The 72089-nt window shown below is 43.7% G+C and overlaps 3 protein-coding genes and 1 long non-coding RNA gene across 4 annotated transcripts; all 4 read left to right on the top strand.

The window, feature by feature from the left end:
• The first annotated feature begins 12096 nt into the window (after nt 1-12096).
• Nucleotides 12097-18711, top strand: LOC110522184 (uncharacterized). Its single transcript, XR_005051469.2, has 2 exons — nt 12097-12387; nt 14670-18711. It is a non-coding gene; the product is annotated as an uncharacterized LOC110522184 (long non-coding RNA).
• A 3421-nt stretch (nt 18712-22132) lies between these two features.
• LOC110522183 (hairy/enhancer-of-split related with YRPW motif protein 2) lies at nt 22133-25641 on the top strand. The gene is made up of 5 exons (XM_021600348.3): nt 22133-22466; nt 22840-22918; nt 23123-23206; nt 23363-23444; nt 23964-25641. Exons 1-5 carry the CDS (start codon nt 22384-22386, stop codon nt 24635-24637), a joined length of 1002 nt encoding a protein of 333 aa, XP_021456023.1. The 5' UTR covers nt 22133-22383; the 3' UTR covers nt 24638-25641.
• Nucleotides 25642-26170: 529 nt separating this feature from the next.
• On the top strand, nt 26171-59214 carry pex7 (peroxisomal biogenesis factor 7). Its single transcript, XM_021600347.3, has 10 exons — nt 26171-28316; nt 28595-28652; nt 28785-28938; nt 29166-29243; nt 29359-29470; nt 37855-37961; nt 38369-38482; nt 45738-45793; nt 51586-51688; nt 58298-59214. The coding sequence occupies exons 1-10, from the start codon at nt 28211-28213 to the stop codon at nt 58376-58378; spliced, it is 969 nt and encodes a 322-aa protein (XP_021456022.3). The 5' UTR covers nt 26171-28210; the 3' UTR covers nt 58379-59214.
• A 392-nt stretch (nt 59215-59606) lies between these two features.
• Nucleotides 59607-64620, top strand: slc35d3 (solute carrier family 35 member D3). The gene is made up of 2 exons (XM_021600346.3): nt 59607-60961; nt 62485-64620. Exons 1-2 carry the CDS (start codon nt 60526-60528, stop codon nt 63342-63344), a joined length of 1296 nt encoding a protein of 431 aa, XP_021456021.1. The 5' UTR covers nt 59607-60525; the 3' UTR covers nt 63345-64620.
• Nucleotides 64621-72089: the final 7469 nt, after the last annotated feature.

The raw sequence follows: 72089 nt of genomic DNA, 5'->3' as shown, positions 1-72089 counted from the left end.
CCGTGACTTTGGTGTCCTTAAGCCATTTTGCCACAACTTTGGAAGTATGCTTGGGGTCATTGTCCATTTGGAAGTCCCATTTGCGACCAAGCTTTAACTTCATGACTGATGTCTTGAGATGTTACTTCAATATATCCACATCATTTTCCTTCGTCATGATGTCATCTATTTTGTGAAGTGCACCTGTACCTCCTGCAGCAAAGCATCCCCACAACATGATGCTGCCATCCCCATGCTTCACGGTTGGGATGGTGTTCTTCGGCTTGCAAGACTCCCCCTTTTTCCTCCAAACATAACGATGGTCATTATGGCCAAACAGTTCTATTTTTGTTTCATCAAATTAGAGGAAATTTCTCCAAAAAGTACGATCTTTGTCCCCATGTGCAGTTGCAAACTGTAGTCTGGCTTTTTATGGAGGTTTTGGAACAGTGGCTTCTTCCTTGCTGAGCGGCCTTTCAGGTTATGTCGATATAGGATTCGTTTTACTGTGGATATAGATACTTTTGTACCCGTTTCCTCCAGCATCTTCACAAGGTCCGTTGGTGTTGTTCTGGGATTGATTTGCACTTTTCGCACCAAAGTACGTTCATCTCTAGGAGACAGAACACGTCTCCTTCCTGAGCGGTATGACGGCTGCGTGGTACCATGGTGTTTATACTTGTGCGTGCTATTGCTTGTACAGATGAACGTGGTACCTTCAGGGGTTCGGAAATTGCTCCCAAGGATGAACCAGACTTGTGGAGGTCTACAATTTTTTTCTGAGGTCTTGGCTGATTTCTTTTTATTTTCCTATGATGTCAAGCAGAGAGGCACTGAGTTTGAAGGTGGGCTTTGAAATACATCCACAGGTACACCTCCAATTGACTCAAATTATGTCAAAAATTGTAGACCTCCACAAGTCTGGTTCATCCTTGTGAGCAATTTCAAATGCCTGAAGGTGGACTCTACGAGGTGTCGAAAGCATTCCACAGGGATGCTGGCCCATGTTGAGTCCAATGCTTGTGTCAAGTTGGCTGGGTGGTTGACCATTATTGATTCACAGGGGAAACTGTTGAGTGTGAATCTCAGCATAGTTGCAGTTCTTGACACAATTTTGTGCCACTGGAACCTACTACCATACCCCACCCACCCGAGTCACGGCCTGTTCACCCCGCTATCATCCAGAAGACAAGGTCCATACAGGTGCATCAAAGCTGGGACGGAGAGACTGAAAAACAGCTTCTATCTCAAGGCCATCAGACTGTTAAACAGCCATCACTAACATTGAGTGGCTGCTGCCAACATACTGACTCAAATCTCTAGCCATTTTAATAATTAAAAATTGGATGTAATAAATGTATTACTAGTCAATTTAAACAATGCCACTTTATATCATGTTTACATACCCTACATTACTCATCTCATGTATATACTGTACTCTATACCATCTACTGCATCTTGCCTATGCCGCACGGCCATCGATCATCCATATATTTACATGTACATATTCTTATTCATTCCTTTACACTTGTGTATAAGGTAGTTGTTATGAAATTGTTAGATTACTTGTTAGATATTACTGCACGGCCGGACCTAGAAATACAAGCATTTCGCTACACTAGCATTAACATCTGCTAACCATGTGTATGTGACCAATAAAATTGGATTTGATTTGATTTTTATTGGTCAGTCACAGATATGGCTTTTTCTTTGCAACTCTGCCTAGAAGGCCAGCATCCCGGAGTCGCCTCTCCACTGTTGACGTTGAGACTGGTGTTTTGCGGGTACTATTTAATGAAGCTGCCAATTGAGGACTTGTAAGGTATCTGTTTCTCAAACTAGACACTCTAATATACTTGTCCTCTTGCTCGTTTGCGCTGTTCTGTGAAGGGAGTAGTACACAGTGATGTACAAGATCTTCAGTTCCTCTCACTTCTCCGGACAAGAAGAGATTGACGAGTTTCAGAAGAAAGTGCTTTGTTTCTGGCCATTTTGAGCCTGTAATTGATCCCACAAATGCTGATGCTCCAGATACTCAATTAATCTGAAGGCCAGTTTTATTTCTTTTTTTAATCAGGACAACAGTTTTCAGTTGTACTAACATAATTGCAAAATATTTTTCTAATGATCAATTAGCCTTTTAAAATGATAAACTTGGATTAGCCAACACAACGTGCTAAACACAACGTGCCATTGGAACACAGGAGTGACGGTTGCTGATAATGGGCCTCTGTTCGCCTATAAAAAAATCTGCCCTTACAATAGTCATTTACAACATTAACAATGTCTACACTGCCTCCCAGGTGGCGCAGTGGTCTAGGGCACTGCATCGCAGCGCTAGCTGTGCCACCAGAGACTCTGGGTTCGCGCACCAGCGATGCCGACACAATGCCGGGCGCCGTGCGCGCTAACCAAGGTTGCCAGGTGCACAGTGTTTCCTCCGACACATTGGTGCGGCTGGCTTCCGGGTTGGATGCGCGCTGTGTTAAGAAGCAGCGGCTTGGTTGGGTTGTGTTTCGGAGGACGCATGACTTTCGACCTATGGGAGTTGTAGCGATGAGACAAGATAGTAACTACTAATAACTACTAATAAAAGGGGGAAAAACAAGAAAAAAAAAACAATGTCAATTTGATGTTAATTTTAATGGAAAGTTATTTTAATGGACAAAAAACATGCTTTTCTTTCAAAAACAAGGACATTTCTAAGTGACCCTCAACTTTTGTAGTGTATATCACTACTGCCAGGGCTAAGATTTACAATTGTGTGTTAAAGTAGTGCGCTTACATTAACTGTTCTGCTTACATTTGACCATCACTTTCACATGAATTGTGGTGCAAAAAAAATCCAATATTGGTGCCAATGAATTTCTATTGTGGAAAAAAATGTCCAGAGGACTTGGCCACTGTCCACAGAACCATTGTACTGAACTCCCAGAACCCCAAAGACGAATGTCAAGATGGTAATTCAATTAAAGAGTAAACCTTGTCTCCCATACAGTGATCCAACATTGTCTGTGTGGATGAAAGTCACCAATAACCACAACTTCTCATGCTACTTATTTTTAGATGTGATGGGAATAGTGGAGATATGGCATTTATGAAGGTCTCCTTTCACAGTGAACACAGTTTCCCAGACTGTAGGACTGGGATTGGCAAAAAAGTAGTGTGTCCATCTTCCAACCTCGTCCATGACCATGTCCCAAACTCTTGAGGTCAGCTTTCAACTGAAGCCATGAAGACACTTGTGCTTTTGATTGAAATGACCTCATGCCATCAGAGCTATTTTTTTTTGACCTGCATGCTTTAGGTAGCATGCACGCACACGCATACACACACATTTACGTCCTGCTCTCGCTTACTTTCTCCTGCGTCCACACTGGGAATTAGTCACGGAGCAGCGACAGCCACTTAAGCACTCCTCAGTGGGAAGAGAACAGAGCAGGTCTGAATGGCCGCAGGTGGCGTTGGCCCTCTCCACACAATGCCAGAATCAATTTGCTGGTGATGTTGAGCATGGTGCGAGAGGAGAGTGCTGCCAAACTGGCAGTGAAGGAGTGGGCAGTATAGGAAGTCAGCACGCAGACAGGGCCCAGTTCAAAGGAGAGTTGCCCTGGAGGGAGACTCAGCTCTCTCTCTCTTTTTTTATTTTCTATTTCTCTGTCTCTAGTTCTCTCACACACTCTCACTCTTTTTTCTCTCTCTCTCTCCCCCTCTTACCCCTCTCTCACTGGTGCTTGTCTGATGAGATTTCATCTGCAGGTATACCCCTCAGCCACCTGGAGAGACGTCTCTTCCTCTGCCAAGCGTTGACATCCTCAAGTGTGCCCGGACTCTGTTTGGCTGCCTGCTCTAAATACACTGCTGTGAAACTATCTCACACTCCACTCAGTCCTTTTCTCAATCTGAAAAAAAAAGAGCGTGTCTGGGACTAAAACTGACCTGGAAGTGAAGTGCATCACAACAAAATAACTCTGGCCTTGGATAACAACATGAAGTCCTAATTGAAATGTATACATACAGTAGAACAATACTAGACCTTAATTTTGTTTAATTATTCTCAGACAATTAAATTACATTTGAAGGAGGGGGGGGGGGGGTGTATTTGGCTAAATTAATCCCTATTTCAAAATGCCATTGTACAATGTCAATGTGTAAGAAGGGGCAGCTGTCCAGTCTGTAGGGTTGATGTGTGGTCTGTGTTCAGTATGTCAGCTTTGCGCAGGGCCAGCAATACATTAGCACAGTGACTTAAACTGTGACTCCCAGGCCTTCTGGGATAAACATCAGGTTTAGGGTTTCATTTGAATGACCAGACAGCTCTTCCAGCAGATAACTGTGGATGAAAGTGATTAAGAGTTTATAAATAACCTGTTCTTTGTGGGGATAGTGATGTACTGTACAAATACTGCAAACTGTCTGACTAAATGTAGCGGGGGAGGTCAACTGATCAAATTAGACATATGTAACTTGGCAAATGTATAGAACTACAGGCTACATGATACATTTTAAACGGATAAATAGCCTCTAATACATTGCTTTATCTCTGTGATTTTTGCAGTACTGTACTTGCAGCAATACAAGGTACTGTACAGCTGCATACTGTATTTGAGTGTAATATTTACATGCTAAAAAAAAGAATCCTGCTGATTGCACTGTGAAAACAATGTCAGTGGTAATACCAGCATGTTGGCTGTCATCACTGGGTGGACATTTGTGTTTCCTAACTCTGCAAAGCAACACAGGGACACATTTATGTTAGAGTTCCTGGCTGCTGACTGAGACGGAGGTGGTGTGATCAACATGCAATTACCATCACTCCTATCGACCTCATCTGCTTCAGCGTGCCACCCTAATTGTGTTGTGCTGGAAATGGCGCCTTGTCCTATCCAACAACCTGCCACAACCATGTCACCAAGGAAACTAGCAGAAAACATGGGGCCCGTCTCACGTTGGGCTTCCCATAGTTAAATATTCAACAGGTGGCTGAACAGATGCGTACCTGGAGCCTATATAGGGCCAACATTAAGTTAGTTCCCCCGGAGGTTTGTGCTACATATTCTGTGATAGCCTACAGTCAACTCCTGATAACGGCACTTCAGATGAGTGCCAACTCTTCTGTATCAGTCATAGCAATGTAAGTAGGTTTAACTAAAGGATCATTAAAATGAATGCAATTGAATAATTCACTCTGCAGTCTGCACCACAACCACAGTTGTTGTTTGTGTTTTTCATTTTCTTAAAACTAAGGACTTAGTGACTGACATTTTGAGTGTCTTAGACAGTCTCACTAAGTAATCAAATGGAATGATGTCTCCAAGATGGTAGTACAAGATGATGTTGTAAAGTAAAACTTTAGTTTAAACTTCTCTTGATTTACTTTTTCTTTTTTTTTTTTGTCAGTCGACAAGATCTCATTGGAAGCTCCGACCCAACTTCAATTACAAATTCATGAATACTATGCAAACGCTACCACTAATTCTGCCATTGTGAGCCAACGAAAGGAGAAACTAGAAATGAAACAAGGGGGAGAAGTTAATCAAGCCTTTTCAACCACTTCATAAGACCCATTTCAAAAGACCCTGCAGTAATGTCTCACTCTGCACGGTGGTCCCGTTTTGTGGGACCTGATTTTGAAACACGGCTCCGAGCTACAAAGGCTTTACTATTTGCTCTGCAGCATAAATTAGAAAGAGCACAATCAGAGCAATTGCAGCCCAGAGTCTGAGCTGCGCTCTGGTCACGTTCTGAACTCTTGTCTTGGGGACTTTCCCAAAATCTTGACCCTGTATCAATGGAAACTGTATCAGTAATTCAGTAATTAAACATGGCAAAGAGGAGGGTGATGTCAGCTGATCCAAGGAGGGGCACAGCCATCAAGGTCTTTCCCACACCCCTGTCTCTTCTGGGGAATGTGCTGAAGATCATATTCCGCACCCTGCGCCCCTCCGATGCCATCTCTGGAACGTGTGGGGTTAGGCGGCCACAATACGTGCTCTGACAAAGGTCGCACTAATAAAGGGGGGAGTCGTGTAAGTAGCTGGTTCACTTTGCATAATCAGGAGCTGTGCTGACGAGCTCAGCCTATTGTGCCCATCCTCTCCTGATTCACTAAGTAGGCTGATGTTTTGTACGTGCCTGAAAGACAGTGATGCAGTCACATGAACTGCGGTAATCAACCTTTTCTTCATTAAACGTGACAGAATTACACACTTCTATCATTGACCATCACCGACCGTTGAAAGACGTAAACCATAAAGGTTTACATGGTAGATTTAAATATTTAGATGCAGAGAAGCGAGCCAAAAGCTTCATTCCAATGGTAATTTGTAATGAATAATTCTGATTTCATTATAATAACAAATCAGAGACAAGAGAAAACAGTCTTGCTTTGTGACTGTCTGCTGTATTGGCCCTAAGGTATAACCATATCCTGTATAACCACATAGTTGTTATACTCAAAGCAGTGTCTCACTGAATGAGAAAACATGACATCCCCGTAGCCTTCATCAATGTTTCTATTGCCTTGCATATCTTCATATATTACATCTTTCAAATGATGGGCACATTGTTGAACCAAGTGCAAACAAAACCATTCGAGCTCTTACTATTGCTGTATTGTGATGGACAGTCAAATGCAATGTTAGTGTTACATTATTCCCAGTAGTGCCAAAGCTTGATTACAGGGTAATGTAGCATCTCTTGAGAAGTCTTTTGAAAGGTTGGTCACAGCTGTACCTTAGGGACCACAGTTGTTGTTTGTCTCTCACCACTCTCTCCCTTCTCGCTTTATAAATAGATCAGAACAATGACTCACAGAAGACGTTGTCTATTTTGTAGACCACAAAAAGGGTCACAAGCGAAAACCTCTTCACATTCAGCAACTTATGCCAAATCGACCGTAAAGTTGTTTTGAAGGCAAGGACAAAGAAAGAAACACAGACACAGACTTCAGAAATGCAGACTTCATTTCTACCTTTAAAATTAGATACAGTAAGAGATTTAGGCCACCAAAGATCTGTCAGACAGTGATATAGAAAAAGAGAGTACAAGTCTATAATCGGGATGGGTTCGGGGGCGTGTGGTGGGGTGGTATGCTGTTCATGGAGCAGCAGTCGGTTCAGGTGTGGACAGATGGGTAAATGCCAGCTCATAGAGTGGTGTGAACATTTGACCTTTCAGTTCGGGTGAGGAGGAACGCAGCTCGTTACAGTGCTGACCAGGCTTCCATTAGTACTGGCCCTGACACTGCCCCCCACACTATTAACAGCCGGTCCCCAAGGGCCCCAATCACATGTGACTACAAGGGTGGCACGGCGGGGCCTTCAGAAGGCTGTCAGCCTGGAACGGAGGTACAAGGTGACTGATGAGGGATTGACCCAGGCATCTGACTGACCACCCTCAATGCTCCCGGCTCTACCCTTTCTCCCCTCTCTCAGGGTGGCAGGTAGCATGGCGGTTAGAGCATTGGGCCAGTAACCGACAGGGTGAAACATCTGTCGATGTGGCCTTGAGCAAGGCACTTCACCCTAATTTGCTCCGGGGTCGCCGTACTACTATGGATGACCCTGTAAAACACAGGTGTCAAACTCATTCCACGGAGGGTCAAGTGTCTGCAGGTTTTTGGTCCTCCCTTGTACTTGATTGATTAATTAATGTCACTAAATAGTAAGGAACTCTCAACACCTGGCTGTCTAGAGCTTAATTGAAAGGAAAAAACAAAAACCTGCAAACACTAGGCCCTCCATGGAAATGAGTTTGACACCCCTGCTGTAAAACAACACAGTTGACTGCACCTATCCGGTGTGTGACAATAATTATGTATTCATTTATTTTACTCATACAAGCTTCACAGCTCAGCACGTATTGAACACACAGGTTTACACCCATTATAATTAACCTTTGACCCCTGCCAATGCCCTCTAGAACACAGTTTGGGAAAATGTTATGTTTGAAATACACTGATATAGCAGAGATTTTTATGGCACCTGTGATGTTTTGGAAATATCCAAATCAGAGTTAAGTTCAATGCCATACATGGCAATGACAGTGTAATGGGATATATATATATATATATATATATATATATATATTACGCGCACATGCACACACGCTGGGACCTCTGTTGCTACTTGAAAGTCTCCTCTGACTCTGAGAAAGTGTGTCCCAGACTTTATTTAGCCCACAGAGGAATGTCTGCCTCTACCATTTGATACCACAGAGTTTCTCAGCACTCAGAATTCCCAAGGTGAGTCTAATGTTTTATGGGGTGTCTGAAAGGACGAAAGGGATTCTCTCCAACCACTGTCTCCTAAAACAGGAGCGGAATGACATTCACTGGAAGACAGAGGAGGCTTTTCCTTCAAGTGTTAGACACTCATAATGACATCAAACGAAGTGCATGACTCCTGGATAAATAATAGAAATGCTCATGAAATTACCAACATGGCCAGCTGTCCCCTTCTGGAATGCTTCTTTGGTTAAATCCTCCATTTCACAAAATATATATATATATATTTAATATGGTAATAAACAAGTTTAAAAAATCATTATTTCGTGTAATAATTATTGCTGTCATAAGTATTTTTGGCACAGTGTAGCCTTAACTTGTAGAGTTTTTGAGGACCAAGCTGTGAGGAGAATAATGTAGGCTCAGCTGTGGGCTACAAAGTGCATAACTTCTGCAAGGAGTAGGCGGCAGGCCTGTTTCTTATAGTATCACCCTACAGAAAGACAGTTCACAGACAACCAAGGGAATGTGACAGAGGAAACCCGGATTCCAGGTGGGAAATGGCAGTATAGAAACCCAAATACCATGGCGTGTAGCGATCAATGGCATCCTTGTCAATGATCAATTAGCACAAGGTCGGCTGCGGTATCCCCGCAGGTTTCCCACTGCCCTGCCGCCGCCCACGCGCCCGCCTCTCTCCCCCCATCTGGTGTTCTCACAGGCTCCCAGCGGCTGGCCCGGGCACATCTCATTAAGGAGTTATGTGTAACACAAACAAACCAGCTCTCTCAGAGTGTTTATCTCATGGCACAGAGCACTGTGTGCCCGCACATCAAAGACTGTGGGAACAGACGACGCTCGGCACAGCAGCTGCACTGGGATCCTGTCCACACCCTTCCTGTTTGCCGCGGTCTACCTCGGGGCTATTATTTTCCCAACGGCCCTGCGACGATAACCCCCCTACTGCCGTGGACACAGCTCCGCTGCCAGCACCACCTCCCCGCTCCATGCCTTTGCTCCCGACCGCACCACGTCTCTCCGGGGCTCAACGGCCCACTGTGATGTCTGAAGCTGGCTGGCATTGTTCTCAGGGCGCTGGGGTCATAAACAGAGGTTTGATCAAAAGTTAATTAGCAATGTCAATTGAAAATATTTGCCTCGACGCAGTGTAATGGTTATTAACTGGAAATGAATTATTTACAATCTGAAAATTACTTTGCAGAGGAAGATTTATAGAACAGATTTACAACTGACTGTATAGCATGTGAAGCTATCTTTATTTTAGTGCCTGTACACAAAATGAACTCTGGCTGCATGTCACGCCCTGATTTGTTTCACCTGTCTTTGTGCTTGTCTCCACCCCCCTCCAGGTGTCGCCCATATTCCCCATTATCCCCTGTGTACTTAAACCTGTGTTCTCTGTTTGTCTGTTGTCAGTTCATTTTGTTCGTTCATACCTACCAGGGTCAGGTCAGGCAGAGGTCGATAATCCAGAGTAGTGGGGCAAAGGTACAGGCAGGCAGGCAGGGTCAGGGCAGGCAGGAATGGTCAAAACCGGGAAACTGGAAAACAGGCACTAAAGCACAGACAGAAGCAAGGGAAAAACGATGGTAGGTATGAACGAACAAAATGAACTGACATACAAACAGAGAACACAGGTATAAATACACAGAGGATAATGGAGAAGATGGACAAAATCTGAAGGGGGGTGGAGACAAGCAGAAAGACAGGTGAAACAGATCAGGGAGTGACAGTACCCCCCCCCCCCCCCTCTAGGTACGCCACCTGCCGTCCTACCTGGGCGCATACCTGGTTGAGCGGGGTGCCGGCGTTGGAACTGGGTCCCGAATGTCCCAAATGGAGACCCAGCACCTCAGGTCTCCGCTTCCGGATGGAAGCTTCCGGATGGGTGTAGCTGCAGGCATGTAGCCGTGGGGCTATAGTGGCGTGCCAGCGCATCGGGCTTGACCTTCTTGGATACATGTCGGTGCCATACTGAACCCCACCCGGAGGTCCTGGTACTCTGCGGGTCTGGCGGAGATGTCCGGGGCAATTTCCAAGCCCCCAGGAAAACATCCCGGGGCAGGCAGAGCTGACTTCAGGCAATGATTGTGGCAGCACGGACTCCAGACCATGATGGCACCAGTAGCCCATGATGGCATCAGTAGCCCAGTCAATAGATGGATTGTATCGCTGGAGCCAAGAGAATCCCAATACCAAGGGGAACCTGCGAAGACTCAACTAACAGGAATTGGATCGTCTCACTGTGGTTCCCTGACACTCGTAGGTTGATGAGCGTGGTATGGTGGGTGACCCGGCCTATAGGAGCGCCCATCCAGCGCTCTAACGTTCATGGTGATGGAGAGGGGTTGAGTGGGGATGCCCAGCTCGGACGCCAGGGTAACGTCCATAAGACTCGGGCCCCCGAGTTGATGAGTACCTGGAGAGACTTGGACTGGTCAACCCACAGCAGGACGGCATGGAGAGGGGGGCAAGTAGGGGGAGAATAAAAATGATTAATTAAAGACCCACCAGAGTACTCACTCCAATGAATGAGCTAGGTCTCTTGAAGGGACAGGTAGACACATAATGGCCGGCAGTACCGCAATACAGACAACTCTGGGTGTCAAGTCTGCATATACGTTTGGCTGGAGACAGCCAAGCCCTGCTGAGCTGCATTAGCTCGTGAAGAGGTGAATCGGCAGTCTTTGGAGACTCTTGAAGGAACTCTGGTAAGCTCGGATCCTCTCGGGGACGTAGACACCAGGGACTTCATCAGATGCAAGGTGGGTTCCTTGAGTGAGCGATTGGGACCGCAATCAGACCTATTCTCCCTCCTACATTCCCGTAGCCTACCATCGATCCGGATGGTTAAAGCGATGAGTGAGTCGAGGTCCATCGGTAGTTCCCGGGCTGCAAGTTCGTCCTTTACCTCCCGGACATCAGCGTGATGAGGTATGCTATCTTAGAGGGGTCCGAGGGAAGGAGAAAGGCTACAGCTCCATGACAAGGGAACAACAGGTGACCGACTCTCCATCGAAGCGCTCCAAGGGAGGTAAGCGGGGTTCCCGGGAAACCAGGGTGACGGCCCTGCTACATGCCGGGTTACTGAGGGGCTGGGAGGTTACCGTCGTGGTAGGCTGCCTAGTAGACAACCCACTGAATTGCTCCCGCAATGTGTACAATGCTCAGTCGTTCGGCCACAGCCTGGAACCCTGCCATCAGACCGCGAAGCAACTTCTCGTGCCTACCAATGGTGGCTCCTTGGGAGGAGATGTCATTGCGGAGTTGGTCCAAGTCTTCTAGGTCAGTCATGATCAGTTCGTACATGTCATGGTCAGTTTGTACAGGTAGGACGTACCTGGAGGGGGGGAGGGGGGTACTGTCACGCCCTGATCTGTTTCACCTGTCTTTCTGCTTGTCTCCACCCCCTCCAGGTGTTGCCCATCTTCCACGTTAACCCTTGTGTGTTTATACCTGTGTTCTCCGTTTGTATGTCAGTTCGTTTTGTTCGTTCATACCTACCAGCTTTTTTCCCTTGCTCCTGTCTGTGCTTTAGTGCCTGTTTTCTAGTTTCCCGGTTTTGACCATTCCTGCTTGCCTGCCGTCCTGTACCTTTGCCCCACTACTCTGGATTACCGACCTCTGCCTGACCTGACCCTGAGTCCGCCTGCTGTTCCGGTGTCTTACACCCTCTCTGTATTATTGACCCCTGCATGCCTTGACCTGTCGTTTGCCTGCCCCTGTTTAAAGAATAAACTGTTGTTTCTTCAACGCTGTCTGCATCTGGGTCATACCTTAAAATGTGATACCACATATTGGTCCCATAAAAACAATAACCAAACTTGAATTTATGTTCTCTTACTTATTTCATTTTTACCCATCTCCAGTGTCTGACATCAACTGCAGGCTCCGTGGTGTACCCTGAGTGCAATTTGAAGAATGAGTCATAAAAAAAGGTTACAGAGCGCATAATATCCAGTAACCCACAAGTATTCCCAGTGACATAAAAATGTCACAGCTTAGAGGATGTGTTTATGTGTGTCCTGTGTTAGGTCTGTGTGACCCCTGCCCTGACCACCTCCTGGGGAGGCCATGTTTCCTGTGGGTGGCGGTGCGTGGCAGGTTGTCCCCGGTTACAGGCAGGAGGAGAGGCGTCAGAGTGTGCGGCGCAGACCCAGGTGAGCCACTTCAAAGACCCGGAGTTGTGACCTCCACCCTAGAGCCCCACTACCACATCCAGGTCGCACTCACGCATGACCCCTCCTCTCCCCAGGAGCATTGTCCTCTCTCTCAGACCTCCGCTGAGGGTCAGGAAATATTAGTCTTGGTCATGATTGGCACACACAATAAACACACACACAACACACTACACACATATCATGGTGACAATCCCAAAACTGAGTGTAGTGTTACTGTAGAGTTATTTGACACTCAGGGATGTTAATTTGTTCATATTGGGTTTGCAGTTGAGTATTGAAAAGGTCAACTGAACACACATGTTAAATCTCATCTTTGTACAAATTCCCCAATGTTTCTTCTACAATTGTACTTTCTCACACAGTTTGTCTTCCAGTAGCACAAACCAATCCGTTTGGTCTGTGTCTGACCCGTGTGACATGAACAAGTAGGACAGGAAATACACAGCAATTATCAAATGACCAACAAGTGTCTGTAACCTCATGTTCAGACATTTTTCTCCCACACTTCTCAACATTGCCAATGTAAAAGAGGTTCCTTTTGTCATTTTTTAGGGCCTGATCCAGTAAGTAGGTTCTCTTGCTTTGTGCACAGAAAATGAGAAACAGCAATAACACCAAAGTCCATTGGGAGAACAAATAAGTAGGCTGGGACATAAAAGTGGCATTTCAGATGAGAGGAGTGTTGTTTCATACATCAAACACTTATTTTCTAGTGTTACTTCAAATGGTACTTTTGGTCAAGGGCCCCTGATCTTAAAACATTAAAGCCATGCACAGGCTGTGTGGGCGGTGTGTGTGTGGTGGCTACTGGCACCTGCTCTGCCAACACTACTGGCTCTCACGAAACCAGCCCTAATTTCCATCTCAAAGGGGCAAGTTGTGAGAGGAAAAACGTATTATCTGCTTTTTGGACCAGATCTTTGCTTGAAACCAAGAAGGGGCCCAGTTTTACCATTATACCAGCCATTTTGACTACAGCCTCCAAACAGAGACAAAACCAGAGCCACAACAGGAGGCTAGGTGAGAAAGAAGAAGTGTGAAGGAGAACTAGCTGAATGTGATGCAGGATATGAGGTCATGAATGTGTGGAAGCATCCACTCTGGGCCCAGTATAAACAGTCTTGTTCTGAGAAGTGCAGAAGCCATGAAACGTGTCAAGAGTCGGCTTCCGTTCCCCTCCATTGTCATTCATCTCAAACTGCAGTGGGTAGATATGACAACCTTGACTAAGCCCCCCCCCCATTCCACCCTACTGGACTCTCATCTTTGAGGGAAAGGGTTTAATTGAGGGTAAATAGCCACCAAAAAAAACTGAACACTACCCTTTTGTACTTGTTGGTACATTAGATCACATTATCATTATCGGTGCTAATATCTGTCTAAGTGAGAGCTGAGTGCTGATAGCCTCTAGTCTTTTCTCAGCCAGGTCAGTAGAGTGGTCCCATAGTGCCGGTGAAGAGAGGACCTTCTCTTAACCCTACACGGCCCGTTCCCTACAGGCCTTGGCTTGAGCCTGGCCTGGACTCGGAGCACACTGAGGCCCCTCTGTGTGGTGTGCCAGCACTCTGTCACCGCCCGTTATTTACTCTGTCCCCTTGGCAGTCAGGCCCGGTCAGGTTACAGTCTGGGAGAGAGGAGGGGCAGTGGCTTCGTCTTCATCAGTGGACCTGAACCAAGACCAGCAACCAGATCCACGACAGGAAAACAAAGAGCGTGGTTACGAACAATGGCAGCGACGGCCATTGGCTTGGCGCCGGAGGCACACAGGGCTGCAGCACACCTCTGTGCAGCCAGCTTGGGTCCCATGGACTTCTCTCTACCAGTTAACCCTGCACAGATGTTTAGTCAATAAGAAGAATAGAGTGTGCCATTATGCCTCATAGATTTGTCAGCTTATCCTGTTGCCCAGTCTAACAATGGGCAGCCACTTCCAGGTCCATTCACTGCCCAAGTTTCACTGAGATCATGTAAATAGATTATTCCATGGGGCCACTAATCTTCTGGTCCCATATCCTTTTATGAGGTAAGCATTGCTGGTCAATACGTTCAACAGGAACAAATGAACAGATAAATCATTCATGCTATCTACAATCAAGCCATTATTGCGTGAGTGTTGCTCTGGGGTTAGGGTCTTTTAAATGATAAAACAGAACTAAGTCCTCTTTTAAAGCAACTTTAAAGACTTTTGAATAATCAAAAATGGCCTTGACGTCAAAGTAGTTAAACCTTAAATCATTGTTTTTCTTTCCTTTAATTTCCAGGTACTTTTCTCATACAGGGTGATACATCCTCCTAGTCCAGGCACGAGATATCTATTTGCCAGCCCATTGGGAAAGAGCAGTGGCTATCTGGGAGACGTCATGGACACCTCTTCCTCTCCCTGCGTCTCTCTGTGGTGGTCAGTGTGAACAGCCTTAGATTCTTCTGGGTGATTCACAGGCCCGTTGATGACAGGTATTTTCCAAGCCTGGGCCTCTACAGCCACAGCTGCCCCTCCCAGTGTTTCCCGCGCTGAGTGTGTGAAGAACCGCTGGACGTGTGGGTGATCGGGGCTTGCGAGCACCCGGCCACCCCCCAGCCGCCCCCACGTGCCCCGATAAGGGAGCTGACCCCTCTATTGTCACATTCTCCCAGAGATTAGCCACAGTGGTTGGGGTAGATTGGACCGGACTGCCAGGGAACAGAGAACCAGAGAGGAGGGGCAGGGGTCAAGCATGTATGGTAGTAATGTTTTTCAGCTCCTATCTCTGATAATAAGGATCCGCCCCTTTAAAAAAAATGATATACCCAAATCTAACTGCCTGTAGCTCAGGCAAGGAAGCAAGGATATGCATATTTTTGGTACCATTTGAAAGGAAACACTTTGAGGTTTGTGGAAATGTGAAAGGAATGTAGGAGAATATAACACAATAGATCTGGTAGAAGACAATACAAAGAGAAAACCAACCTTTCTTTTGTATTTTTTTTGTACCATCATCTTTGAAATGCAAGAGAAAGGCCATAATGTATTATTCCAGCCCAGGTGCAATTTAGGTTTTGGCCACTAGATGGCAGCAGTGTATGTGCAAAGTTTTAGACTGCTCCAATGAACCATTGCATTTATGTTCAAAATGTTGTATCAGACTGCCCAAATGTGCCTAATTTGTTTATTAACAACTTTTCATGTTCAAAATTGTGCACTCTCAAATAGCATGGTATTCTTTCACACTAATAGCTACTGTAAATTGGACAGTGCAGTTAGATTAACAAGAATTTAAGCTTTCTGACAATATCAGATATGTCTATGTCCTGGGAAATGTTCTTGTTACTTACAACCTCATGCTAATTGCATTAGCCTACGTTAGCTCAACGGTCCCGTGGACAGAACACTGATCCCAAAGAAGATAAGGTAGGCTGTAGGGTCTTCCCAAAGTGATGGGGGACCGTGAAAAACTAATCTTGAATTAGAATAGAGTTCATCTCAAGTCTGGCCTGAAATAGATGGCCATTCCCATGATGCAGCTAGACTTCTAGATTTTTTGCTGTCATATGGAAACTGTTATTGCTTCTTATAATATTTATCATATTCTTGTTTTATGTTTCATGAAACATTTGTAAAAGACAACTGAAAGTATTCAGGTGTGTTTGCAGTCAATACAAAGTTTTATGTTTTTGGTTAAAATTTTCAGACCTCTGAGCGTTGGGCCAGTAACTGAAAGGTTGCTGGTTAGAATACCCAAGCCGACAAGGTGAAAAATCTGTTAATGTGCCCTTGAGCAAGGCACTTAACCCTAATTTGCTCCAGGGTGCCGTACTACTATGGCTGAACCTGTAAAACATCATTTTTCACTGCACCTATCCGGTGAATTTGACAATAAAACTTTTTTTATTTTTGACACATCAATGCCCATCCTTATCACTCATCACAAACCCGCAGCACTCGCCAGTGTGTGAACACTAGCTTATTGTAATTTCACAGGCATCCTTCAAAGTGGAAGAAAAGACAGTGATAGAACATTGGGGACACAGCCCATAACAACAATATTTAGCATTGTTTATCAGGAGCCAGTGACCGGCTATATCAGTGTTGTGGCTCTAGCAGGTCTTGCCCTGATATCGTCTGGCTGAGAGCTCCTTCCTGGACAGCCTTGTGGCTCCTCAGGGCCAGGTCAAGAGGGCCCAGACCCACCCCAAGGAGAGATGGTCTGTCTAGGGCTGGGACTGGGCGCTGGAGGGGAGAAGTCAGGCGATTGTCTGGAGACCCTGAACACAGACAGTGTTTTCACTAGGATGCCTGTGTTATACCTCTTGCATAACAAAAGTTAGCTAATATATTCTGCACCAACAGTCGTGGTTATTTTTGACTTTCTGAAGATCAAACAAAGTGTAAGCAAAGTATGCACCTGTGTGTTTTTTTGGAGGGGGGCAGTATCTGTTACTCTTACTGGTTTCTTGGTTCATTTTCTCCTGTGAACCACAGTAGTAGACTAGAATACTATTGGGAAGGTAGTTTCATTGGCTGAAGCCACAGGTAAAAGTGTATCTTTTTGCCAGACAACTGCTGTATCCTGCCGCAATTTCACAGTGGTCAGGTCATTTTATGTGTGGCTGATGACTTCCAGCCATAATTGGTTTTACACATTTACCACGGGAGTCCCTCCAGTGTGTGTGTGTGTGTGTGTGTGTGTGTGTGTGTGTGTGTGTGTGTGTGTGTGTGTGTGTGTGTGTGTGTGTGTGTGTGTGTGTGTGTGTGTGTGTGTGTGTGTGTGTGTGTGTGTGTGTGTGTGTGTGTGTGTGTGTGTGTGTGTGTGTGTGTGTGTGTGTGTGTGTGTGCATCCCCATTGGGCAACCTTTACCAGGATCATTGAACAGCATAGTGGGACTGGTCGTAGGTTATGTGATCAGAAATCATCAATTTGTTGTTCCTTCCCTTCTTTTAGTGGTAAAAACAACAATCAGTTGTTTAACTGATTTTTTTTTTTAAGTTTGAAAGAACATCGTAAATGTTTAATTTTTGCAAGGGATGCCACTACAATTCAAAGGTGAAATGGACAATGGGGTCTGGAGACATAGTAGGGAGACCCAATACTTCCTAAAGCATGTATCCCGACAGGAAACTCAGGTCACTAGACAGGAAATAGAAACAGTGGAGTGGAGCAACCTGTCTGTAATATGTCTATAAATATGTTCTATACCACTTCTTCCACCAGGATGTCAAAAATCTCTCACTGCTAAAAAACATTATAACACCAGATAAGTGAATGTACCCGTCCTCAAGCATTAGACTTCTCTGGGTATGCATTCCGGACACACCTTATCTGGACAAGGAGATGTCAATCTAGAATGGGGGATGATTTGTGGGCTGCTGGACAGAGTCTCTGAGCGTGTGCCTGCGAGGGGGAACTCCAGACGTGTTGCTTTTTAAAAGGCCTGACAGAAATACAGCAGCGTGACAGGGTGAATGGCAGGAAGGGACCTATTATTCTGTGCCGTTTTGTTCCAGCGTTGGCCTGTACGACGCCTGGACCCCGTCTGCCATGTTCTCGCTTCCCAGGATATCCGACTCACGGCCGCCGCTCCAGCTAAAAGCCAACTATTTCACTCCTGAGACGCACAGCGCTTCCTGATATAGGATGCACTTGCTTGTCTCTCTGTGACCTTAAACACTAATAATGGGCCTATAATATGACTCTGGAGTCAAGAGGTTTGGAGTCCGCCCGCCCAGGGCATTGTCACAGTGACTGCTCGTTCCCACTCTCAGGGAAAATAAACAGAGGGCCGTTTGTCTCTGACAAATTAGACAACAATAAGGAAGAGTCTGTATTATTTGGATAGGACTGGATTGTTGTTTTAGCAAACCTGTTGTAATGATATACACTAATGTTTTGATTTGAAATGTGACGGATTCATTTATTGGTCTCAGACTGTTCTAAACACCCAGAATAAAATCCTTTAAATATTAGTAGACAATTTATTGGGCTGAATCTATATGCCCAACAATGTTTGTACCCTGTTTTGCACTGCTACCATGTTGTGCTGCCATGTTGTGTTGCTACTATGTTGTTGTCATGTTGTGTTGCTACCATGCTGTGTTGTGTTGCTGCCATGCAATATTGCTGTCTTAGGTCTCTCTTTATGTAGTGTTGTGTTACTCTCTTGTCGTGGTGTGTTTTGTCTTGTATTTATTTTTATTTTTAATCCCAGCCTCCAAGGCCTTTTGCCTTTTGCTAGGCCGTCATTGTAAATAAGAATTTGTTCTTAACTGACTTGCCTAGTTAAATAAAGTTTAAATACAAAAATATATAATAATAAAGTAATGATACAGGCACAGCTCTAAATTCCCTTAATACGTCATGGATTTACTCAGTAGATCCAAGGTCTGTAGCCTATTGCACATTCTGTAAGAAATCCACTTGTTTTTCACTCATATTGGGAGTGGCGAGAGGGGCCGTCCTTGTCTAAGCCCAAGAAAAGAGAGCGCAGGAAGTGGAGGCCCCGGGTAACGGCGTCTGTTACCATGAAGCAGTTAACTTTGTTTGAAGAAGGCAGCTCGCAGGTGACTAAGGGGCAGCCTTGTGTTAGGAGGAGGGCTTGATATTGTGGCTGTTGTTTTCATTGTGTGCTGGGGACTCTGGGAGGGTAAGAACAATAATGCATGTAATGCTGATTTTGGAACGACTCCACACAGCCTTTCCCAGGCTGGGCAGCCTTGGGAACCACTGATACCATGGCACACCGGGCCGGGACCGGGGCCCCATCGCATGGCACAGGGCAGGGGCTGGAGCATGGGGCAGGGTGGAGGATGGAGCAAGTATGTTTGGGACGACGAGAATTCTACTTCCTGCATGGGAATGGAGGACAAAAAAACACACACACACACACTAACGCACACACACATACTGTATGCACACACTCTCTCTCACACACTGACACACACATGTACACACAGTCTCCACACACACACACACACACACTCTCTCTTTCACACACAAACACATAGTCTCTCCCTCTCACAAACGCACACGCACATGCACACACACAGTACATTATGCCTTTGCGCAAGTCGCCCAAGGCTGGACCAGCCTCATGCTCAGACTATTCTAAGAGGTGACACCAGACATACTGTTTCAAGACACCGTCAAGGAGACTCGACGATGGCAGACATATTTCAACTAATGTTTTCAAGTCATAACCTGGGTTTTAATCAGTGGCTCTTGTTTTCTATCTCCCAAGGATGTAACGTGAAAACAAACAGATTAAGGTGGGGGAGATGGAAGTTTTATCCCCCTTTTGGCAAAGTAAATGATCAACAATTTACCCTGTTTTGGAGGATCTGGAGGACACGTGAAATGAATTGTCTAATACTTTGCCACCTGTGTTGCAAATTATAATATCGAAACTGCCTTTGAAATCATCTGCAAGGGTCTTTGTGACCTTCTAATGTTATAGATATCCTTAGATAAATATGGTGGGTTTGATTACAACTAGTCATTAAACATGTTAAAGGAATACATTTCCAGTAACACACTGGTTTGAAATCCCTTGTACGGATAACTCTCATCATGGGAGGGATTGGTAGGGAAAGTCCCAGTAGGGACTACAGCACATGTTTTAATTACTCCTCTATTCCCTGTGTCACACCTGAGAGAGCTTGTGCAGGGCACTGGGCTATGAGAGGGTGCTGACAGGTCAATTGGCCTATCTTCAGCGGAAGGTGGGTGTGGATGAGTGAGCTGGGGGAGAAGAGACCAGCCTCTCAGACCCAGGAGGAAGGGAGAAGAGGTAAAGAGTGTGGACACCATGGTCACAGTGCAAATCCACTGTAGCATTTGAATCACTGATGGCGATAGAAAGAGACAAAATATGAAGAAATAAGGAAAACATTTTTTTTTATAATTTTGAGTGCTCAGTTTTTGTACTATTTTACTAAGATACAGTACTTTCCCTCTAGTAGTGTGGTTTGACTTAAGTTGAAGTTATTTATTAATGTATTTCACAAACAGAAATAAAAACAACCTGTTCACTAAAGATCCCACCAAAGAGACCACCTCTTTGTTGAAACAAAGTTGTGAAAAATAAATGAACGTGTGAAAGGTCAAAAGTTGCCCAGGTCCATTATGGAAGTGGTGCATTTATAAGCTTTTAGATCATGTGGGTTCAATTGGGCAAACAACAAACACAAACAATGTGAAGAATAGGGATAAGAGCAGCAGTGTCGGCAGTGGGGGGGGGGGGGGGGGGGCGAAGCTTGGCTAGCGGTAACCTCCCTGTCACACCAGCCCAGCCTGTGTTCCTGGCTGCATCTCACACGACGATTGGGTTTCACTGCAGTGCGGTGAGTTGTGGGAACGAGTCATCACACTGGCAGGCTGCCTGGGAGTCTGTGCTACCCACCACCAGGGGTTAGGCACATGACGGGACGGGGGGGGTTGTGCACCAAACAATGCGCTGTCTTCACTGTTTAACCCAGGAAACTAACTACAGCTGGAGCATCCAACTGGCAGGGGACCCAATTCATTGTGTGTGTGTGTGTGTGTGTGTGTGTGTGTGTGTGTGTGTGTGTGCGTGTGTGTGTTTGTGTGTGTGTCCTCAATTATATTTACAATGTAATAATTTTGTTCAAATTGTGTTTTATTTGATCTTCATCCCAATGTATTTTATTCAGTTCCAAACAGCACTCCCTATCTGTTGCATCTCTGCTTTGGGCCATAGGCTTAGGCATAGACATAGATTTAGGCATAGATTTTTTTCTCTCACTAATTGGTCTTTTGACCAATCAGATCAACTCTGAAAAAGTTCTGATGTGAAAAGATCTTATGTGATTGGTCATGAGACCAATTAGTGGGGGAAAAAAAGATCAGAATTGGGCTGCCTGTGTAAACACAGCCATAGTGGCATATCTCTGAACAGATGATTCAGATGCGTGAAAATCTCTTTCCCCAAAGCTCACATGAGATGTTCTTGGCTCCTCCATGTCTCAATCGACTCTTTTTATAGTCCTTGATGTTGAGTAGACAATTTCAGTTCAAGACCAGGTGTAGACTCTTGACATTCTCCATGCAAGTCCATGATGTCATACACACTACAGACAGATAGACATTCCTTCCTTTCACTCCTTGGGGGCAGATTAGGATTGCTGATGGTCTGGATGTTCAGTTTCACCATTTAAAACTTTCCTATGATTATCTAACTTCTCTCAAACACACCACCCCTTTGTCAGCCATGTTCATAGAATAATGTGGTCAATTATGAAAATACATTTATTCTGGTTATTTTGGGAAACTATTCAACACATTATTCCATAGTATATCACTATATCTTTCCATATAGGCCTATAACTGGGAAATGACATGGTCATGGTGAATAGGTTTCAGGTGGGGAGAGGTGGGAGTAGTTTCTCAGAGGAAATCATTTCTCACTGAAGATGAAGGATTTCATCAAAATTAACATATTTATGAATATTATATTTTGTCTTTATTGTTATCTTTTTTTAGACGAATTACACGTTTCTCTCATTCACTATTTTTGCTTCGTTTTTTCAAGTTCATCTAACGGTTTTGCTACTGTAGCCTAATTTATTATTCCCTGCCATACATATATGTTCTTTTATCGTTGACACAGTGCGCTATGTCCTGTGTATGTTTTGTCACAGTACGCGTTGCTGTAAACAGCTTCTCACGCTTTTCGCAGCCTGCGGGTGTTTTAAACACTAGGCCGACTAAAACTGGGCATAGCCAATTATCTAGGGAACTTGGTCCAGCGCCGCGGCACAAACTTCTCTCTCGTCATTGCTCAGTGGCTCGGGGCGTGTTTTTTCTACTGTGGGTGTTCCCAAGCAGGACGTAGGCGGCTACGCTGCCCTGCATCAGTGAATGAGGCTCCAACGGTTCGTGGGAAAGCTGTACAGAGGGAATTGTATAAGGCACCAGTCATCAGTCTACCTGGCCGCGCACCGATCCACTGAGACGTTAGTAAAGACATATTCTCGCCATCACCATGAAAAGGCCTTGTGATGACAGTACTTCTGACAGCGACATGGATGAAACTATTGATGTCGGCAGTGAGAATAATTATTCTGGGTAAGTTCATAAAAATGATTTGGGTTAGATTAGTCACATTTTCCGCGTGTGCGCCACATGGGAAACGTTGATGAAACTTTAAGTTGAGAAAAGTTTAGCAAAAGCGAAAACGTTTTATTCTGGTGTCAACCTTCAGGTGACAAGTGCAAATTCTCACCTTGATATATGGTTCGGAACACATCCAGGCAATTTTGGAGAATTCTCTCCAATGTATTTTGAATATATAGGAGACTCTTGCTTGATCAGTGCAGGCTACATGAGTGTTTTATGTATAAATTACACACAGTAAACTGTGTGGTTTGGATAATTGCTCATTCGCAAAATAAAAATATTATTTTGAGAAAAACATATCGATTATGTTTGTCCCATACAGGCACAGCAATGGATCATTTATTAGATGTGGCTCCCCAACAACAACAACCCAAGTTATGGCAAGAAAAAAACGAAGAGGGGTAATTATTTATTGAGTAGTTTATTACCATCATTGTTATTATGTATTGCTTATTATTCATTACTGTATTATTTATTACTTATTATTTAAAGATGTATTTCATTATTGTCACGTTATTGTTAACATTATTATTAGTATTATTATTAGGCCTTGAATTGTTATATTTATATTTATAAGTATGCAATAATATAATTGTCTATCCCAGATCATCGAGAAGAGACGGAGAGATCGAATCAATAATAGTTTATCAGAGTTACGTCGACTTGTTCCAACTGCATTTGAAAAACAAGTGAGTTTAAATTATATCCGCTCTGATTTCTAAATGGAACTTACACAAAAGTTTCATTTTCATCAAAACAATAACAGATAAGGTCATTTTGTCTGTCTTTTATTCGTCAAAAGTTCGGAGAGTTTTAAGCTTCATACATCCTGTTGCTCCTTGCAGGGTTCTGCCAAATTAGAGAAAGCAGAAATATTGCAGATGACAGTGGATCACCTAAAGATGCTGCAGACCACTGGCGGTAAAGGTAAGGAGTTCATTGGCTGCTTCTAACTGCTCTCTGCCATACTGTGTAGTGAAATCCTTGCAAGCAAACCCCTTTGACAAGATTAAAGGAGTGGAAATCAATGCTAATGGCAGGGTTGAACTCGTGGGAAAGCGATGCTGGGACAAAAGGAGCACTTGACCCTGCATTGTGTTTGCTTTCATAAATCCGTGGGAGGAGAGGAGGCTGCATTCACAGGCTGCCCTGTTGGTGGTTTGTTTGGAGTTTCCAGTGAGTGTAAAAACGGGTGCACTGGGGAGACAAAACAAACATACAATCATCCCAGCACAATCCCAGACTGTTAAGCTTATGCCTGGAGGCACAGCCGGAGCCCTAATGGTCAGCCTAGGGGACCAGTGTGTATCCATCCCACACCATTTAGTCTTCAATCCCATCAGCAGCTGCTGGCTACATTACAGCTCGTTAGAGGGACCAGCAGTATTTATAGTTGCTTGGCATTCATATTTTCACTGTCACTCCTCTGTCTGTTTGTCTCTCTAGGGTATTTTGATGCCCATTCCCTGGCTATGGACTTCATGAGCGTGGGCTTCAGGGAGTGTCTGACGGAGGTAGCCAGGTACCTGAGCTCTGTGGAGGGATTAGACAGCATTGACCCCCTGCGCGTGCGCCTGGTCTCCCACCTCAGCACCTGCGCGTCTCAGAGGGAGGCAGCTGCCATGACCTCATCCATGGCACACCACCAGCAGGTGCTCCCCCCTCACCACTGGGCCGCAGCCTTCCACCCCCTCCCCACCGCCTTCCTCCAACAGAGTGGACTGCCCTCCTCAGACAGCGCCACCAGCAGACTGTCTGTGGAGGTGCCCCAGCGCGGCTCGGCCCTACTAACAGCCACCTTCGCCCACACTGACTCTTCTCACAGGGCGCCCTCTAATGGCAGCGTGGCACCCTGCGTCCCCCCACTCTCCACCTCCCTCCTGTCGCTCTCGGCAACCGTTCACGCGGCGGCCGCTGCTGCCGCGGCCCAGACTTTCCCCCTGTCCTTTCCCGGAGGATTCCCCATCTTCACACCTCACAGTGTGAGCAGCACAGCGTCTATGGTAGCTTCAGCTGTGTGCCCCTCCATTTCCACCACATCCACTTCACAGCAGAGCAGAGACCGAGAGGGCAGCAGCAAACCATACAGACCTTGGGGAACAGAAGTGGGAGCCTTTTAAGTGTTTGACTTTGGAGGCCATCCACACCATACAGATAAAGGACCAATATTGTTTTATTAACTATGGCTTTTTTGTGTCCATGGACTTTTATTCCACCAGCTTATTTCATTTCTGGCTGTGTGCAAATTCAGAGCACATGCATGCAAGCTCTCTCATGGGAGGGGGAGAGAGAGAGAGAGAGACAGAGAGAGAGAGAGAGAGAGAGAGAGAGAGAGAGAGAGAGAGAGAGAGAGAGAGAGAGAGAGAGAGAGAGAGAGAGAGACAGAGAGAGAGAGAGAGAGAGAGAGAGAGAGAGAGAGAGAGAGAGAGAGAGAGAGAGAGAGAATAATTAGATCCACTTAAAATGTACTAATGTTTTATTTTTTATTAAAGAACAGCACTCAAATTAGACATCTCTAGACTCCATTTCTCCCTCTTCAGTGTCAATTTGTTTTCATAATTTTCTTTCACTGTCACTATTGCTTTAGAGCACGTGTTTCCCCAACATTGGCTGTTTAATTCACGTTGTTATGGGCAATATTTTCAGAATTTGAGAAATGGAAACGAAATCCAGCAGAAGTTTTGTTTTGCTTCGATCTCCACTCTTGGTGGAAAATAGTGTGATTAACAATCACACAGCAGTGTCTTTAGTTTGGAGTTGCTCCAATCAATCAGATGAAGGACATTGGAGGAAGAACCACAGGTTTTGGATATAATAAGTCAACACATGAATCAATGTAGTGTGTATCTACTCAAATCCATGAACTAACAAGTTTGTAAATATGTGTGAATATTAGATGAACTAGAAGCTATATTGAAGATGGAGGAAGACATGTTTGGTATGATGCACTTCAATTTGCTGCTGGAAACACGACAGGAGCTTTTTTGTTTAGAATGTACAAAAACAACACATCACATCCCAGTTCCAACTGGAGTTGAATGATACTAGTATAACTTGTATTTTTATATAACCGTTTCTTTGCAAACAGCCCTCTATGGATGTCACTGATTAAACATTTTGTTAAATATTTGGCCACTCACGAGTATATTCTTCTTTGTTTCACCACAGATCAATGGAACCAGTGTGTGTGCCACTGCCAATACTATAGTACCATATTAAAAGCTTCTTTTTTTTTTTTACAAGTCACAAATTGAAGACCACAAAGTATATGTTCAGTCTTTTGGTGAGGGAAAATATTCATCTTTCCTGTTATTTGTTTTTGAGACAAAACAAAACTCCCTAAGAGAGACACACATAAGTATAATTGCATAACTGGCACCGTCTGGCACTGTCTGGTAGCCTATACACAGAGTTGTAAATCAGTCACCAAAATGTCTCTAGCCTTTCCCATCAAAAACTCACCCTATTCTGTAATTATATCTACTACAGGGACATATAGACCTTGACGTTTTAAAATATATCCTTATGTGTCTGTTGTGTCACTTTTAGACTGCACCTCTAGTTGATTGCATGGGTTAGCTTATGGCAATGCTTAATGGTATTCAAAGGGGGGAAAAGAGAATCTGTAAAGAGTCTGGTTCCATTTCTCCCTTGGAGAAAGAACTTGTCAACGCGAATACAGGGTATCAACAGCCCTGACAAACCGCTGGTTTGGAACAGAAGTATAAAGGCAAAACAACTTTGGTCACTCCTCCCAAGATGGATCTTTATGCTGGCCTAATCCACTCTCTTTATCCTGGGTCTGTTAGAAAGATTTACATTAGTAAATCACTGTCACACCATTCAATTCCTTAAAAGAAAAAGTATCAGCATTTTCAAGTGAATGGGGATTACGACAAACAGCGCCTGCTGCCTACCGACAATCATGGGAACAGCGCTCGGTCATAAATCCGTGGGTTATATGCTTTGCTCCGGACTGGTTCTCACGCCGGGGCGAGCGCTTTGAAGTCCTGTCATAAATCAAAGGCGCACATGAACCACAGAAACGTCAAATGGCGGATGCTGTGGGCTAGCCTGGGCTGGTCTGCACACCTTTTAGTAGGCTTCATCATCGTCGTTTAGAATGTATTACATCTAATGTTTATCGATTCAATATGATTATGGTTCTTTTGTGAAATTGTTTTAATCAGTTTAATGTGTCCGACGCTACGCATCATCTCTCGGTTATCAATGTGCCCTTTTTTTTGCCGCGTAGCCTAATAACAATATTTTTTACCAGTTTATGCGCCAAAAATAAAAATCACATCAATAACTCAACGGATTTCATGTTCTTACATAGATGTAAGACTGATTAAATATCTTCAAATGAAGCCGAGGTAAGGAGGCCTAAATACCTAACTTTGTACTTCAAACCTGAATTGCCGAACACTCAACAAAATGATCTAAGTCATACAAATGTTATTATCATTTTAAACATTTGTGATCAAGTTGCAACAAGTGACTTTTCTTGAATTATTAAAATAGTCATTGTGATTATTTTCAGTGAGTTTTATCACACCATATAAAGTTACCAAGCAAAAAACAAGAAACCTAACCATTTGAAATGGTACACTACAGGTGACAAATAAGATTATTTAAATTACATAATAAAGTAGAAGATGGTTGATACGTTCAAGTGAGTGATTACAGACACCCACGACAATGTCGCCACCTTGTGATGAAGTTAATTCAACCATTGGATATCCATTATCCAATCCATAGACATGAATTTGGACCATAGAGAACCAAGATAATAAAAACATATATATGACTAGGTTTCTATACAATTATTAAAGTTGTAGCCTCAGTATGTGTTCATAATCATAATCATAATCATAATGGGGGGTATCGATTATGCTGAACCGTGAGGCACCAGGCAAAGACCCGTTATGTCATAGGGCGAAACACGATAGGGAGGAGCTCCCACTCAAATCGAACAGTAATCAATACCGCTTGTTCATTTTGTCAGCAATACAGCATGGTGCATCGTCAGCATGGTGCATCGTCCATAAACATAGGCTACATCTCTTTCCCATAAAATACATGTTTGAATTGTCTAACTCATTTTCATTGGGAAGGCAGATGAAGCTAAATAGCAATCCATTTTGCATGCGATTTTACAGAATCCTACTCATTACTCCACATGCTCTTACGTCACTTTTTTTTGCCGACTTCGCCAAGTGCTTTGAACGGGGCACCTGGCTCACGCTTGGGAGTCAGACCGGTTCCAAAATAAATACAATAAACTTTTACCCGGGCAAACACTCTTACAGGGCACCCGGGTGAGGTTAATCGAAGCCCCTTAAAAATCACAAAGGGCTGATTTGGGATCAGTAAATCAGTGCTCAAAGCCATTCGACCAATGAGGAGCTTGGGGGGAGCACTCACCAATCAGAAGGCTTGTGATTTTTGTTCTTCCGTGGTGATCTCGCAAACGAGGAAGTGTGGAGACCATACACTAGAGATTCATGTTTATTAACAATATATGTTTACGTTCCTGATTAATAAAGCTTTGTTACGTTGTAGCCTATTTTATTTTCATAAAACTATGCGCGCAACACAACTATTTTGGGCAGGTTAAACATTACAACCAAGTGTTGCTCTGTTTGACGAGGCAGTGACATAGTACAACTCACCAAACAACTTGAGAGGTTATGAAGACATTCAAGTTCCCAGCTCGACACGGCTATGCAGTGGAGATATCACCGTTTATTCCAACACGGTTGGCGTGTGCGACATCCCAGTATTATGGAATTGCAGGTGAATAAACGGTGTAGACTATTTCATAAATTAATCTCGTCACGACAAAATCGAAGAGCAGGGCTCAGGTAAATGTCACATTGTGATTAACGGGTTGAGAGTTTCGAGACTGCAAGTGTGTATTTATTGTTGGTTACTGTCGGCGATTACAATATGACAGCCATTGTTTTTAGCTAGGTTCCATAGTGTTATCATGAAACCAAGAACTTGTTGCACTTTTAATGCAATGCTTACTTGCATTTATTCTAATGAAGTGTGTGTGTGCCTGTGTTCTCAAGGATGTGGGACACTGCTTGTGCTGGAGCAGACCGAGACCGGGATCACTCTTGTGAAAAGGTAATCAACTTTCCAACATTGAAATTTCTCATACTGACACAGTTTGACAACAATGCATCACACATTCAACAGTCACTCAAACAACTACGCTGATGCATCCTCTCCCTGTATTGCTACCTCTGTCTCATGCAGTTTTGACTGGAACGATGGTCTGTTTGACGTGACGTGGAGTGAGAGTAATGAGCATATCCTGTTGACCGGAGGAGGAGACGGGTCTCTGCAGGTCTGGGACACAGCCAACCCCCAGCCCGGGCCACTGCAGGTGCTCAAAGAGCACACACAAGAGGTGGGCTTGTTACCTTCCATGAGCTTATCATCATATTACCAATGTAACTATTATAAGCATACAATTGTAGGGTTCCATCTTACAATACGTCATTGTAATACTGTTGTAAGTACAGTATAATTACTAAAGGACAATGTTATCACTGTAGCCTACTGGTCCATGCATTATCATATGTGACACATTTGCTGCTAGTCTAGTTTTAGTTGATGGACTTCCTGTTCTCCCAGGTCTATTCTGTGGACTGGAGTCAGACCCGGGAGGAGAACCTGGTGGTGTCAGGCTCATGGGACCGCACAGCCAAAGTGGTGTGTTTCAAAATGGCGGTGGTAGTATTGGCATCACACACACACTGATCGTCAAACTGGATTGGATGAAAAATCGCATGGCTTTGTTTTATGAGTGGAGTTGTTGTTCCAACAGTGGGATCTCAGCCGTGGCGGCCAGTCGCTCTGCACCCTTCAGGGTCATGAAGGGGTCATCTACAGCACACTGTGGTCTCCTCACATCCCAGGGTGCTTTGCTTCAGCATCAGGTGAGTACAGTTACACTTCCCTTGGTCACTAATGCTTCGGATATTTCATTAGTTAAATAGAATTTAAATTCTTTAGGTCGATCAAGGTTTGTGACTTTTTCATTAACCTCGACTAACCTGCACATTGACTCGGTACCGATACCCCAAGTATATAGCCTCGTTATTTTGTTACTTTTTTATTATATTTTTATTATAGTTTATTTAGTAAATATTTTCTTAACACTATTTATTGAACTTCATTGTTGGTTAAAGGCTTGTAATAAGCATTTCACGGTAAGGTCTGCCTGTTGTATTCAGCGCATGTGACAAATAAAAATGGATATGATTTGTAATCAGTTTTTTTTTCAATCCAGAAATTGATTGCAATGCCCCACCATAACCACATGGTGTCACTAAAGCTCTAGTTCTGATTCACTGGTCTGGCGCGCTGCCTCTGAAGCAGTGTACAATTGCTGTTAATCAGTACAGCTGTAGCCTTTCATAGTAAGTATTTTCTTATTGTTCAGTTCTGAATTATAGAGTAGAATATTGTAATTTATGCTTCTAAAAGGTTAAGGCCTACATTCATTATTATTGCCGTTTATGTTTTGCTAGAGGGCCAATGAAGCACTGTCCACAGTTTCTGTGCTCCTGAAACATTCAAAGAAAATAGGTTTTGTATGTTACAACTTAACAAATTGACTTTAACAAAAGATCAATGGACTTAACCTGCATTTAGCATGAGCTCTTATCTCCATCAATTATCTGGATCATGCGACCTACAGTGCTCTTGTGCTGCTGGTGAACATGACATTGTTTCTATTAGAAAACAGATACATGTTGCCACACTGTGATCTCATCTAAACATGAGCCGTTTAGCCTACAGCGTCCTCCCTCTCACAGTCAGTTCCCAGTCGCAGCACTCTAGGGCTGGGTGCTAACATGGTTTGTCACCGCCGATAAGTCTTGAGCCCTGATGGGTATCAGAGCCTCTCTGTGGAGACCATATCAGAATTAACCAGGCTCTGTTTGCTTTGCCATAACTTTCTTTTATAAGGGGCTGTCTTGTCATAGCCTACAGTTGGGTTCCAGTGTTCAGCCAGGGAAAAGTTCAGTAGTCGCAAAAGAAGATGTGAATCCATTGTACTATCCCAGCACGCAAAAAAATGTCATGGGACGTCATAAGTGTTCAAGTATTGCCCAAAATATGCTCACTGGGTTGAGTGGGTTCATGTATCAATGTTAACATTTTTCTGTGTGCGAAACTGAAATTGAACACACAAAACATTAAACACCAGGGTGTCTATCGGTTTATGAATCTACTCTACTCTTTATGAATCTACTCTCTTTTTACAGATGTATCAGAAAAATGTAGTTTTATAAGGGAATGCTGTACGCCTATTACTAGTCAAATACGTTTCAAAGATCATGAATAACAATGATTTGATAGAGGGTATATTTACCTTTGTAAGAGTTGGGGGAATTATACTGAACAAAAAAATAAATGTAACATGTTGGTCCCATGTTTCATGAGTTGAAGTAAAAGATCCCAGGAATGTTCCATACACACAAAAAGCTTTTCATACGCACATCCCTTTTAGTGAGCATTTCATTTAACCTGTCAGGTATGGCATATCAAGAAGCTGATTAAACAGCATGATCATTACACAGGTGCACCTTGTGCTGGGGACAGAAGGCCACTCTAAAATGTGCACTTTTGTCGCACAACACAATGCAACAGATGTCTCGTGTTTTGAGGGGGTATGCAATTGGCATGCTGACTGCAGGAATGTCCACCAGAGCTGTTGCCAGACAATTGAATGTTAGTTTCTCTACCGTAAGTCACCTCCAACATAATTTTAGTGGATTTGGCAGTACGTTCCAACCGGCCTCACAACTGCAGACCATGTGTAACCATGCTAGCCCAGGACCTCCACATCCGTCTTCTTCACCTGCGGGATTGTCTGAGACCAACCACCTGGACAGCTGATGAAACTCTGGGTTTGCACAACCAAAGAATTTATGCACAACCTGTCAGAAACTGTCTCAGGGAAGCTCTTCTGCGTGCTCGTTGTCCTCACCAAAGATCTTGACCTTTCTGCAGTTCAGCATCATAACCGACTTCAGTGGGCAAATGCACACCTTCGATGGCCACTGGCACGCTGGAGAAGTGTGCTCTTCACAGATGAATCTCGGTTTCAACTGTACCAGGCAGATGGCAGACAATGTGTATGGTGTCATGTGGGCGAGGGGTTTGCTGATGTCACGTTGTGAACAGAGTGCCCCATAGTGTTGGTGGGGTTATGGTATGGGCAGGCGTAAGCTACGGACAATGAACACAATTGCATTTTATCGATGACAATTTGAATGCACAGAGATACCATGATGAGATCCTGAAGCCAATTGTTGTGCCATTTATCCGCCGCATCACCTCATGTTTCACTATGATAAGGCACAGCCCCATGTCATAGCAATTTGTACACAATTCCTGGAAGCTGAAAATATCCCAGTTCTTCCATGTCCTGCATACTCACCAGACATGGCACCCACTGAGCATGTTTGGGATGCTCTGGATCAACGTGTACGACAGCATGTTCCAGTTCCTGCCGATATCCAGCAACTTGGCACAGCCATTGACGAGGAATGGGACAACATTTCACAGGCCACAATCAACTGTATGCGAAGCACATGTGTCGTGCTGCATAAGGCAAGTAGTGGTCATACCAGATACTGACTGGTTTTCTGATCACACCCCTACCTTTTTTTTTAAGGTATATGTGACCAACAGATACATATCCGTATTCCCAGTCATGTGAAATCCATAGATTAGGGCCTAATGAATTCATATCAATTGGTTGATTTCCTTCTACGAATTGCAACTCAGTAAACATGTTGAAATTGTTGCATGTTGCGTTTCTATTTTTGTTCAGTGTATGTGAAGATTGACTGAAATCACATAATCATATCTGTTCTGGTGATCGCCGCTGGTTTGATATCAAAATATGATACATCTGGTCAAATGTACCAGATTTTTACCCCATGATGATGTTGCGTATTTGTTCCTTAATATACACTGCACATGATCCCCCAATGATCTGCCATGAAGGGGGCACAGTAGAACAATATAATAATTGTGAAGACAATGGTTTTAGTGTGTGAGACATTTTTTACCTAGCTTCAGGGGCTAGCCCCCTCACCCCACTACACACACACACACACAGACCCTGGTAGGTTATCTTATCCTTCGCTCTCTACATCTCGCTCAGTAAGGCAGCCTACCCCGAGAGCCATTAGCTATGATAACACAGCGAAGTGTTGATGGAAGGTCCCCGTTTTCCTTTTAAAACCTTGACACTGAAGTTGTTACCAAGCAGGTAATGAGAAGTGGGTGAAAATCAATAGGAGGGCCGTGACGCATGCACACAGATCCCACAGCACAGCTGTATTGGTCCATGGGAGCGAGAGGAGATGGGAGAGAGAGGTTTGCAGGATGCTGCCTCAGCAGGGGTACATAGTAATAGATACGACGTGAGGGAGATCTGGTGGTAACCCCACACCCGCAGAAGCCAGAACCTGCAGTTAGACACTTGATCCAGAACTGCGTATTGTCAAAGCTGCCTTACAGCTTTCCAAAAGCACAGTATTTAAATCCACACTCAGTTACGCAAACTCTGGATTGGCTAGGTTTTTTAGGGATATATCAGTGCCATATAAATGGATGATTGCGTTTTCTATATTATATGAGCTGTGTTCCTTAAAAGCAGCCACACGTGGGTAAATGATGTGCTGTTCACGAACAATTTGTTATTTTTGAATGACTCTTTTTACTCACTCGATAGTCATGACTAGTTTTTCTGAGTGACTCGTTATTTTTTGGGTTGTTTGTTTCACCTGCTGGCTGTAATTAATTATACAGCAGGATTAATACAGTACACGCTCTTCCGGTGACCAACAACTGTCTGTCATGTGCTCACAGGCAAAATAGATCAGGCTGGAGGCAGCATATCAAGAAAACAAATACGTGTTTATAACTGATAATTGATCGAATGGTGCAAGATTGAATGCAATTCCTTGATTATTGAATGTTATTATAAATACAGCTTTGTAGAACCAAAACGTACACAGCCTCTGCTCAACATCCCCGGGGGGGGGGGGGGCACACAATGCTTGCACTTGCTGATTAGTGCTTATCTGGAACTCCCATATTCTCTCTCTCGCTCCTCCAAGATGGGCCACGGCGACAAGCCCTGCCTGCTTGCAGCATCTTGGCAGGGATGAAGGAGAGCTTTACAGGCAAGTGGCTTTGTGAGGCTGCAATCTCCACCATGGATCCATTTCACTGTAATTAAAAATGTGAGTCGAGCCCTGAGCGAACCAAAAAAGCAAAGTTGCTATCAAACACCAGCATCTAGGTCATCCCAACCACTGAATATTCACCTAACTAATCGCTCAGAAACTCTTTAACAATTTTCATTCATCTCCTCCCTTTCGCCGTGATTCACTTTCGTAATTGGCAACGTTTTTTTTTCCCGCTGCGTTCTGAAAAGCCATCAAGGAATTCATTTCTGCAGTGGTTTCAGTCAATAGGAGTGACAGTGGGAGTTAGTCTGTGAGTTGCTGCCTCTCTTCATTAATGGGAACGTAAAGTGGACAGATTCATTTAGAATTCAAGGCACACTTGGCTACTTCAGCATGGCTACCACAGTATTCCACAGCGATTTGCCATCCCATCTGGTTTGCGCTTAGTGGGGCTGTCATTTGTTTTTCAAGAAGACAATGACCCAACACACCTCCAGGCTGTGTAAGGGCTATTTGACCAATAAGGAGAGTGATGGAGTGCTGTGTCAGATAATCTGGCCTCCACAATCCCTCAACCCAATTGAGATGGTTTGGGATGAGTTGGACCACAGCGTGAACGAAAAGCAGCCAACAAGTGCTCAGCATATGTGGGAACACATTCAAGACTGTTGGAAAAGCATTCCAGGTGAAGCTGGTTGAGAGAATGCCAAGAGTATGCAAAGCTGTCATCAAGGCAAAGGGTGGCTACTTTGAAGCCACCCTTTTAACACGTTTTTGGTTACTACATGATTCCATATGTGTTATTTCATAGTTTTGATGTCTTCACTATTATTCTACAATGTAGAAAAATATTATTCCTTGAATGAGTAGGTGTGTCCAAACGTTTGACTGTGTGTGTGTGTATACAGTGCATTCAGAAAGCATTCAGCCCCCCGTCCCTTTTCCACATTTTGTTCCATTACAGCCTTATTCTAAAATGTATTAAATCATTTGCTTACTTATCTTATCTTATCTTATTTACATATCTTATCTTATTTACATAAGTATTCAGACCCTTTGCTATGATTGGAGTCCACCTGTGGTAAATTCAATTGATTGGACATGATTTGGGGAGGCACACACCTGTCTATTTAAGGTCTCACAGTTGACAGTGCATGTCAAAGCGAAAATTAAGCCAGAGACCTGAATATAGCTGTGCAGCGACACTCCCCATCCAACCTGAAAGAGCTTGAGAGGATCTGCAGAGAAAAATGGGAGAAACTCCCCACATCCATGTGTGCCAAGCTTGTAGCGTCATACCCAAGAAGACTCGAGGCTGTAATCTCTACTAAAAGGTGCTTCAACAAAGTACTGAGTAAAGGGTCTGAATACTTATGTAAATGTGATATTTCAGTTCTTTATATTAAATACATTTGTAACAAAATGTGTAAAAAGTTGAGGGGTCTGAACATTTTCCAAATGCACTGTATATAAGATCCCACAGTTGAAAGTGCATATCAGAGCAAAAACCAAGCCATGAGGTCGAAGGAATTGTCCGTAGAGCTCCGAGACAGGATTGTGTCGAGGCACAGGTCTGGGGAAGGGTACCAAAAAATGTGTGCAGCATTGAAGGTCCCAAAAAATACAGTGGTCTCCATGGATTTCACATGACTGGGCAGGGGCGCAGCCATGGTTGGGCCTGGGAGGGCATAGCCCGCCCACCCACTTCAGAGCCAGGGCCACCCACTCAGGAGCCAGGCCCAGCCTATCAGAATGGCTTATGGTAGTGTAATTAACATTAAATTCTCTGGCAACAGCTCTGGTGGACATTCCTGCAGTCAGCATGCAAGTTGCATGCTCCCTCAACTTGAGACATCTGAGGCATTGTGTTGGTTGACAAACTGCACATTTTAGAGTGGCATTTTATTGTCCCCAACACAAGGTGCACCTATGTAATGATCATGCTGTTTGAGCAGTTCTTGATATGCCACACCTGTCAGGTGGATGGATTATCTTGGCAAAGGAGAAATGCTCACTAACAAGGGTGTAAAAACAATGTGTGCAAAATTTGAGATAAATAAGCTTTTTGTGCATATGGAAAATTTCTGGGATCTTTTATTTCAGCTCATGAAACATGGGACCAACACTTTACATGTTGCGTTCATATTTTTGTTCAGTTTAGTATATCTGTAGAATACGTAGGATGGAATGGTATATGTACAGCAATCGTTAAATAGGATAGGCCTTGACTAGAATACAGTATATACATATGAAGTGGGTTTGTAACCATTAAAGTGACCAGTGTTCCATGACATTGAGAGCGACAGAATGTGGTATAGCATAATGCTGTGATGCAATGCAGACTAGGACAGAGAGTAAAGCTCAGTATGCACGTATTTCACCTAGATTTGGATGACTTTTTCCGAATTTAGATGGACTTCACATAATTAGATGGACTTCACAGAAGAGATGCCAAAGAAGTTAAGGCAATGCCTTGTGACGGGCTCTGAACCGCTTTACAATGCAATGAGTTGCTCTTCCAAGTGGATGACCACAGATCAATGAGGTTAATTAGTGGAAGTGTTTTGCTGCAAACAGACCAACTCTTTATTCCAGAATGACTGGACATATTTCAAACCACATTTACCCGACCTTATGTTGACTTGCAAGCTTGAGCTGGGCGATATGGACAAAAATCCATATAGCGATAAATCGCCTGAATTGATGACATAACTATAAATAGAATAATATATTTATAACATTAATATGCTCCACAGTTTTTTTTATTTTATTATCCTTTAAACTACTACTACTAGTTTGATGGTTGTAGCCATCAAGTTATCCAGGCTGCATCACATCCAGCCGTGATTGGGAGTCCCATAGGGCGGCGCACAATTTGCCCAGCGTCGTCTGGGTTTGGCCGGGGTAGGCCGTCATTGTAAATAAGAATTTGTTCTTAACTGACTCGCCTAGTTTAAATAAAGGTTCAATTTAAAAAAATCTATTGTCACATTAACAATCACCCATATTAGCAAACGTATTTCATTTCAAACGTCACATTTCTCTAGTACGGGCTACTTATCGTACTGAACAATGTCAGCAAAATGTCTGCGATAAGTGATCGGTATGGTTGGTGTCGATAATTGAGGGTTTATTGTCCCAGCTTTACTGCAAGATATGTGTTCCATGGAAATGGCATGGGGCTGTAAAAGTGTTTTGCTTGAATAGACCACCTATTCATTATAGAATGTCTAGAGGGTTTCTTTCAAACCACATTAATCCAATGCTGATACAGTATGTAAACATATTTCCAATGGAAATGGCAAAGTTGAAAAATAAGTCTTAATTTCAAATATCACAAATGATATTTGTATGTACAGGTATAAAGTATTTAATCATAATATTTAAGCCTCTATATTCATATTTAAGCTGTAGATTTAGGACTAGATGGGAAATGCAAAAAACATTGAAATGTAAACCTTGATTTTGCTGTATTGTAGTATGCTGTAGTGTAGCATTATGCTGTAGTGTAGAATTGTATAGGGTGAAATGGTGTGAAGTTGGCATTAGGCTCTGGAGCTGACGCAGCAGGTTTCCATTGATACTTGTAATAGACACTGAACACCCGGCCGAGGTCATTCACTGCAGACTGCAGAGGGAGTGGCCTAAAAACCCATTGTTACAATCTCACCAGGGAGCCTCTTCCAACTTGGGTCTGAGTGTGTGTGTTAAAGAAAGAGGAGAGGGAGGATGGATGGAGGGAGGGAGGGTGGATAGTGAGAGCATCTTGTCCAGACCATCTTAAAATGCTTCCATCTGGCTGTCGTTGTGCCGATGAGTGTCGCAGTCCCTTGGCAGGCAGGGCCACATTCCCATGTCCCTGGTCCTGTATCTGATCCAGGATGAGCCAGGGGGAATGGGGGCTGCTGCCTGCCTTACTTCCTCTGTGGAGGGAGAGCTGGCCCTTGAAATGAGCGTCATGGTCCAAAACCCTGTGGTAGATTGTACGAGGGAGGCTGAGTGTGGGTACAGTTGACTGTGGAAGTGTGAGTCATGAATAGAACAGCATGGCTGCCTGTGTCTGTGACCCTTTCAACCCTCAATCTAGTCTTGTCTTTTGTCACCAGGGGACGGGACGCTGAGAGTGTGGGATGTGAAGACAGGGAGTTGCAGGCTGGCCATCCCAGCCCACAAGGCAGAGATCCTCAGCTGTGACTGGTGCAAATACGATCAGGTACCGAGGTATTTTACTACAGTACAGCCCCCCCACTGTTAAAACCTCAACCCAAAACATTTAATTTGACGCTTGGAAGCAGGAGTTTATGAAGTGGACCTAAAGACATTTAGGTTTAAAATGCCAACGCTTCAACCATGAATAAAACCCATCCTGGAATTGAGAACAGAGATACTGTACAATCACCTCTGCCATATACTAGCCTCACTGCCGTTGTTATTAATGATGTTGCAAATGTATATGTGAGAAGACCTCTCTATAGGTTGTAGAAGGTCTTCAGCATTTCTTGCCATAAAGATTAATATGAATTTCCCCTAATTATAATTACAGTTAATAACATGCCTGTGTTAGTACAGTATGTACGTTTGGGATACTTGTTTAACCCACTCTGTCTGGGCTGTCCTCAGAATGTGATAGTAACCGGAGCAGTGGACTGTAGCCTGTGTGTGTGGGACTTACGGAATGTCCGGCAGCCTCTGTCACGCCTACGGGGCCATTCCTACGCCATACGAAGAGTAAAGGTAATGAAGCATTCCTTCTCACCCATACAACATACTAGGGCTGGGCGGTAAACCGTATTTTACTATATACCGTTGTTGATGCACGGACCGGTTTGGATTTTTACTTGACCTTACATAACGGTATTTCAATATTTGGTTTGTTAGTTTCAAGTTGTAATGTCACATGCACAAGTACAGTGAAATGCCTTTCTTTCAAACTCAATGCCCAACAATTGGATAATCAATAACAATGTATTACTTGAAAAGAAAAAATAAGAATAGGAAATATGAAATACACAAAGTTAGTAAGTAAGCAAGCATACTATATACAGGAAATGTTGAAAAGGTCAGAACCAATACCATATTTACATGTGCAGGGATACTGGAGTGATGGAGGTAGATATGTATAGGGGTAAGGTGACCTGGCAACAAGATTTAATCCTAGTAAAAATGTCCTGTCCTAGGTCAGTTAGGATCACCACTTTATTTTAAGAATGTGAAATGTCAGAATAATAGTAGAGAGTGATTTATTTCAGCTTTTATTTATTTCATCACATTCCCAGTGGGTCAGAAGTTTACATACACTCAATTAGTATTTGGTAGCATTGCCTTTAAATGATTTAACTTTGGTCAAACGTTTCAGTTTGCCTTCCACAAGCTTCCCACAATAAGTTAGGTGAATTTTGGCTCATTCCTCCTGACAGAGCTGGTGTAACTGAGTCAGTTTTGTAGGCCTCCTTGCTCACACACTCTTTTTCAGTTATGCCCACACATCTTATAGGATTGAAGTCAGGGCTTTGGCCACTCCAATACCTTGACTTTGTTGTCCTTAAGCCATTTTGCCACAACTTTGGAAGTATGCTTGGGGTCATTGTCCATTTGGAAGACCAATTTGCAACCAAGCTTCAACTTCATGACTAATGTCTTGAGATGTTACTTCAATATATACACATAATTTTCCTACCTCATGATGCCATCTATTTTATGAAGTGCACCAGTCCCTCCTGCAGCAAAGCACCCCCACAACATGATGCTGCCACCCCCGTGCTTCACGGTTGGAATGGGGTTCTTCGGCTTGCAAGCCTCCCCCCTTTTCCTCTTAAGATAACGATGGTCATTATGGCCAAACAGTTCTATTTTTGTTTCATCAGACCAGAGGACATTTCTCAAAAAAGTATTCTCTTTGTCCCCATGTTTAATTGCAAAGTGTAGTCTGGCTTTTTAATGGTGGTTTTGGAGCGGTGCTTCTTCCTTGCTGAGCGGCCTTTCAGGTTATGTCGATATAGGACTCGTTTTACTGTGGATATATACTTTTGTACCCATTTCCTCCAGCATCTTCACACGGTCCTTTGCTGCTGTTCTGGGATTGATTTGCACTTTTCACACCAAAGAACATTAATCTCTAGGAGACAGAATGCGTCTCCTTCCTGAGTGGTATGACGGCTACGTGGTCCCATGGTGTTTATACTTGCGTACTATTGTTTGTACAGATGAACGTGGTACCTTCAGGTGTTTGGAAAATGCTCCCAAGGATGAATAAGACTTGTGGAGGTCTACAATTTTTTTCTGAGGTCTTGGCTGATTTCTTTTGATTTTCCCATGATGTCAAGCAAAGAGGCACTGATTTTGAAGGTAGGCCTTGGAATACATCCACAGGTACACCTCCAATTGACTCAAATGATGTCAATTAGCTTATCAGAAGCTTCTAAAGCCATGACATCATTTTCTGGAATTTTCAGAGCTGTTTAAATGCACAGTCAACTTAGTGTATGTAAACTTCTGACCCACTGGAATTGTGATACAGTGAATTGTAAGTGAAATAATCTGTCAGTAAACAATTGTTGGAAACATTTCTTGTGTCATGCACAAAGTAGATGTCTTAACCGACTTGCCAAAACTATAGTTTGCTAACAAGACATTTGTGGAGTGGTTGAAAAATGAGTTTTAATGACTCCAACCTAAGTGTATGTGCATATTATGTGTGAGTGAGTAAATGAGTGAGTGAGTGTGTCACGCCCTGGCCATAGAGGCTTTTATTCTCTATTTTGGTCAGGCCAGGGTGTGACTAGGGTGGGCATTCTATATTCAGTTTCTATGTTTTGTATTTCTTTGTTATTTGGCCCGGTGTGGTTCTCAATCAGAGGCAGCTGTCTATTGTTGTATCTGATTAAGAACCAAACTTAGGTAGCTTTTCCCCACAGGGTTTTTGTGGGTAGGTGATTTCTGTTTAGTGTTTTTCACCTTTCAGGACTGTTTCGGTTATTCCCTTTGTTATTTTTGTATTTAGTGTTCAGTGTCAACAAACATGAACTCGTACCATGCTGCGCTTTGGTCCTCACCTTCTGCCACCAACAGCCGTTACAGAGTGTGTGTGTTGGAGTGACTGTGTGGGTGTGTAGGGCCATGTGAGTGTGCATAGAGACAGTGCAAACATTGAAATCAGTTGTATTGCGTTGGGATAGAAGCTGTTCAAGAGTCTGTTGGTGTCAGACTTGAAGCACCGGTACCTCTTGCCGTGCGGCAGCAAAGAAAATAGTCTAAGGCTTTGACGATTGTCCTGGCCTCCTTTTCACACCTTCTGATATAGAGGTCCTGGGTGGCAGGGAGCTCGGCCCCAGTGATTCACTGGGTTGTCCGCACAACCCTCAGTAGCGCCATGCGATCGTAGGCGGTGCTATTGCCATACCAAGCAGTGATGCAGCCAGTCAATATGCTCTCAATGGCACAGCTGTAGAACCTTTTAAAGATTTGAGGGCCCATGCCAAACTTTTTCAACCTCCTGAGGGGGAAGAGGAACTGTCGCACCTTCTTCACAAATGTCTGTATGTTTGGACAAATTTGTACATAATTTTTTGCCCCATTTTCCTCCCCAATTTTGTGATATCCAATTGGTAGTTAGTCTTGTTCCATCGCTGCAACTCCCGTACGGACTTGGGAGAGGCGAAGGTCGAGAGCCGTGCATCCTCCGAAACACGTCCCTGCCAAGCCACACTGCTTGGAGGCTTAGACCTCTGCGCCACTCGGGAGGCCATTGTTTGGCCCATTTGAAGTCTTTAGTGATTTGGACACCGAGGAACTTGATGCTGTTAAATGTATGAATGTAATAACTGAGTGATGAAACTCATAAAAAATGATGGCAATAGTCTGTTCTTACCGCCAGTAAGAGACCGCTAACTGACTGCTAGCCGAATGTGCGCACAATGCACTTTTTTTGCCATGAATCTTGCTTGTGATGCAGTGCTGGTGCCAAAAGCACGGTAGAAATTGGCACAATGCTCCTGGTGATGAAGTAAGAAACTGCCATCGAATCCATTGAAAATACTTGGTCATAGATAGGTCGTTTGTTTAGCAACAAAACCGACGCGTGCACAACTATGGGGCAAAACACACAGGTTTGGCTTAGATTGTTGACGTGTAAACTTTATTTTGTTTCCAAATGTTTATTGAAAATAAATACATTTGCACAATTAGCACTTGTTGTCTCTCAAATACGTTGTTACAGTTGTTGATTAGCTAGCTAGCAAAGTTGAGCCATATAAGCATTGCCATGACATCAGTCAAAACACCTCAAAACAAGACATGGTATCAATAACAAGATAAAACTAGCTGAAACGAGCCACTTACGATTCCCCACATGGCTGTTTCTTGTCATTGTTGCTAGCTTACGATTCAGAATCGTAAACAAAGCATGGCTTCCGTCCCCATCAACGCATGCGCATCGTTTTCGTGACATTGTCAGACAACTCGTCTATAGAGGACCATAATTATTATGATAAAGGAAAAGTTATTTTTTTTTGCTAAATAGAGGCATAGAAAGAAGAAACATGTGGTACGATGTGGAAACAATAACACACGAGGGAAGTAAATGCAGAAATAGATAAATGCAAAACAAGTATTTGTGGTTGAAGTTTGATTGAACATTGTTTTACAATCAGAATAGAGAACCAGTTGAAACCACTTAGAATGTATGTATTGCCACCCCAGCGTCACTCACTACTTATGAAGTATATTTAGAACAGATAAAATACTGTCATACTGTGAAAAATATAACAATATTATATTTTGGCCATATCATCCAGCCCTACACCCTCCTCTCAGTTCCAAGAAAAGGCTTTTCCACTGTGTTAAATTATGTTAGCTAATTGCCAGCTGTTGGACGCAAGAAACAGCTCAGCAATACTCGACAGCACAGCTTACCTGCCTGCCTAGCAACCTGTTCTGGAAAGATGGTTCTGGTGTGATCAAAGCACTTAGCTGAATGGAGTTAACAAGCACAGTACAGTACGGTCTGATGGGATCCTTGGCAGCTTTGCAGTACACTGGCCCTGCTCACAGGTCCTGCTGTGGTGACAGCTATAGATTTTTTTTCTCTCCTCCAAGATCTTTTTAATGGATTTTGAGAGAGAGGTGGTGGGTTGGATGCTTGGATGGGTTGGTCGACGGGCCCTAGCTACCATGTCCAGTCTAACAACCACCAATTAGTCAGATTAAACAGAATTGACTTCACCCAGCCCCCCGACAGACGACCCAGCAGGTTTCTAGACCTCATTGGCCCCTCATCACATGATCCATGTGATTCTCACTCCTCTTAACAATGGGGAATCACCCTGCCACACACTTTAACATCACATAAGCAGCTAGAGCTAGCTACAACACCATCAGGAAGTCCAGTGTTTTCAGGACAGCTTTTTAGCATGCATGGGTAATCAATAGATGCAAGGTGTTCGTAGTGGACCTCATCTTGAGATTTCCAGTGTGTTTGTGAACCCTGCCATCAGGTATAGATTTTCTTAAGGCTGCAAGTCTATGTGATGTTACAAATACAGCATATCAGCAAGTCTGCGAGGACACTGAAAAGAGTGCTCAAAGTAAATGGAAAAGTGCTTGGCAAATCCCTTGTGCTTTTCCATATTGGAAAGGTAATAAATATACTGTCGATACGAGCAGAGATTTGATTGCTTTCATTTAACAACATCAAACTTGAAAGATGTGTAAAGGTAAAAGTGTTTTGTCATGGTTGTGTGTGTGCCAGCCAATTTCCCCCTCACCAGGGTGACCACCTGTCCCGGATTGTGTGGGACAGTTCCGCATTTTGGCCCTTTGACCCGCAACCAAACAATCATGTGTTGCATTTTATCAACAAATTAAAACACTAATTTACAAAGGTCGATTTGACCCTTGTTTCAGTCAGACTCCCCATTAATTTGATGAGAATTTACTTTCCAACCTGTTTCTTTTGCAGTCTTGTTGCGCTAATGACAAGATATACACTCAGTGGCCAGTTTATTAGGTATACCTATCTAGTACCGGGTCAGACCCCCCCTTTGCCTCTAGAACAGCCTGAATTCTTTGGGGCATGAAAACATTGCTCAATTTGTATCAAGGGACCTAACGTGTGCCAGGAAAACATTCCCCACACCATTACACCACCACCACCAGCCTGTACCATTGACACCAGGCTGGATGGGTCCATGGATTCATGCAGCTTACGCCAAATCCCGACTGCCATCAACATGACGCAACAAGAACTGGGATTCGTCGGACCAGGCGGTGTCAGGGGAAGGCCCTAAAAGACTCCAGTCACCCTAGTCATAGACTGTTCCCTCTGCTACCGCACTGCAAGCGGAACCAGAGTGCCAAGTCTACGTCCAAAAGACTTCTTAACAGCTTCTACCTCCAAGCCATAAGACTCCTGAACAGCTAATGAAATGGCTACCCAGACTATTTGCATTACCCTCCTCTTTTACGCTGCTGCTACTCTCTGTTTATTATCTATGGATAGTCACTTTAACTCTACCTAGATGTACATATTACCTCAATTACCTCAACTAACCGGTGCCCCCGCACATTGACTCTTTACCGGTACCACCTGTATATAGCCTCGCTACTGTTATTTTACTGCTGCTGTTTAGTTATTTGTTACTTAAATTTTTTATTTATCTATTTTTTGCTTAACACTTATTTTTCTTAACTGCATTGTTGGTTAAGGGCTTGTAAAGTAAGCATTTAACTGTTAGGTCTACACCTATTGTATTCGGTGCATGTAACACATTTATTTTTCCACTCCTCAATTGTCCAGTGTTGGTGATTGCCTGCCCACTGGAGCCACTTCTTTTTGTTTTTAGCTGATAGGAGTGGAACCCCGTGTGGTCGTCTGCTGCAAAGGAACGACGCGTTGTGCTTTCCGAGATGCGGTTCTGCATTCAACTGTTGTACTGCGCTGTTATTTTCCTGTTTGTGACCTGCCTGTTAGCTTGCACAACTCTTGCCATTCTCCTTTGACCTCTCTCATCAACAAGCTGTTTTCGCCCACAGGACTGCCACTGACTGGATGTTTTTTGTTTGTTTCACCATTCTCGGTAAACCCTAGACAGTCGTGCGTGAATAGCCCAGGAGGCCGGACGTTTCTGAGATACTGGAAACAGCGCGCCTGGCACCGACAATCATTCCACGCTCAGGTCACTCGTTGGGCCATTTCTAATGTTCAATGGAACAGTAACTGAATGCCGCAATGCCCGTCTGCCTGCTTTGCGTAGCAAGCCACAGCCACGTTACTCACTGTCTGTAGGAACAAACCATTTTCATGAACGGGGTGATGTACCTAATAAACTGTATCATAAGGATGTGGTACTGGTGACGTAAAATACTTCTCCAATCGTTGTTGAGATTTGATATTCTGCACAGAGCAAGTTGAGACGTAGGCCAATGTCATATCGTCAGCCAATCACATTTGTCAGATCCTTTCGGGCTAAATTTCAGCAGAACTTGGAGAGGACAGTTAACTATTTACAAAAAGCATGCTCGTAACGAAGAGCTACAAAGGTAAGTAAATAGCTGTTTTAGACTGAAATATATAAGGTAGTTCAGCAAAACTTGTGAGGCTCTCCCTGCTCATTAGTTGCTCATTCAACAATTAATGTCATTTTTAAACGTCTCCTTTCCTAACTGTTGTACATTCCCAGAGACCAACCAGAAATGTTTCCTTTGCCAAATATTCCCATATTTTCATAAAATCTTTCGTTTCTACATAACCAAATTTTGTGCAAGGCAGTAGAGTAGGCTAATTGTCATTCGATCAGCTTGCTCAGTGCAGCGGGAGAGGGATTTTTGTTTGTGTGTTTTTATTCATGTAGGCTACACTGTCCGGCGAATGTACTGCAAAATCATTCCGTTGTCCCGCATTTGGGTATTTTAAATGTGGTCACGCTATCCCTCAGCTGTTAATAAAGTTTAACAGTTTAAAGTTTATATCGTATTCTTGTGGCTTTTCCCACAGTTCTCTCCATTCAACCAGACCATGTTGGCCTCCTGTTCCTATGACTTCACAGTCAGGTAAGACATTCTAATCATGACTCGGTCATTCTTGTTCAGCTTGTAATGCAAACTGAGCAATAATATCCCACTGTGCATGAACAATGTTTAAAGACAAACGCCACAAACAAGATTTCATTTGTGAAAACTTTACTAAAAACCCATTGGAGTCAGTGAAGCGTGATCACTAGATGATACTGTTTCCTGGAAGAAGGGCAATCTCCTTGAATTATTTAAATTAATTGACCTCCAGGAACACTCGTGTTTGAGAGGCCTGTATAAAGATGTGTAAAATATACATGCAAGCAATGGAAATACCAACCACAATTGTACTATGTTGAGTAGGGTCATAAAATCTGTAATTTCAAGGTAGACTGGTTTATTTTTATTTGGCAAATCGTATTCTCCATCTCAGAGTTTGAATATGTGAGCCTAATTCCCAAACAATGCCGTCAGTCAAGGGTGTGTTGTTTAGTGTCATGCATCCACCAACAGACCCCCCCTCCCCCCCTCACATAATCAGAGCAGCGACAACATGACCCATAAATCACTTTTGTGTACGCTGTCGCCTTTTAGAATCATTCCTTGAGACAGAATTAAAATTGTCCTATGCTATCCTGTACTGAGATCCTATTCTATTCCTCTAGTTTTTTTCCAACCTTAGATCTATTTGAATAATGTTAATGATGCCTGTTGAGGATGATGCAGGAAGTTGGGTTTTAAGGTAATGTGTCTGTATCGGCCCTTTAAGATCTAGGTATCACCGGTCCTCCAAAGAGAGGGACGGTTGTCTTGTAGTGATGGGGGGGAAAAAATTGATACAGTTACATATCGGGACATTTATTTTTCATGCTACATCGTATTGTTTTGCACTAGTTGGCTGTACCTGCACCAAAACCAGTATATTTCCTTCATAGCTTGTTCTCCATCTTTTTTTTAAAATATGGAGACAATTTGTTTTCAGAACTTTTATTTCCATGACTGATCAAATCTTGTTTTCTCATGGCTCTCTCTCATGTCTCTGCAGCAGACATATGGTGAGCAATATGTTTGGAACATCAAATCGCAATAAAATCACAGTATCGGATCACAATACATATAGAATCGTGAGGATCACAATACATATAGAATCGTGAGGATCACAATACAGATCGTATCAGCACCTAAGTATCGTGAGGTCCCTGGCAATTCCCAGCGCTATTGTCTTGTATCTCTACAAGTTCTATTGTCACATACACTGCATCGATGCAGTGAAATGTGTTGTTTTACAGGGTCACCAATCGTAGTGTGACACCCTGGAGCAAAGTAGGGTTAAGTGCCTTCCTCAAGGGCATATCGACAGACCATGTCGGCTCAGGTTTTCAAACCAGCAACCTTTCGGTTACTGGCCCAACGCTCTAACTGCTTGGCTACCTGGTGCTGTTTACAGTGCAGTGTGCAATGCAGTGCAGTGTTCAGTGGGCTGGTTGGCTGCTGAGGTTTGGACCAGTGCCAACCTGACTTTTATTGATCTGGCCTGGGGCAAGACTGCCTTGGTTAATTCAGGCAGATTACTGTGGTGGTGTATTTAGAAACTATCGCTGACTACACAGAGACATTTTATGCGACACCAGGCTTCTTCATGCCCCTCCAAGGCCAGCCTTATCTTGTTGTTTGAAGTCCGAAATCGAGTCAATTGCTTTCATGTGAAAAAAATAAACACTATTTTTGAAAATTTTATTCTTGGTGTTGGATAAACATAGTTTTTCTCTGACTCTGTGGGGAACCTGATCTCTTTGTTGAGACTTGGCTGCATCTGTCTGACAGAAAGTTATGCCATGTTATGCAAGTACCCTTAGGTAAAACATAAGTAACACACTTGCCACTGATCGGAATGAGTCATTTTTGGGAGGTTTTCTTCGGCATTGCCTTCACTGGATTACTGTCATACTGTTTGCTGAAGGCCTACCTGAACTATCTATCTCTGTTCTAGCTGCTGTTCACTCTTCACTTCCCTTGACTTGGCTTTTTGTTTCCGATGTCACGTGAATGTCAGTGGCTATGGGAAAGCACCCTCTCTATATATTTTACAAGCCCTTGTCCCACACTGGTGCCTCTGTGCTCTTATAGGCCTAGACACACAGAGCAGGATCATGAGTCTCTCACAGAATTTAAGCCTCAAGACTTTTGAGAAGTGTAACTTGGTCCAAAGAAAAGTTAGATTTTTACATTCTCCCATCTCAAGAGGTTATTTTTTAAAAAGTGCCTATTAAGTGCCAAATAAAGTAACAGAGTTGACGATTTCTTCTGAAATCAGTCACAAATCTTTGACAGGGGGAATGGAAGCTTATTGTGTGCAAAGGGAAGTGGCAATTGAATGCAAGCTTCACAAAAAAAATGTTTTAAGTTCCCTTAAATTAAATTTAACTTGGCAAGTCCGTTAAGAACATATTTTTATTTACAATGACGGCCTAGGAACAGTGGGTTAACTCCCTTGTTCAGGGGCAGAACGACATAATTTGACCTTGTCAGCTCGGGGATTCCATCCAGCAACCTTTCGGTTAATGGCCCAACGCTCTTAACCACAAGGCTACCTGCCTCCCAATTGAGGGACGTAAATGAATCACTAATCACATAAAATAAATAAGAATCTTCAGAAATTACTTTGTCAAAGCAACAAAAAAACTAAGGCTTTACAATGATGAAACTTGGAGACATTTTTGGATTTAAAATATTCCTAGAAGTGACACATGGTTGGGGGACATGTCAAAATGCAGAATTTTGGCACTTTACCAATATTTATTTATATTTATGATTTATAGAATTTTCCATATGGTCTATATTAAAAGGCACTTCATTTAATATAACAGTCTTTTAAAATTCAATATTGCCGCACAATTTCTAGTTAAAATATCATAGGCACTGTTTTCATGTAACAACCCGATTATGTTGTGCTGGCCTGTACACATCTGGGAGAAATTAGCAGTTATCATTCAGATTTATATATGATATTGGTTACTGAACGGATATTTAACCAGAATTGTCAGTGCAACTCAAGCCCACGTTAGCCTACAGAGCTAATAGCCTAACTCTATGTACATATGACTGGGTAAACTCATAGGTCAATACTGTTTTTGATGTGGAGCGTGTTTAGCCATGAGGTTGTGTCATATTCCGTGAAAAAAACAGGTAATTATTTCTAGCACTGCACTGCATCGATCACCTATGCTTTGAAGGTAATCAACCGAAATGATTTTCCTTAGATCGTCATGGTACTGCTGAACAAAAGGTTTGTTTTCCTATGTACTGTCCATTCATTACAGGCATGGGACTGTGTAGAGGCGATGGCACCTGTTGTAACATAGACCTCATCCCAGGCCTCTGTTTACTCACTCCAAGTTACGTTTGGGTGTCTTTAGAATTCTACCAGGTCCTGGTGTTTACATGAGATTAGGTGTCCTGTTTGATTCACAGCGCTAGGTGAGGTTGGGTTGCCATGGTGGGCTCTGTTCATTCAGGAGTGTTGGGACGGAAGGTAAACGATGCGCTGGCGGCTGCCACCTGTTATTGTAGGGCTAATTAGAGCAGGATATTGCCTCACCTCAATTAGCCAGAACGCTGGCTGGGTATTGTGGGAGGAACGAGAAGGGGAGCCATCTACAGTACCTGAGCTGCGCCTGGATCTGACTGTTTGTTCCCACAGAAACGTACTGAGTGTGAGTTAAGGAGATGGATCGTGTCATCTTTTGAGTCCTACTGACACTACTCTTGAAGTGAATGGGGTGGTACACCTGCTCATCAAACATTTAATTCCAAAATCATGGGAATTAATATGGAGTTGGCCCTCTACCTGCTGCTATAACAGCCTCCACTCTACTGGGAAGGCTTTCCATTAGATGTTGGAACACTGCTGCAGGGACTTGCTTCACTTCAGCCACGAGCATTAGTGAAGTCGGGCACTGATGTTGGGCGATTAGGCCTGGCTCGCAGTCGGCATTCCAATTCATCCCAAAAGTTTTCGATGGGGTTAAGGTCAGGGTTCTGTCCAGGCCAATCAAGTTACTCCACACTGATCTTAACAAACCATTTCTGCATGGACCTCGCTTTGTGCACAGGGGCATTGTCATGCTGAAACAGGAAAGGGCCTTCCGCAAACTGTTGCCACAAAGTTGGAAACATAGAATCGTCTAGAATGTCTGGTATACTGTAGTGTTAAGATTTCCCTTCAAGGGCCTCCCGGGTGGCGCAGTGGTTAAGGGCGCTGTACTGCAGCGCCAGCTGTGCCATCAGAGTCCCTGGGTTCGCGCCCAGGCTCTGTCGTAACCGGCCGCGACCGGGAAGTCTGTGGGGCGAAGCACAATTGGCCTAGCGTCGCCCGGGTTAGGGAGGGCTTGGTCGGTAGGGGTGTCCTTGTCTCATCGCGCACCAGCGACTCCTGTGGCGGGCTGGGCGCAGTGTGCGCTAACCAAGGTGGCCAGGTGCACGGTGTTTCCTCCGGCGCATTGGTGCGGCTGGCTTCCGGGTTGGATGCGTGCTGTGTTAAGAAGCAGTGCGTATCGGTTGTGTATCGGAGGACTTTCAACCTTCGTCTCTCCCGAGCCCGTACGGGAGTTGTAGCGATGAGACAAGATAGTAGCTACTACAACAATTGGATACTACGAAAAAGGGGGAAAAAAATAAAAATATTTCCCTTCATTGGAATTAAGGGACCTAGCCAAACCCATGAAAAACAGCCCCGGGCCATTATTCCTTCTCCACCAAACTTTACAGTTTGGTGGAGAAGGCGACGCCACTGTGCATTCAGGCAGGTAGCATTCTACTGGCATCCCCCAAACCCAGATTCGTCACAATGGCGGCAAGATTTATTCCAATCCAGCCTGTTATTGTGCATAGGCTTGTGTGTGGCTGCTTGGCCATGGAAACCCATTTCATGAACAGTTCTTGTGCTGACGTTGCTTCCAGTTTTGAATTCGGTAGTAAGTGTTGCAACTGAGGACAGACGATTTTTACACACTACGTTCTTCAGCACTCGGCGGTCCCGTTCTATGAACTTGTGCGGCCTACCACTTCGCGTCTGAGCCGTTGTTGCTCCTAGACGTTTCCACTTTACAATAATAGCACTTACAGTTGACCGGTGCAGCTCTAGCAGGGCAGAAATTGTACAAACTGACTTGTTGGAATAGTAGCATCCTATGACAGTGCCATATTGAAAGTCACTAAGCTCTTTAGTAATGTTTTCTATGGAGATTGCATGGTTGTGCTCAATTTTATACACCTGTCAGCAACGGGTGTGGCTGAAATAGCCGAATCCACTAATTTGAAGGCATGTCCACATACTTTTGTATGTTCTCTTTGTGGATTTGTTTTATTCTTCTGTTGAACACCAATGTATCATTTAAACTAGAGAACAATCAACACATATTTTATTTTTCGAGGCTAATTTCCGAGTTTGTTTTCATCATCCGCATTGCTTTCGCAAACCTCTTATTTCCTTTTGACTCTAATGGTCTAAGTGGATTTTTTCTTGAATGCAATCCTACCTGTTAACATCCAATGGGCTCCAGACCCACAATGCAGTTGCAGTATGGGAGAGGCCTATTGCTGATTGGCACTAACAGCTCTCTTTCTATAATAACTCTAAATGACTGACTCCCCTGGCACACATAAATAGGCCCGGAATATTTTCAAAAGAAATCATTTAATTACATTTGCTAAGTGGTTCAGTCTGGCGCGCGCTGCGTCAGGGCTTTGAGCCATCGCCGGGCGTCAGAAGGGGAGAAACGGCGTTTCAATTAGTGGGATTGCCTCATGTTCGGCTGCGTCTGCTTCCACAGGCTCTGGGACTACTCCAGGACTGAGCAGCCGCTGCTGGAGACCCTGGAGCACCACTCAGAGTTCGTCTGTGGCCTGGACTTCAATCTGCAAATCCCCAACCAGGTCTGTCTCACTATTGTCTATCATCTCACTGGCCCATGTATTTATCTCAGCCACAGGGCTCAGCCATTGGACCCAACTTCTGTGGGGAAAAACGCTACTAGGGGTTCCGACACAGCGACATTACACAACAGTGGACACTTACCCCTGCAGGCCCAGCACGTTCACTTAGAGAAAACACTACTTCTGCCTTTTCCTGAGGTATATGCTGTACTGAAGAAAACTGTTGCATAGAGTAAATGTATCCTTATAAAGTCCACTGCAGTGCTGTTCTATCTATCTATCTGTCTGCATTACAGTAGCCAGCATCACATTCTCCCACACAAAGTTTTTGATACCAGTCCAGCCATCAATCTAGCTGAGGAGCCATATAATTGAAAACGTCACTCTCAGTTCTTCTTATTCCTAACCCGTACCTAGCCTCTACTGTTGGGTCTCTCATGGCTGTTTACATTGTTCAGCCTGAGAGGACTGGAAAATTGACTGATAGGATGTAATAAGCTCTATTGTAAAGGCTAGTCATTACTGGGGTTGTCATTTTTCATATGACGCTGATAGCCTTCCTGTATTATTCTCTGGAAAAAACCCGTCACGCACAATTTGGCATAAACACGACTGTGGGTATACAGTGTCCATGGAGCCTGTGGATCTACACACATACACACATCGAACAAACACACCCACATTCCTGGAAACTTTCAAAGTTGAGCAGTAAACTACCAGAATGTTGGTATCTTTCAAGGATTTGATGTAATCTATCACACGACATCTAGTGGCCCTTTAGGGTACTTCAGATGATCTTAGGTGTCGAATAATATCTAGTCCTCTGTGTGGCTTTATCACCTATTAAATAAGAATATATATATATATACATACACACACACACACACACACACACACACACACACACTACCGTTCAAAAGTTTGGGGTCATTTATACATTTCATTGTTTTTGAAAGAAAAGCACAAAAAAAATGTCCATTAAAATAACATCAAATTGGATCAGAAATACAGTGTAGACATTGTTAATGTTGTAAATGACTATTGTAGCTGGAAACGGCAGATTTTTTATGGAATATCTACATAGGCGTACAGAGGCCCATTATCAGCCACCATCACTCCTGTGTTCCAATGGCACGTTGTATTAGCTAATCCAAGTTTATCATTTTAAAAGGCGAATTGATCATTAGAAAACCTGTTGGCAATTATGTTAGCACAGCTGAGAACTGTTGTCCTGATTAAAGAAGCAATAAAACTGGCCATTAGACTAGTTGAGTATCTGGAGCATTTTGATTACAGGCTCAAAATGGCAAGAAAAATAGCACTTTTTTCTGAAACTCGTCAGTCTATTCTTGTCCGGAGAAATTAAGGCTATTCCATGCAAGAAATGGCTTTAGAAGATTCTGATAGGCTAAGTGACAACATTTGAGTCAATTGGAGGTGTAATTGTGGATGTATTTCAAGGCTTACCTTCAACCTTAGTGCCTCTTTGCTTGACATCATGGGAAAATCAAAAGAAATAAGCCAAGAAATAAGACAGAAAAAAAAATGTAGACCTCCACAAGTCTGGTCCATACTTGGGAGCAATTTCCAAACACCTGAAGGTACCACGTTCATCTGTACAAACAATAGTACGCAAGTATAAACACCATGGGACCATGTAGCCGTCATACCTCTCTAAAAAGAGATGCGTTCTGTCTCCTAGAGATGAACATACTTTGGTGCGAAAAGTGCAAATCAATCCCTAAACAACAGCAAAGGACCTTGTGAAGATGCTGGAGGAAACGAGTACAAAAGTATCTATATCCACAGTAAAATTAGTCCTATATCGGCATAACCTGAAAGGCCGATCAGCAAGGAAAAAGCCACTGCTCCAAAACCGCCATAAAAACGCCACACTACGGTTTGCAACTGCACATGTGGACAAAGATTGTACTTTTTGGAGAATGTCCTCTGGTCTGATGAAACAAAAATATAACTGTTTGGCCAAAATGACCATCGTTATATTTGGAGGAAAAAGGGGGAGTGCAAGCCGAAGAACACCATCCCAACCGTGAAGCACGGGGGTGGCAGCATCGTGTTGTGGGGGTGCTTTGCTGCAGGAGGGACTGGTGCACTTCACAAAATAGATGGCGTCATGAGAGAGGAAAATTGTGGATATATTGAAGCAACATCTCAAGACATCAGTCAGGAAGTTAAAGCTTGGTCACAAATGGGTCTTCCAAATGGACAATGACCCCAAGCATACTTCCAAAGTTGTGGCAAAATGGCTTAAGGACAACACAGTCAAGGTATTGGAGTGGCCATCACAAAGCCCTGACATCAATCCTATAGAAAATTTGTGGGCAGAACTGAAAAAGCATGTGCAAGGAGGCCTACAAACATGACTCCGTTACACCAGCTCTGTCAGGAGGAATGGACCAAAATTCACCTAACTTATTGTGGGAAGGGTGTGGAAGGCTACCTGAAACGATTGACCCAAGTTAAATCATGTTAAAGGCAATGCTACCAAATACTACTTGAGTGTATGTAAACTTCTGATGTAAACTTCTGGGAATGTGATGAAAGAAATAAAAGCTGAAATAAATCATTCTCTCTACTGTTATTCTGACATTTCACATTCTTAAAATAAGTGGTGATCCTAACTGACCTAAGACAGGGCATTTTTACTAGGACTACATGTCAGGAATTGTGAAAAACTGAGTTTAAATGTATTTGGCTAAGGTGTATGTAAACTTCCAACTGTGTGTGTGTGTGTGTGTGTGTGTGTGTGTAAAGTGCCCTCAAAGTATTCAGACCCCTTGACTTTTTACACATTTTGTTACGTTACAGCCTTATTCTAAAATGTATTACATTGTTATTTTTCCTCATCAATCTACACACAATACCCCATAATGACAAAGCAAGTACAGGTGTTTAGAAATGTTTGCAAAAAACAAAATTGTTAAATTTACACAAGTATTCAGACCCTTTACTCAGTACTTTGTTGAAGTACCTTTGGCAGCGATTACAGCATTGAGTCTTCTTGGGTATGACGCTACAAGCTTGGCACACCTGTATTTGGGGAGTTTCTCCCATTCTTCTCTGCAGATCCTCTCAAGCTCTGTCAGGTTGGATGGGGAGCATCGCTGCACAGCTATTTTCAGGTCTGTCCAGAGATGTTTAATTGGGCTCTGGCTGGGCCACTCAAGATCATTCAGAGACTTGTCCCGAAGCCACTCCTGCGTTGTCTTGGCTGTGTGCTTAGGGTCGTTGTCCTGTTGGAAGGTGAACCTTCGCCCCCAGTCTGAGGTCCTGAATGCTCTGGAGCAGGTTTTCATAAAGGATCTCTTTGTACTTTGCTCTGTTCATCTTTCCCTCGATCCTGACTAGTCTCCCAGTGAAGTCTGCCACTGAAAAACATCCCCATAGCATTAGGCTGCCACCACCGTGCTTCACCGTAGGGATGGTGCCAGACTTGATGCTTGGCATTCAGGCCAAGGAGTTCAATCTTGGTTTCATCAGACTAGAGAATCTTGTTTCTCATGGTCTGAGAGTCCTTTTGGTGCTTTTTGGCAAACTCCAGGCGGGCTGGTCTTTTACTGAGGAGTGGCTTCCATCTGGCCACTCTACCATAAAGGCCTGATTGGTGGAGTGCTGCAGAGATTGTCGTCCTTCTCCCCAGTTGGTGGGCCTATGCCCTCTAAGGCCCACCCATGGCTGCGCACCTGCCCAGTCATGTGAAATCCATAGATTAGGGCCTAATGAATTTATTTCAATTGACTGATTTCGTAATATGAACTATAACTCAGTAAAATCTTTGAAATTGTTGCATCTTGAGTTTATATTTTTGTTCCGTATATTATTGTAAAAAAAATAACAATCAACTTAGTGAATATCATTGGTGTTCACGAGGCTTTCAGCATGAAATAACCGTAATATTTTGACCATAGTTACGATAGATTACGATAAAAATATAAAAAATATTTTTCTGTTAATTACCAAATTTCCTGAAGATTCTGGTAACTTTAGTAAATGACCATTCAGCTTTGCAGCCCTACACACACACAGGGGGCTGCCTGTGGTGCAGTCTGCGGGGTCTGGACTGTAGTTTCCACAGTCAGGCCTGACGTCAGCACATAGTGATGGATGAAAGACAGCAGGTCAGAACTGTCAGTGAGTCATCACAGCCAGGCTGTGACTCAGATAACAGCAATCAACTACTGCACAGTTCACTTCTCCACCTACATCAACTGTGCATATATTAGTAAAGGAATTAGACTAAGACATCTATATTTGTTCAATGTTTGTGTCAGCATATCCTTTTTGGATTACCTTGAGGATGATCTTGAAGTATTTTTTTTCCCCTTCTGGCAGAAGTACATTTTGTAGAAAAGTAGATGGCGTTTAACATTCTCTTTTTAAGCAGTGTGGGTATGGCATCTCAGTCATCCATTTAGGTCTTGTACTTTACATAATTTCAGTTACCCCTGTAAAGTTGTGTAAATGTAAACACTTTTTAAGGATATGCCTTAACTTGGAACAGTAATCAAAATTACTCAGATACCCCGCTTCTAATTATTATGAATGATGACGTCCCCTGAGCCAAACTCGTCTGGGGGCTGAAAATCTCTTTCTGGCAGATGTTTGCCAGTTGCACATCTACTGCTACCAATGGAAGTCGTGCCTACCCAGCACAGCTACACAAAAGCTTGCTTGGCACTCCAACCAATTTGTTGGGATAAGTGTATTTTTTCAAGCATCAATTTTTCCTAATTTATTCTTTCAGGCACAGGTTTGTCTGTTGCCAACCTGCGGGGGTGCAGGAGGGTACGGTTACCTGTGCCAAGAAGAGGGAGCATGCAGTATCGGAGCGGGGGAAAACTCCTACAGCAGTGTTTCTCTCCCGCCCCCCCACCAGTGGAGAGAATAAACCGTAGGCTAACGCACACAACCTCCATCTCAACATGCCAAGAAGATACAGCCTTGACACAGCCCACTACCCTCTCCAGTCTCCACATGACTGGAAGTCTCCTACAGTACAGCCCTCAACTGTCTCCCTCTACCAACACACAGCACATCACTGCACACACCCCCATCCCCTTACCCTCACCCCAGCTAATGTGCAGAGTGGTCCCCCACCCTCCCACAGACTAATGCTGCATGCAGTCACACGTGTCTGATTGATCCCCTCTCTCCAGGTTGTGCTAGCCTCTGACCAGCTCTATTGTCGTTGTGCTGTGAAGCGCACCACACCACAAAGCACAGCAGCCTCCCCTGCATAGACCCTCCAAACTGCAGCAATTACATGTTAACAGCTCCTTACAGAGGAGCAGGAGTTAAGCTGCTTGGATGCCAGGCAGGGGTAATACATCACAGAGGGGAGAATATGACAGATATTCTAACATCCAGACGAAGTTCAGGGAGAGACTCAAAGTTTTCCTCCCCTAAAATAGGTTGGAGAAATCCGGTTTTGGAGAAAGTTGAAGTATAGGATTGGACCTCTCCGTTCTCTGTCACCCAGCAGGGACTGGGGACAGGGACACCCCTCAGAGGTCATTCCTCCTCCTCTTCCTCTTTTACCCTCCAGACTGCTGCAGCGCTGGCCTCTGTGGCTTTCACTTTGTTTTGCAGTAAAGTAATTAATGGAGGACATTTTTTTCCTTCAATGGCTGAGTCACGGGCTGGTCTGCTTGGCAGTGAGGCAGATTCTCCTCTGTAGTACTCAAGAATAATGAATTCCCCCCTCCCACCAAGGTACGGAGAGGAGAGGAAAGAGCTAAATTAAGTATGGCGCTCTGTTGGAGACATATTTCTTCAGAGCTAAATCATACTGGCAGAATTCTATAGCACCGTGTTTGTTATTTTATGACCCTCCATACTTTATTGTTCATAAAAGCTAAATAAACGTAGCCTTTTATTTAAATATATGTGGGCAGATAGGCCAGTATATAATTTGTCGTGTGTGAAGACTTTTTTGACTGCCGTGCCACGGAGCTTTCGGTCTGTGGAGCTAAAAAGCCCTGATCGATTTGCCATGCTATTGAATAGCATTTTTATTGTCTTTATAAAGACTAAATGAAAGTGGACCGTGTGTAATTGAGTTGATAACCATGACATTCTGTACTTCTGATAGAGTTCAAACTAATAACGAACCCCACTAAGGCTCAAAAACATGTCTCCACTTTGTTGAAAAAGCACTTTAACGCCTTTTGAGGCGTCAATGCAATGACTGCTTGAAAAGCCAATCTCCACTCAGACACTGTACTCGCAGTATACAGAGTAATATTGAAAATGTCTAAACAGTATGTGCAATTCTGCCTGAACAACAAAAAATGGTGTCCTCACACCTAGACACCATAAAATGTTCACTGCTATTATAGGAACAGCAGACCAAAACTACCCTCGACACTCTCCATCCAACTCTGAAATCCCGCCCATTGTATGAATGTGACTGACCATACAACAAGTCGCATGCATCCTAATATATCATAGTCCTCTGTCTGACTCCAGTTTGAAACCCAACAAAGACACATTTTCTTATCATGTGAAATCACATGAGGACGTCATCTCCATCACTCGGATCACGTGGAATCTAATTTTGATTCGTGCAATCTGTCTTTGTGTCCACAGGTGGTGGACTGCTCCTGGGATGAGACGGTGAAAATCTACACACCTCTATGCCTGGCTGCCCCTCCGCCTAGCGCACGGTAGAGAGCTCATAATTGCCCTGCCGCAAGGAACAGGAGAGAGGACTTTTAGGACGGCAGTGGGTTTCAATCATGGCCGTGGCGTTTGCCAAAGCTTCACTGCGGCTTTCATAATGATTCTACTAAAAGGGGGGCTGTGGGAACGCGTCATCCTAGCCCGCACACACAACAGAGTCTGAATACAGATGGGAAAGCGGGGATTCCTCCCCGTCTGAGAGAGAGAGAGAGTTTTATATGAAGGTTGCTCAACTCAAACACGTGCCAACAAAATGCCTGATGATCTGCTGTTTGTCCTTGTTGTTGGTATTGGTGTATTTAGTGATAGTGTACTGATTTAGTGAGGGGTTGAAATGCATTTGATTATTTACTTAATTTCTCTGGGTCCTCGACCAAGGAGGAACAAACCTGGCCATATAACTCGACACACAGGCTTGAACTCTATCCATGATCTTGTCAGACTTTCCATTGCATTAAAATGTTCATTCTACGGATATGAAAGTAAATGTCATGAATCTGACAGAATGTTCTCTGTGCCCTGGTGGGAGAGGTGAGGGGAGAGAGCCCTAATTTAGCCCTCAGCAATCCCAGCTTTATGCTGCTTCATGCATATTAGAGTAGAGTTGGGCTGCCCATTGGTGCAGCGTTCTAAGGCACTGCATCTCAGTGCTAGAGGTGTCACTACAGACCCTGGTTCGATTCCAGGCTGTATCACAGCTGGCCGTGATTGGGAGACCAATTGGGTGGCGCACAGCGTCCATAGAGTTTGGCCTTCATTGTAAATAAGAATTTGTTCTTAACTGACTTAAATAAAAAACAAAAGCTGTTGAGGCCTGAACCAAATGTTCTCTGGAGACCGTTTTTTTTTCTGTGTGAGTACATTTCATAATAAAAGTGACTGCACACAGGCGAGCTGTCTGGCATTGCACCAATCTGAAATAGGCTCCAACCCTCTTGGAATTAGTATTTTACAATCTTCTTTTGCTATTGCTTCTTTTTTTGCATATAGACTGAATTCATTGTCTTCACCGGTTTATTATTTTGCCTATAGGGCTACGTTTATTTTAGTGTTTGTTTGTTTTGGTTTCTTTATGCTTGTCTTATCAAGATTTGCTTAGCGCTATGGACTAAATTGCAATCACACTGGATGCATTCTTATCACACATAATTCCTACTGGTCGACATGGGAAAACTTACAAGGGAAATATATAAACAGAGTGTGCCTTTCTTTGCTTAAAATGGGATTTAATCATGAAACATACTAACTTTATGCCTATTTTATTTTAATGATCCTCCATCATTTGGATTTTTCACACTGGAAGCTGAATTGTCGTGGTCAAAATCAATCTACAGAGATAGTTTTTTTTTTTTTTTTAAATACATCAGAGACAGTAATGCATGGTTGAGGTAACACTATAGAGAAGGGTTCCCCTCAACTTTATGTCCCTTGAAGAAAATTAACTGGGTCCATTTGCCCTGGTCCCCGTTCATCGTGGCACTACAATTTAGTCTAATTTACGCCGATTTCATGCGTTTGCAAAGCGTTGTAATTGGTCCGAGGACTGCAATATGTAAATAAAACAGATTGGTAAAGTCCTTCAAAGTAAGTAGGCTGGTTCCTACGCCCGTTACTGTGGGTAAAAGGCAACCAACCACAGTTGCGGCAAATGTGTTATTCAACGTGGGAACTTAAGCGCTCAAGTGTTGCGCTCATGCAGCTCTGTTCTAGAGGTAATATACTGTCGGGTTTACCCATATGCACTGTAGTTTAGTTCTTTCACAACAGCTCACCTCGCAGTCTCTGTGCTGTATCCAACAGCATGTGACACCAAAGTAAGTAAGCTAGAACCTCACGAACAGAAAAGGTGATTTAATTGATGAAAAACGCATATTCAAACATTTGCGTCAACATTCCCAAGCTTTTTTATCTTCAACGTTTTGGGACCAGCCTCTATTTGTTTTACGGACCCCGTTGTATTGAAAGGTCCTGCTTGCAATCGATTTTTTTCTTGACATTAATAACTTGGACATTTACAGCTGTGCTCTCAAGGAGAAAGGCTGTACAGTATACACTTTATTCAAAGGGACTGAGCGCACAATAAGGACTCACCGTTATTTTCCTTGCTCTTGCGTAAAGGGACATTCAAGGCAACCATGGAAGTTTGTAAAGGTCGTTTTCTTGGTATCTCCGTCGCTGTTGCTCATGGATTTTTCTCGGGATCGTTGAACATTTTGCTAAAATTTCTCATCACGACTTATAACTTCAACTACCTCACTCTCATCCAGTGCCTCACCAGCACATTGGCGGCGGTTACACTTGAGATACTAAGGAGACTGGGAAAAGTAGACATACCCCCGTTCAGCCTTCAACTAGCCAAAGTCTTCGGAAGTGTTTGTATTCTGTCCACATTACAGTCCACTCTGACACTATGGTCTCTCAGAGGACTGAGTCTACCCATGTATGTGGTTTTCAAACGTTGTCTACCGTTGGCCACCCTGGGTATCGGCGTGTGCATTCTGAAGAACGGAACCCCATCAGTGGGGGTCATAACGGCGGTGCTCATCACTACCGGAGGAGCAGCTTTAGCTGGTAAAATTACACGTATTATTATATTATACTTATACATCAAGTTAAGTAGGAACGAAACATTATGATTTATTCTAAATTGCCTATCCATATGGTGCATATTACGCAGTTAAAAGTGGTGAGTGTATGGGCTTCAAATTACTGCATACAAGCGATAATTCATCCTAGAGCCAATATTACAAATACACCAACCTGCCCACTGGGCACAGACGTCATTTCAAGGTTTTGTTGTGATTTAAGTCTGGTTGAGTTCTCAACTAACTTGAGTTCAAGTAAAACACAAGTCACTATGTCATTGGATTTATATATATATATTTTTTAAATCAAAATTCCCTTTTCAGTTGATTACTTTTTGCAAAGCCAATCCGTTTTCTACGTTGATTCAATGTCATCACATATGTATATCGTTTGTTTTTAAATGACGTGGAAACTTGATTCAACCAGTTTTTGCCTACTGGGGATTACACAAAAAAACAAGTTAAAAAAAGTGATTTGTGTTTTCTAAAAAGGTGCCATTGTAAAGTATACAGATGCAGAAGTTCTGAATGTTGCTGATACTGTGAGGAAAATGCGCCACCTTGCTCTGTCCCCATTGTGCCATCATATGGATAGGATGTGTTAAAGATGTCTCCACACTACTTTATAATAACTTTCAGAAGAGCCATTACATCCGCACCGCAAATTGGCCAGTGTTACCTAGTGTTGGTTTTTCAGTGTAACATTTCTAGACTTGATTCAAGAGTTAAATTAAATCTGTGGAGTTGGACTTATCACACCCTGAGATGGTTATTCCAGTTTAGATGGTTTAGGTAGTCTCATTGAGCAATCTTCCTTACCTTGGCAGTCATTCTGAATGCAGATTGCAGGTGATTAGAAGTTCAAATTGTTGGATATCCTCAGCCACTCTGGATAGATTCCAATAGGAATTGCATATCACTTTGCAAGCCAGCATAAACTTGCCTGATTTGGCCTCCAAACAAGGAGTTTCAGACCACTGCATTAGGGTAAAACTAGGCCGTCAAAGTAAGGTCTTATGATATATGTAATGTGTTGCCATAAAGAGTTTCATTTCAATGATAACATATTCACACGGGCACTGACTTGATGAAGGCTACAGGACTGAATGCCATGGAATGCAATAACCATGTTTCTGTCACTATCAAACACAGTCATGAATGGTACTGGTAACTCCACAATTCATGGAAAGGCACACTGGGAAATATGCAAATAAGGCTTTACACCCTACAGTGTTAAAACAACACCCAAAAACGAGTTACTGCAACACTACAGGGGGGTTAATTCTCTAACACTGAGAGTAATAGCATTAGCTCTAAGCAAAGTGTTAGTAAAGTGTGGACCCATATAGACTGAAAAAGTGTTATATTTAACACTCAGAGAGCTGATTAAACACGGGATAATTTTTGACAATAAGAAAGCTTTGAGAAAAAAAAGCAATCGCGTATTTTCTTTTGCTGTTCTCTCACCACTGCGGTTCTTATTGTGACACGGTGTCTGTGTTAACTCAGGGTCTGGTGACGTGACGGGTGACCCGTTTGGCTACGTGACGGGCGTCCTGGCTGTGATCATCCACGCCTCCTACCTGGTCCTGATCCAGAAGACCAGCATTGACAGTGAATATGGCCCCCTCACGGCCCAGTATTCCATCGCCATCATGGCCTCCCCAGTTCTCTTAATCTGCTCCATCGTCAGCATGGACTCCATCAACATGTGGAGCTACACGGGCTGGAGTAACCCCTTCATCTCTGGCATCTTCTCCATCTGCATCCTCATCGGCTGTGCCATGAACTTTACCACGCTGCAGTGCACCTACATCAACTCGGCCGTCACCACCAGCTTCGTGGGCGTGGTAAAGAGCATCGCCACCATCACAGTGGGCATGGTGGCCTTCAGCGACGTGGAGCCCACCAGGCTGTTTGTGGCCGGCGTGGTGGTCAACACGGTGGGTTCGATCACCTACTGTATCGTCAAGTACTTTGAGACCAGGAGGAAGACCCTCTACCAGGACCTGGAGGAGCAAAGCAAGGACGAAACTCTGCCTGGACAGCCTTACGTCGAGAAGAAGCCACCCAACGGAGACCTGGAGCCCCTGCCCAATGGTCGCAGAGGGTCTGACGGAGGATCGATCGAAGGATCTATCCCCACACAGGAGCACCTACTCAATGATCAGCGCCTCAGTGACTACCCACCTCAAGACACCAGCAACAGTATGGAGTTTGTAGAACTCCAGAGAGAGGCCTTCCATAGCGAGAACCGGGCCAGCCCGTCTGTGAGTGACAGTTACGTGGGGGTGTGGAGGTCCATCCGTAACCTGAAGTTCTTCAAGAAAGACACCTTAATAGATCATATGGAGGTGCAGAGCCCTTGATGGGGAATCTCTATTTTCAAAGGATGCATGTTTTGTCAGTCCTTTATGTTTGTATCTGTTTTCTATTTGTTTGTAAGACTGCTTTGACATTGCACACTGATGAATGTTTTGAGATCGTTTTTTTTTCTGGCAAACATGCTCTTATGGAAGCAAAAAAATATTTTTAAGAAGATGGAATGTTCATGTGAACTGGATAAAAATACTGACTATTCTTCAAAAAAAACATTTGTTTAAATGTTTTATATTGATTTTATCAGTCATATTAATAACAGGTGAATAATTGATAGTACATCGTGTAAGGTTGAAATTGATATGTTATGACATGTTATAAAAAATAGGAATAATTTATTTGCACGTAATGTTACTGCCTGTCCTGATTCTGTATGGTCCATGAATTGTGATGTTTGGCAAGTGAAGAGCAATAGCAACTACCATTTGCATGAACAATGCAAAGTCAATTTAAACCATTTTTATGAAACTGTTCCACTGGGATGTTGGCTTCTTCTTTATGATAAAACCATTAGAGTGAAATGCATGGTAATTGTTTTAGCCATATTGCCTTTCCATTGAGGAATCTTTTTGAATTACCAACAATAGATAGCTGTTGTGATAAGGTTCACTTATTATCAACGCTATATAGGCGTACTGAAAGCGTCTCCCAGGGGCAGATTGTGAGGACATCATTATGGGCAGACCACATCGATCCTTAATGTCAATATTAGATTGGAAAGAGAATTACTTCTGTCTCTACAGAACGAACACATGGCTCATTAGTCAAAGTAAACCACAACAATTCCCGTAGAGAAGATCTGAGCTGTTGAAGAAAACACAGCTATTTCACATCACCCCCAAGGAGGATTCCTGTGTCGTGATTCAAAGTAATACTGTATACATATCTGAAAGCTAATGCATTTTCCAGCATGTTTTAGAATACTTCCTTATCTAAATGCATGCAGTGAGAGGATGTTTGTGTCCTTCCAGAGTACCTGCAGTGGAGAGGAGAGGGAGAAGCGTGAGCAATCTGTCCCCCTTACCAACCAGAAAGAGGCCTGCAGTCAGCACTTTAGCTGCAGGAAAATCCATCCCAAAGTGCCTTTGAAATCCTTCAGTGGGACTCTGGAAGTACAGATAGACCAGGGGAAAAAATAACTGGACTTGGAAAATAAAAAAGAAATAGGTGATTCTGAGATGAATTCAGACAAATGTACAGGAAATGAAACAACATGCACACATCGGAGTGGTTTTTGAATTAAACAATATTCAACATTGCACTCCAGTATTGTCTACTTTCAATTATGTTATCTAGGTGTTTCTATGTAGACCACTGATTGTGGAATCGATCACAGAGTGATATTTAAACACCTCATTAACCAAATCTGCATGGATTCTCCATACAATCCATACCATACAGCTACACTTTCTAATGTTGGCCTGCCCATCAACACAGCCTCTATCTAATCCTCATGTATGTGATAGGCAAAAGGTACTTTAATAAAAATGCCATCTTTTTAGGAGACGTTCATTCCCATTTCCCATTTTTGCTAGCAAAAAAGTTTACTGGAAGTATTTTACTAAGAAATGCCATGGAAGAGAGAGAGGGGGAGAGAGAGTCATATTTCCATAAAATGGAAAACAAAGCCTGTAATGACACAATTTTTGGTGAATTCAACAAATGTGAGATTGAACATTACACACTATTGCAATCATTCAGGAGGAAGATATGGCTGAGGAACATCAGGCGTAGGGACATCAGTCTGCAGAAGTCCTTTGAGGACCTGAAGAAAGGGCATTATGCTGTGTGTGACGAGCACTTGGAAGACTGTTTTATTCTGATGAAGGTACTATCTATCTTTGTCAATAAAATACATTTCAGTGAAATGATACTGAACTTTTCTGGTAAAAATGTCTCTTTCAAAAGGTTTCACGGAAGACACTCTCCTCAGAGGCAGTACCTACCAGAATAAATTGCTGGAATCCACCCCCTCAATCTGCAACAGATGCACGGCGTAGTCTAGAAATAAGTAAGCCAACTGCAAAGTTTGTAGGTATAAAGTCTTGAACAGGTATAAAGTCTTGGTATATTTTTGAAGGAGAGGACAGGGAAGCATATATAAGAGTTTTAGGTGAGAAAGAGAGGGTAGACCCAGCTCCAGCAGAAGAAGCAGCAGATGCTGAGTTTAGTTCAGGTGGTCTGCAGGAGGTGGACTGTCAGGTGACAGAGGTGGTAGAAGGCATCCTCACGAGCATACAGGAAGCTCAGGTGTCAAAGGAAGCAGCATGTACCACAGTTGTCATGCAGGAGGGGGCCTTCATCCAATTGAAGGTCTACAGTATAATAATGATAATAATACATCCACAGTGGTTAATTGCACACACATTGAAACAAAAATATCACAGATGTTACTTTTTTAAGAGAATGCAGTTCCTGGAAAATAAGCTGTTAAAATCACACAAAAACAACCGCCAAATGCAAAGCAGGCATGCCACAAGACTAAGAGCCATCAAAACCAAGTACGTCGTCATCTTAAAGATTGGAATAACACACATTTTGATTCCCATTTTTTGCAGAGGTACTGGGTAATTTATCCCTCACCGGGTTCCTATTCCAAGCGGGTCCCTTCATAAGCTCTCCCAGGGCATCGGACCCCTGCTCCATGGCCTTGTTGGCTTGGCTGAGCTTATGGCTTCCCTTTGTGGCAAGTGTGATGTAGGCATCCCCCCTGGGGATCTGCAGGGCTCACCTGGGAATGCGCTCCCTCCCTCAGGAGTGGTGTGCCAGCAAGCTGTTAGTCCCTCTACTGGGCCCAGTACCCCTACCAGAAAGTGTGGCTGGAGCCACCGCCCAGCTGCTGCCAGTCCTGAACGGGGGCAGGAGTCGGACTGCTGGAATCACCTTGAATGGAGGGCGCATGCCCTGTGTCAGGAGGTTGATAGCTTCAATAGCGACGACAGCTGTTCCCTGTTGGCCAGTGATAGGCTGTTCCTGGGACATGATGCTGGCACTGTTCCCCACCGTGAGCGGGGCTGACAGGTCATCAGGAGCCTACTCACTCGGGTAGCCACTGCACTGGACATCAAACTGGTGGACAGTGATGACTCTCCATCTGTCCCCATCTCTGCTGAGTGCCGTGCGGCCTTGCAGGAGAGCTGGGCCTCTTCCAGGGGGCGCTTCCGACTCAGCAGAGAATGGACCATGGAGCTATGTTGCGGGCGCAGAGTCACTCGGCCTCTGGGAGTACCCAACCATGGACACTATGATTGCTGCCATTGTCCTCCCGGACTGGGAAATTATAGGGCGGAACCCAGAACTGAAGCCGGGATCCCCCCAGAGTCTTTGATGCAGACTTGAAAGCCACATTTGGGTCTCTCTGCTCTCTTGGCCACCTTACCAATGCAGCCATGCTGCTGCAGGCCTTCCCCCCATCTCACTATCCTGGTGAAGAGAACAAAAACAAACAGAGAAAAGGAGAGTCATACATTCCCTTTATCCCAGGGATCATCAACTAGATTCAGCCGAGTGCCTTTTGTTCTTGAGCGGAGGGCCAAATAAAACCGCCCATGGGCCAATTTCATCCCGCAAGTTGGGGGAACCCTGCTTTGTCCTTACTGTCACTCAGAAACTAATTCCAATGTCTGCCTGGTGATGGTTCTGTTCAAAACAAAACGATTGTAAAATAATTTCAGTTCCAACACCTGGTTCTAGCTCGTTTGAAGTGTAACAATGCAGCACATTAATTTATGCAAACTCTGTTCGTATATGCTCATCCTTGTTCTAGCTCTTCAAGTCAACAAATACCTCCTCTGCTTTCTCAGATGCGTTGTCCTGAATGATTAGCTAGCTACTGTTTGCTATTTTTCTGGCATGTGCAGAATCTGATTTATTGATCTACAATAGCTAGCTAACGTTAGCAAGTGAATCGCCATTTTGCAGAAAAATATCAAATATACTGTATATTTCGAACTAGCTACTATTTCTCTCTTGCCCATGTGAAATTATAAAATGTATTAAGAGAACAGTAATGGCTTAGCTATAGTTAATAAACTAAATTATATTTTACCAATAGTCCCCCAAATTATTTGATAAAACTGTTCGTCAGACCATGCACTCTCTTATTTCTTCTTGCAAAGTTAGCTTAGCTATATCGCGCAAGTTGACTGCTCCATTGCTCCCGTTCTTTGGATTGCAGCTTCCCAGGTCCCGGTAGTGTAAGATAAACTCTGAGTTGTCAGTCTGCCACCAACAGTCTGTGACCTGTGGGTCAGAGCATGAAATTCACCGTCCAAGTCTGTGTGACAGCTTCCCCTACCTATCCCTTTTATCATAGGATATAGGTCGTCCTTGTCTCGTGCTGACTTAGCCCACCAGCTAGTGTGTGTGTGTGTGTGTGTGTGTGTGTGTGTGTGTGTGTGTGTGTGTGTGTGTGTGTGGTGTGTGGTGTGTGGTGTGTGTGTGTGGTGTGTGTGTGTTGGCCACATACTCCGGTGCTGACCTTGTCAAAATATCAATTAATCAAATGTATTTATCAAGCCCTTTTTACATCAACAGAAGTCACAAAACACCCAGCCTAAAACTCCAAACAGCAAGCATTGCAGATGTAGAAGCACGTGGCTAGGAAAAACTCCCTAGAAAGGCAGGAACCTAGTGTCGTGTCTTTGGCTATGCCGGATTAAGTGATATGACATGCTATTCTATAAAATAATTTATCCGTAATTAATATCACCTGATTTAGCTAATCATGTAAATGTAATTAACTAGAGAGTCGGGCACCCTGAAGGAATATTTATAGAGCTGCCCGCCTGTCCAACATCACTGCTCTGGACGGCTCTGACTTAGAATACGTGGACAACTACAAATACCTAGGTGTCTGGTTAGACTGTAAACTCTCCTTCCAGACCCACATCAAACATCTCCAATCCAAAGTTAAATCTAGAATTGGCTTCCTATTTCGCAACAAAGCATCCTTCACTCATGCTGTCAAACATACCCTTGTAAAACTGACCATCCTACCAATCCGCGACTTTGGCGATGTCATTTACAAAATAGCCTCCAATACCCTACTCAACAAATTGGATGCAGTCTATCACAGTGCCATCCGTTTTGTCACCAAAGCCCCATATTCTACCCACCATTGCGACCTGTACGCCCTCGTTGGCTGGCCCTCGCTTCATACTCGTCGCCAAATCCACTGGCTCCATGTCATCTACAAGACTCTGCTAGGTAAAGTCTCCGCTTATCTCAGCTCGCTGGTCACCATAGCATCACCCACCTGTAGCATGCGCTCCATCAGGTATATCTCTCTGTTCACCCCCAAAACCAATTCTTTCTTTGGCCGCCTCTCCTTCCAGTTCTCTGCTGCCAATGACTGGAACGAACTAAAAAAATCTCTGAAACTGGAAACACTTATCTCCCTCACTAGCTTTAAGCACCAGCTGTCAGAGCAGCTCACAGATTACTGCACCTGTACATAGCCCACCTATAATTTAGCCCAAACAACTACCTCTTTCCCTACTGTACTTTTTTTTGCCTTTACCTCCCTTATCTCACCTCATTTGCTCACATCGTATATAGACTTGTTTCTGCTGTATTATTGACTGTATGTTTGTTTTACTCCATGTGTAACTCTGTGTCGAACTGCATTGCTTTATCTTGGCCAGGTCGTAATTGTAAATGAGAACTTGTTCTCAACTTGCCTACCTGGTTAAATAAAGGTGAAACAAATAAATAAATAAATATTCTGAATAAACTCTTAAAGACCTGGTAATATTTTACATCAATAGCAGTCAATATCAATCGTCATCTTAATTCAGTCTCATCTGAAAGTTGTAAATTCTTGGTTATCTGCACGAACCCTGGCTAACAATTTGAATCAGCAATACAAAATTGGGTTTAATTATTTATTTACTAAATACCTAACTAATCACACAGAATTACACATACACATAATTAAATCATAACTTGATTACAAATTACGTCATAAAGGAAAACGTCCCTAGCGGGCGGAACAGATATGACAGCTTGTTACACAAAGGAAAAGGGCTGGGTTTGAGTGAAAGAGCGGGAAGACTGAGGGACACAGGGAGAAGCTGTGCTATCGTAAATACAGTATCTTATGCATTCTAAATTACCGCCCATGTGGAACAGGAAAATGCAATAAATATTTACTCTGAGTTGCGCTTCGGTAGGTTGGTGGTAGATGGAAGGCCGTGTTGCCAAACCGAGTCCTTGAAGAATGTCTCTGGTTTTCAATTGGATACGTTGTAGTAACGTCATTGGGTGATAGACTGGATACTCTGTCTGTTCCTTCCTAACCCTCATTGCATCTGCTGTTGCTAACTCAAAGGCTAGGAGGTATCACTTCTGTAGTGAATAAGAGTTCAAAGTTCATACCATTCGCAACCAAAGCTCACGCTGATGTTGGCTTCGTTGTGTAGTTATTATCTGAACCATTCTGACATCGGACCATCGTCCTACATCCTCGGAACAGGAAGTTATATTGTCATCAAGGGCTTATATAGGTGGCGAGAGGAGGTTGTGTTTGAAAAGTTTTATAGCCCATGTCCCCCTTCACAGGGGTGGGCCACTGATTGAGCAGCCCTATCTTATGAAAACCCAAATCTCACATTTTAGAAGTTAAAATCACATTTCATCCCATCACAGATAATTTCATATTCAAACATTTAAATTAACAACATTTCCATGTGAATCCGATAACTCTGATGTGTAGACTTTCCACTGTAGAGTTTATGTCATCTGATTATTGATGAGAATGTCTCAGATGACCACCGAACTGACATCATATTTATTAAGTACCACCGCATATGTTCCATTGGTCGGATTACCAGAATATAGTTAATTTCCCCCCCACCTTCTGATGTTCCCAGAATCTCTATGTTAATCAAGGGTTTTGCAAATGTAACATCAGTAGGGTAAGAGAGAGGAAAAAGGGGGAAAGAGGTATTTCTGACTGTCATAAACCCACCCCCCAGGCCAACGTCATGACACTAGGAAGAAACCTAGAGAGGAACCAGGTTCTGAGGGGTGGCCTGTCCTCTTCTGGCTGTGCCGGGTGGAGATTATAAGAGTACATGGCCATTTAAGGCCAGATTGTTTATCAGGATGTTCAAACGTTCATATATGATGAGCAGGGTCAATTAATAAGAAGTGGTTGTACAGGGTGCAAGAGTAAATGTCAGTTGGCTTTTCATAGCTGAGCATTCAGAGGTCGAGACAGTAGGTGCGGTAGAGAGAGAGAGTCAAACACCAGGTCCGGGACAAGGTAGCACATCCTGTTCCCTAGCCACAGGCAGAAGAGTTTAAACTGGAGCAGCTGCACGACCAGATGGACTGGGGGCAGCGAGGAGACATCAGGCCAGGTAGTCCTGAGGCATGATCTTAGGCCTCAGGTCCTCATGGAGGGGAGGGAGAGAGAGAGAGAATTAGAGGGAGCATACTTAAATTCACACAGGACACCAGATAAGACAGGAGAATTACACCAGATATAACAGACTGATATCAACAGACTACAAACTTAGTACCCTGAGACAAGGTGGAGTATATCCAAAATGCTTTTGCGTTCTGAGTTGGGGCCCTCTAGCACTCCCTCCAACATGGGGGATGCAACAACGGACTCAGATAGCCGTGATGATGACCTGCTCTCCACTCGGGCATCCAACCAGCACTTTAGTGACCAAGGTGATGAGATGCCCAACATGGTGAAGGAGGTGCCAACCAATGTTGCGAACCCATTCAGTCTCAACGCTAAAGATGGGTCAGAGGAGTCATTCCGAGGTTCTGATCACACGGAGTCAGAAGAAAGCTCTGCCTCACTACGTGCGGTCCTGAGTGCAGCCTTAGCTAGGATAGAGCTTGATGACCCTGCAGCTATCCTGTTATTTTAGAAGGCTGTGGCAGCTACATTGTTCAGTGTGCAACCTTCACCAGCTTTTCTTACAGAGCTTCAGAGATACTGGGCCGACCTGCGGGCTCTCACCCACCACGGCAAGGATAGTAGGACGCTATCTGACATGTGCGATGCATAACAACATGGGCTGGACCATATGCCTAAGGTGGATGAATGCACAGCAGAGCTGATGCTCTGATGCTCTCCCCAAATGGAACTCCCTTTCAGTGCTCATGCTAGCAGAGAACAGGATGCTCCAACCAGAACACGCAGTCCTGGATCTCTGCAACCTGAAGGATGCATCTCTTCAAGCGTTTGCGTTCATGACCAGAGCTCTAGGCAGACTGAAGTCCACCCTAGTTGTGACTCGTTGCCAGGTCTGGCTTGCCCGAGCCCCAATGTCCTATGACTCCAGTCAGACGCTGAGAAAGCTCACAGTAGTCCCTGGACTGCTCTTCGTCCCTGCAGCTGAGCGGGTCATTGAACGTAGAAAACAGCTGAGTCAGGCTACAACGCTGTGGAACCCACAGTCCAGAAACCAGCCATCCGAGAGGTGTGGCAGAGGGAGGCCTGATGACCGTGAACATCGCCGCTCTCACTTGGCCCAGCCCTACACACGCCCTTTGCCCCACCACCAGCCTAACAAAGGTGCTCGCCAGCCCCAGATGGCGATGCAGCTACCCCAGCCCCCCAAGAGGCCGGGGCCATGGTCACCCCCCACCAACCCCACAATCAGGCGTGGAGGCAGAAAGGGAATGGCGGGGTCGGCCGAGTTACCCAGCAGCACCTGACCTACTGGGCATCCCACTCCTCAGACCAATGGGTGGTGATGACCCTCTCACAA

Source organism: Oncorhynchus mykiss, chromosome 4 (assembly GCF_057628025.1).
Source record: "Oncorhynchus mykiss isolate SJ-2025 chromosome 4, ASM5762802v1, whole genome shotgun sequence".
In the NCBI taxonomy this organism is placed as follows: Eukaryota; Metazoa; Chordata; class Actinopteri; order Salmoniformes; family Salmonidae; genus Oncorhynchus; species Oncorhynchus mykiss.
The sequence above is the reverse complement of the archived record's forward strand: the minus strand, read 5'-3'. Positions and strand labels throughout refer to the sequence as shown.

Excerpts from the sequence above, each read along its gene's own strand:
- LOC110522183 (XM_021600348.3), top strand. The coding sequence starts at position 22,384 with ATGAAAAGGCCTTGTGATGACAGTACTTCTGACAGCGACATGGATGAA. Across the intron at positions 22,467-22,839 it reads AGTGAGAATAATTATTCTGG|GCACAGCAATGGATCATTTA; the intron begins GTAAGTTCATAA and ends TGTCCCATACAG. Across the intron at positions 22,919-23,122 it reads CAAGAAAAAAACGAAGAGGG|ATCATCGAGAAGAGACGGAG; the intron begins GTAATTATTTAT and ends TGTCTATCCCAG.
- pex7 (XM_021600347.3), top strand. The coding sequence starts at position 28,211 with ATGAAGACATTCAAGTTCCCAGCTCGACACGGCTATGCAGTGGAGATA. Across the intron at positions 28,653-28,784 it reads GGGATCACTCTTGTGAAAAG|TTTTGACTGGAACGATGGTC; the intron begins GTAATCAACTTT and ends TGTCTCATGCAG. Across the intron at positions 29,471-37,854 it reads GTGCTTTGCTTCAGCATCAG|GGGACGGGACGCTGAGAGTG; the intron begins GTGAGTACAGTT and ends TTTTGTCACCAG.
- slc35d3 (XM_021600346.3), top strand. The coding sequence starts at position 60,526 with ATGGAAGTTTGTAAAGGTCGTTTTCTTGGTATCTCCGTCGCTGTTGCT. Across the intron at positions 60,962-62,484 it reads CGGAGGAGCAGCTTTAGCTG|GGTCTGGTGACGTGACGGGT; the intron begins GTAAAATTACAC and ends GTGTTAACTCAG.